The following is a 60,948-nucleotide window of genomic DNA, read 5'->3' on the forward strand; positions in this document are numbered from 1 at the left end:
AGATTTGCATTTCATTTATTAATTTTATTAATTTTAGTTAATATTTTGGACAAATTTGCTTGTTCGCAATTCGATAAAATTGAAGCAAGATATCCGATTATTAAATCAAATCTAGATGATGTATGCAGTTGGTATTTTATCTGGAAAATGCTGAGCTACTTTTTGCCTTTTTAGATATATGAATTCACTAAGCATTTATATGAAGGGAGTTATTTGAAGAAAGGCATCGATTCTGTTTGTAATTTTAGAGATTTTGGGGTTCAAAAGGTAAAATGTTATTGCCTTCCAAGAAATGTTACGTTGCATTACACATGCTTTTGTTTTGTTTATTTATTTTTGTAGATTCATGATACACGTGAAATGTGCTTTAATTTGCTAGAAACTGTAAAAGAAATGAAAGAATTTAATTCAGACATGGGCTATGCAATTTGCATTAGCCAGCATATTCTGAATACAGTTCTTGAGTTCACTGACGCTTACATTACTAAGCACATACCCGAATACGACAAAGAACGTTTGAAAACTGAAACAGAAGAAGGTTTTTTTAATATTTTGGCACTTATATTCATTTTTTATGCATATTTATATACAATTCAGCGGATATGTATATGAAACGTATGAAGAACTTGTATTGTAAAGTGGTGAGTGCGGTGAACCATAGTACTTGTGATAGATATGCACATTTGAAAGTTAACATATATCTGGCGTTGCAGCAATGCAAGCTCACATTTTGTATAGTAAGTGGGATTTATATAATTAATTTACAATTAATTGACTTTATTTACATGTTTAAGATGAAAATGGTGAGTTCCACATTTAGTTACGCGAAAGAAATATCCTTTGCCGAAATTGTCGAAGAAAACAAGCAAAAAGTTATAAACTTCGTGAAACGAAATTATTCTGCCTTTGCTTCAAATGTATATATCATTTGATGTGAATGTTTATTCTGAATGATTTTTGTTCACTGTTTTTTAAAATTATAGTTTGATCAGACAGTTGTGAAAATTTTTCATTTGCTTGCCATGAATGCTGCATTTTTGTCTCATCAAATTTCCAAATGCTGTGTCGTTCATTTACCTTTGAAAGCTCAAACTGTGACCATGTCTGCGTTTCATTATATAGACAACATTTGCAATACTATATTAGAGGTATATACAATATGCAGTATAGTGATATATTTGATTTTATAATTTGTTTTTCTACAATACATAATAAGTGATTGTAAAAGCTTTCAAGACTAAGGCTACAACTGTACAGCGTTGTTGTTGTTGTTTATATGTTTAGGCTCAAAGCACCGATGTGTTAAAAGAAGAATTCATCACAGAAGCAACACTGAAAATTGATATTTATTGGCAACATATATGTGAAGCGATTAACAGCGCTGCGGACTGTCCATTAATTAATTGGCTTGTGAGTGATTATTTTAACGTTTTAGACCTGTTTATATTATATTATATTATATTATATTATATTATTATTATATTGTAAAAAATAATAAGTAAATGTACCTTTCATTAATGTTTTTCAAGTTGCATCTATGTAAAGATTCCAATCTCTTATAAGGATAAATGGTGCCTTGCATAGGCGATCAGTGTGGAAGGGATCGAGTTCGATGAAGATTTGCTGATCATTGATCCAAGCCAGCGTCTGCCCATGCCTGGCGTTATTGAGCTGTACATTCAACCGCGGTTGATATGTGAAATTCGACGAGGCTGATTGTCGTTCGACGCTTTTTTTGCCTTTTAATTTCCAATAACCATGTACTTTATTCTTTTTCTGCTGTTTGACGTTTCATACTTTAATGCATGTTCATTTTTCTCTTTCTGCAGCGGTTCGTTTATTGAAGTTAAAAGAAGAAAAGTTTGCACTTTTGTCAATAGTAAAACTTTTAATTCAATCATCACTGGGTTATTCTGGATATCTTTTAAAAGTGCTGTTTCTAATATCAAAAAATAATACGCAACTTGAATAATAAAAATAATAAGTAATAAAAAAAACTGAAACGTATACATGTGAGTAAATATTTGACGAAAATAACAAGCCGTTAATAGTAATTCCGTTCACAATAAAGCGTTCTATTTACTACTCGTGCTAATGATATTACAGTGACCCATGCAAACAAACTGTAGACGACTATTGTAAGCTTATTTTGCTTTATATTTTTTTGCACACCAGCAATCTTAAAATACTGCAACACTTATGGTGAAATTGAAACAAAGACAATTCTCCCCTTTTCAAATTGATTAGTGCATTTAAAAAATGATTAATTTCTTTCACCATTTCGCATGGAAAAATAATTTCGTACTGGAAAATGAGTCTTCTCAAAATAATACTATAAACAGATTTTATTACAATTATTACTGTTAATACTGTTCAGAAAAGATGGATTTGATGAAATTCGTTGAAATCAAAAACTGCGATGAATAATAAATCAGACTCTACATTCAAACATATTCATAAAGTTGCCAAATTTCTGAACAGAACTTATTCTACTGCAAACATTTTCACTTGCACATCCTGCAAAGATGTATTTTCCATTAAAAAATACGCTTCAAATAGCAAAACTATGCTACTTTATCAGGTAGAGTTAATAAAAAAAATTAGTAAAAGTAGAATAGAATTCAATGAATTAAAATGCTTCAAAATACGAAACAAACAACTCAAAATAACCATATATATATATATATACATACTTTTATGTATAATAAAAAATAGTCATTGCCAATAAAGAGCAGAATAACTGCAAACTATTTTCATTGAAAACCTTCGTCACCGTATTTTCCACTTTGTTGCACATTCATTAATTCATTCTGAACCGCTGGATGAGCATCATTCGTTTCATTAGACTGACTTTTTTGAATCATTGACTTTTGTTGATTAAAAAATTCCTGACGATTTTTCATTCTTAAACTGTCATAAGTAACTTTTGGTTTACTCTCGGCTTTTTCACCGCCATTATCATTGTCTGGCTTGAATTCCTTTCCTATAATTTCCGTTTGATCGAAGATATCAGAAAAATTATTCTGCACCAAGTCGCCTTCAGCTTCATTGCGGAATCCATTACTATTCGTTGTATCATGTCTTTTGCCAACATTTCCCTATAATTGATAGGTTTGGAGATTCACGAGTTAAACTAATAAATAACAATGACTGAATATAATTTGCAGAAGTTTGGAAAATTCACATTATTTTTAAAAGTAATATAAATATTATATCAGATTATGTGAATAATCGATAACCTAAAATAAACAACAGCAGAAATACAAGCAACTTGATTTTCACTTATCTATAAATCAGAATAAACAAAGATAACTGATAACAAAATTTTAACCTGAAATATAGTTGACGGGTTTGACTTGCGTACTGCATTAGCAAGATTGCTATTTGGAATTCGCTTCAGAATTTTTTCCTTGCACTCGGAAATGTAAGAAAATTTACCAAGCAAATACGCCACACCAAAAATAGTCAAATACTGCACAGTCATACCATATATTGGATGCCCCTTTATTAATCCAGACTTTTGACAATATTTTGCAGAGAAGCATCCAACAACAGTCAATGGCAAACAACGATAAATGAAACTTTCCCGAGCACATTCACGCAAAACGTTTTGCTCTTCAAAGGTCAAATGAAACGAAACCACATTATCCATAGATTCAAACAATCCCCAAAGTTAAGCAACGTATTATTCTTTCTATAATTTGTTTCTATAAAGTAATTCATTAATTTAACGTAATACAGCCTTTTCATGCAAAGTATAATTTTTAAAACAGTGTGCAAAATTTACAGATTGAAAATATAACTCTTATAAATATAAAAAGAATATATATATATATATATATATATTCTGACAAATTCTTTGAAATTTATGCACATAAATTTCTTGTTTCAAAGTAAAACAAGTTCAACCTGAATAACAATCATCGTTTCACTGAAATTCAGCTACCAGCTGTGCATATTAACAAATAAATATATAATAAGGATTAAAACAATTACATCTACAAGTATTAAAATGTTTAAGCCAATGCGTATTTTCATAAAAAAGATACACAAACAATAATAAAATACAGTATTATTCACTTTATTGAAAAAGAAAAAAGTATAATATGACTGCAGAATAAAGTGCACATACGTATTGAAAAGATTTTATCACGAGATCAGCTCAAACTATTTTAACAGAATAGATCGCTATCTACAAAACTTCAATTTACAGTATAAGTCATATGCAAGTACAATTAAATGCAAAATGAAAATTTGATATTATAATAAACTAGATACTTTGTACAAATAAAATTTTAAAAATATTATTTATTTTTATATTCAAAAGCGCTTTTATTGTATGGACCATTTTTAACACAAATATAATAAGCCATCATGTAAAAGTGCACTGTTAAAATTATGTAACACATAGAATATATTTAAATAAAATAGAAGGCATCATAATCTAAAACGAATATTCAACAATCAAATATTTGTTGTTAAAAATTAATTAATTTAATTTTTATAAAGGAATTTTGAAACATCTTGAAATTAATGTAAAGCCATTTTTAGTCATTTATAAGTATTATTCAAACGCACACTCACCATTCACACGTGCATAAATTTGAACCCATTAACTGGTCAAACTATACAGCACCAGAAACTACTGAAATTACTAAATTCTTCACTGTTGATTGATTATTATTTTGATTTTTAGAGATTTTAGATTTCGCCATTTTAGAGTTTAAACTACTTTAAATGAGACATAATTTAAACAGTTTAGAGCATGCAATTGAAAAAAAGAAAACGTCTGTGTTGGCATATGTATGGGATTTGGGCTGAGTGACCTTATGTCAGAGAAAGACGCAAAGAAGCAAGAGAACAAGAAAGCGCATTGAAAAAATCTTTGAAAATAAAAGAAAATGGCAGTGAGGCATAAACTTATTCTACGTGTCAGTGCTGACTGCGTGACCAGCGTAACTTTCAAAAAAACCATTCTAGCACCACTCTTTCATTATTTAATTTTCTCATATGATTTATTGATTGATATTTATAAATTTACTATTATTATTGTTTTGCCTTTGTTGCTATTTTTTAGATATTTTATTTAAATTTATTTCCTTTATTAACAACTATAAGATATTTATTCATTCTTTTAAAATCAATTAAATGATGCATTATTTTATTAAACAGCAAGATTGTCTAAACATATATGAAAATTCACGTGTATTTAGAACAAGATTTGTTTAGTGAGCTAGATGGAAAAGATAAAATCTTAAAAACAGCTCCTCAGTGGTACAAGCAGCTGTTTATCATTTAAGTAGTTGTGAAGATTAAATTTGTTCTTGTATATTACATGACTGTGAAAAGATTTACTGACTTCAGTATCATGTCTGATGTCTCCATTTCTAAAGCAGTAAAAATGGCTTATCTCATGAGAGATGCAATACGTGCAGTCAACTGAACATTCCCTGGTAAGAAAGTATAGGATTTAAGCAACAGACATATACCCAGACTGCGTAGAAAAAGAGCAGTGCTAAATAGCTCATTAAGAAATTTACTTATGAGTCATATGCTACCCAGTCTTTTGCTATTCAGCTCATTATGTATACTAAAATTACATTAATTAAAAATGTAAGAAATATTAATAAATAAAAATCGTGAATTATTTAACCAATAAAAGTTGAAATATTCTCTATGAATAAGCATATGAGTTTCACTAAAGATAAGCATGATGCTGAAACAATTATTCCATACTGCATTTTTATAAAATGTAGTTATTTATTTTTGATTTATTTTCAATGATGAAATCACACAAATGTCAATGAACAGCAAAAGAAACATTCAGAAAACAGTCTTCTCATGTAAAAGCAACATGATAGTTCAATGAATATTTACTTCTCTACAATGTATTATAAGATCTTATCATTATATATCATCAAAATTTGGATGCAGATTTCCTAACACATGCAGAATTAATTCTCTTTCTTGAATAAGACGAACTTCGACTTCTCGAATCTATAAAATCAATATACTTTAAATGTACTAAACAGTGCAATATAAAGTAATTAAAAAAAGCTACATACGCATTTATAAAATAAACATAATAAAAATGAATGCTATAAAATTAGCAAAAGTAACAAAGTGCATGCAAAGAACAAAAAAGATTATTATCAGAAAATCTAAATAAATCGATTCATATTTGCAAATTGAAATAAAATCAAAATACCTGATTAAGTAATGAAATAATTAGCTGTCTTTGATTTTCTGTAAGAGCGCTATGGCAATGTAACATTGACAAAATAAAATTAGTTTTTTCTTTGTAATCTAAACAGAAATATTTGTTTAAAACGGTGATCAAGTGAAATGCAAATTTAAACACATGTAAGGTAAAAACGTATTACTACTGAAAATTCATTCACAACAGTATTTTGAAACATTATCAAACTCAGACATACCTTCCACCATGGAGTCTAAGTTAGACAGTTTGTCCATAAAAAAGTAGTAAACCAAATTACTCATAGCGTAGCTATAAATAAATACTGTAAACATATAATGTATCACAAGAGAAAAACGTTCAAAGCTGTACAAGCTATTAAGAGTTCATTTCATGAACTATACTATTCGAAAATATAGAACCGCCAAAGCTATACTGATTTCATGGAGTACTCTGATTTCAAACGCTCCCATTTTCACAACTCTGCCCCCTTTGTGTAGTTGCCTGCTCACCCATAGCTTGTATGGCGTTTGATCAGTAATTGGTAATTGAATAATGCTATTTTATTAGTTATTCAGTTTTGATCAGCAATTATACCTCAGAAGTTAATAAATAACAAACATAGCATGACCCAATCACCAACTGCTGATCAAACGCCATACAGCCTATCTGCGAACAGCAAATCAGAAAAATTCGGTCGAATTTTAGGAGGTGAAATCAGAGTAAACCTAATTCTTTTTCAACATAAAATAGTGAAAACATAGAACATTCTGCATTTTTCTACTCAAGGCAACAATCGAATACAGCAGGTTTCATTACAATAATGAAATTAAATGATACAGGAAAGCAATAATAAGGAAGAAAACACTGAATCATGTTCCATTAATGAAGAACAACTGATAAAAGCACTGCCTATAAAATAATTTTGTTAAAGATCAAATGAGCATCATCAATATAAATAGTAGGAAATGCAATTTTGCATGCTTTTCAGTGTGAATGTGCAAAGTACAGTATAATTTAATAATCAAGAAACAAATATTGAAAATATAAAAAAATGGAATTTAACTGTTATAATGAGTGGATGCATTATTATCTCATTTTATTGCATTTATCATGTTCTAACCACTTGTGCCATATATCAGGCAATACATTTTTAAACTGTAATTTGATAAATGGGGTTACAGTGAGCTCAGCATTACTGAAAAGTAGGCATTGATGATTGGCTGCTTTAATAATGCTGTTATGCAGCTTTAGTCGATGACTGAGAAGCGTAATTAGATCAGACATATCATTGGGTGATTGGTCAGATTTATTCATTTTAATCTATTTTCATAATTTCATTATTGCTGAACATATCCGTCTGAAAAGTTTATAATTTCAGCACCATGATCATTGGCTATCAGTACTGATTTTTAAAGCGAAAAGATTATAAAATTAAAGCAGTGGACATATACACAAATAGCGTAGGAAAAGAGCACTGCTAAATGGACTTTTACAGTCAAGCTCGACATATAAACTAAAACTGCATTAACTAAAAATGTTGGAAATATTAATCAATAAAACTGGAGGATTATTTAACCAATAAAAGTCAAAATATTCTCTATAAATAAACATATCAATTTTACTGAAGATAAGCATGATGCTGAAACAATTATTCTATACAGCCTTTTACAACTTGTCATAAAATGTAGTTATTCATTTTTGATTCATTTTCAATGATAAAGTTGCACAATTGTCAATGAACAGCAAAAAAAACATTCAAAAAACAGTTTTCTCATTAAAAGCAACATGGCAGTTTTATGAATCTTTACTTCTCTACATTATCAGATTTTATCATAACATATCATGAAAATTTGGATTTAAATCCATTAAAATATGAATGACCAACTGCTTTTCTAGAAAAATGTTTCTTTCAACTTCTTGCGCCTATAAAATTAATATGCATTAAATATACTAAAGAATGCAATGTAAATGAATTGAAGAAAATCTGCATATTGACTTAAATAATAAATATAATAAAAATAAAAGTTATAATAGTAGTGAAAGCAACAAAGCTCATGCAAAAATACAAAAAAGATTATTATCAGAAAATCTAAATGAATCAATTCATATTTACAAATTGAAATAAAGATATAAAATACCTGCCGAAATAATAATAAAAGGTAGTGTTTTTGCTCTCGATTAACATGATGACTACGGAGCAGTTGCAAGGCAGGATTGGTTCTTTCTTTGTAAACTAAACAGTTAATATTTAAAACCATGCTTAATTGCAATGCAAATTCAAACATTTGCCAGATAAATACTAATTACCACTGAAAATTCATTCACAACAGCATTATGAAACATTATCAAACTCAAACATACCTTCCAAAATGGAATTCAGGGAATTCAGTTTGTACAAAAAAAACTGATAAATCAAATCACTCATAGCGGAGCTATAAATTAAGAGAATAAGCTTATGGTGTATCAAAAAATCAACAGTCAAATATTCATAATCAAAAAACTAATTTAGCGTGTAACTCATTTTCAACATAAAGCAGTGAAATAATGAGGCATTCTGAGTTTTTCTAATCAACGCAACAATCAAGTATAGCATGCTTCATTACAATAATAAAATTAAATGATACAGCAAAACAATGATAAAAACAAAAACATTGATTTCCGTTCCATTCTTAAATAACAACTGATGAAACCACTGCCTATGAAAAAGTTTTGCTAAAGAACAAATGAAAATCATCAACATAAATAGTATGAAATATTACTTTTGCATGTTTTTCATTGTCAAGGTGAAAATTACAGTACATGTAAAATAATAATCAGGAAGAAGATTTTCAAAATATCACCAAACTGGAATTTAGCTGTTAAAGTGAACGAATGCTTTATTATATCATATTTTGACCGTTGTGTCATAGATCGAGCAAAGCATGTTTAAACTGCGTTTTCATAAATGGGGTTACTGTGAGCTCAGCATTACTGAAAAGTAGGCATTTATGATTGGCTGCTTTGATAATGCTGTTAGGTAGCCTTGCTCGATGATTGAGATGCGTAACTAGGTTAAACATATCATTTGCTGATCAAATAGAGTTCATTGGTCAGATATACCAGTCTGATTTTGATGTCGCATTGTTTTGTTTTCATCATTTACTTATTTCTGCTTCAATCTTTGCTAAGAACTGAAATGTTCTACTTCGTTATTCTTTTCCATTGGTATCACCAACGAAATTAAAAGGTCTCTTATAATGGTGCCATATTTAAGGTGTTCATTATTATTTTTTAAATTTACTTTAAGATTTTAAGATTTTTTATGACTTCTGTATTCAAAATTTTATTAACTGCCATTTAATTTATAGGATTTTAATTTTACATTTCATGCATTCATCAACGCGACTTTGTTTTTGCCATCATTTTGCATTTCATATAATATCATAAGTGCGCATCCTCACTCACTGAATCAGGTATTTTAATTTCAGCAGTCAATACTTTTACATGAATTATTCTATTATCATTATTATGCTGCAGTATCTTTGCTCACAATCAATCTTATCCCTGATTTACCTACAGTACATAGAGATTGATGTACTGTATTGCTGATGAGGTTTTATATTCACCAATAAAACTTTGCTATTTATTTTGATAAAGGAGAAAGGTGGTTTTGTAAAATACGACTAGTATAATTATTGGAATTTCTTTAGTGATACTGAATCATTCAGATTATATTACATTATGGCGATTGTGCGTTTTATCATCATTTGTGTCACATTTTTTTCTATTATGGAAAATGAGGTTTTTACCACAAATACCTCAGAAATTTTAAGAAATGATCCACAGATTTCTTGTGATGAAGTAATGATCCAGTGCGGCTTTGACTGCACTTTCTCTCCACAATTAACAGGTAAGCGAAACATTAATTTTATCCGCATAGGATAATTCAATAAACAGTTGGAATATTTTTATATTGATAAAGGTCATGATAATGGCACCAGAGCTGGTAATTATACTACAGCTGGTTATAATACCATATGTATCAATAATACCAGAGTTTTGAATAATACCAGAGCTGAAAATGTGTCTCAGGAACAGCATCACAGCCCTTATTTTTATTTTACAATTGAAGGACTACCTTCTGATGTGACAACCGCAGAGGTTTCCCGATTGTTATGGAATATGGCATTGGTATATATATGCAGATTATTGCTCCTTATTATTTAGTTTCGATGTAAATGCATTATTTCATTTTAGTCTCCACATTTTCATTTCCAAAACCGACAAAATGAAATTGGCCCCTATGCTGAAGCTGTTGCCGTTTATCACAATGAAACTGAAGCGCAGTGGTGCCGTTTACGTTTTAGGAATGTACTGACGTTTAACTTCAACACTACATAAATTATTAAATCTGAATGATTTGATATTATGTAAATATTTTATATAATAAATGCATCACTAACCTGCGATTATTTCGCCATTTATTATTTCATTGCTATTATATTTAATCAGAAATTTTTATAACCCTATAATTTCTTCAACAATTACCTACATTTCATAATTATGTATACTCAACGCATTAAATTAGTAGGGTGTCGATGTCAGCTCCTTGCATTGTAATGAATGAGTTAGCATTACTATTCTTATTTTTTCTGTTCGATATAAAATGTTTAGACCAGCTCAAGGAAATCTCACAAGTCACATATTATACGTTGGTAGAGCATTCCGTATAGTACTACTAGTTGTAGAGCTAGCTGCCACTGAAATTCCACAAAAGGAGGAAGTTACGTTTTCCACAGGTATGCTCACAAAACAAAAGATTACTTTGCAAAACTTTCTGCTAACATAAAGATACCCTTTGTCTAAGTGAGCAGAACTTCCAGAATAAATGAACTACAATAGAGGTACCATAAAGCCCTCATGAAATCCATTCGTTTTTTTACTGCTTCGTGTAGTGCAGACTTGTATATGCTTGCTACATAATGATCTTGTACTGGTCCTAAGACTCGTCTCATGGACATGAAGTGACAGTGGGGATGCCAAGTGATGTTAATAATGCAATTTTGTGTAATATAAGGAGCAGCAATGATAAAGCTATGAGAGGACAAGCGCTACCAATACTCGTTCACATGAGAACTAGACACTCAAACTGACTCAGTGCAGTTACTAACTCACACACAATCTCTGGTATTGTTTAGACAAGGCAAGAAGTTTTCCATAATGTTCATGCTAACTATGTGTTGTTTATGATATTCACTTCATTTTTTAAACAATAATTAAGTGAAAAATCAATACTACATCAGCAACGTAAGGAAATCGCAAAAAGAATCAACAGAGAATTTTGTTATTCTGTTCTCAACAGTGACACTTTGCAGTGGTGATGATGAGGACATGAAAAATTCAGCATTAAATAGTATATGCTCTAAACTTGCTCATCCCGCACACGATGTTTGTTTTATTTAATACATTGGCTCAATAGAACTTGCTTGCTATTCAGAGGCCATTTATTCCACAACTACTTGGCAACTCTGCATGGCACTATCGTTAATTAATGCAAATGTCTACCAAGCAGAAAAAGAGAAAATTTTCGCTTTTCAAAATTTTTTCAAAAAGGCTTTTCACTGATTTTCGCAGAAAGCTAGTCTATGCCCTATGAAATTTCCATATTTTCAAGAAATACTTTTTTATCATAAAATGAGTTGTATCGATTTGAATCGATCAGAAAAGATTCGAGAACTCTTACAACCTTATTCACACCGTTCTTTGTAGCGTACTTTTTGTGCTTTGGTAATTAAAGTGAAATCAAAAAATGGTTCTGTGATTGATTTCGCTTCAGCGTTAAATATTATCCAAAATTATCAGGTTGGAACGAAATTATCATGAAATATGACCATTTTTCTCTTCTTTAAATAACAAAATCACAAACTGGAAATTTTGCCAAATTTCTCAGAAAATCATCGACTGCGAGATAATGAAAATTTACATACCTTTAATTAGCACAACCTTCATTGCGCTTATGAATAAAGTATTTTGTAATTCGTCGCGCTTTTTGGGCAGCATGGAATTAGTTTTATTCAGATAGCACGTGGATACCAATAAAGATTGGAATAAATACCAAGCATGAGCCGATTAATTTGTGATGAATAGTGAATTTATTTAATGACGTTGAAGTTGTTATCAATGTTTACCGCCGCTACTACCCTTAAGGCTAATTATGCAGAGCGGCGCACCATCATTTTTACCTAGCGAAAGTGAATTAAAATTGTCACACATTTGGTATCAATGAAAAGCTAAATGAATAATAAAAATTATAGATAATGGGAATGGCATTCCACGAAAAATTAAAGATAAAAATGATAACAATTCTAGCTGTTAAAAATTTTGAAAAGCATTAATTGTCAAAAATCAAAAACTTTGCATTTAAAGCGTTGCAATGATGTATTATAATTCTATGTAACATAAGTTGAAATATTTTAAAAATCAGTTTTTTTTGCACATCAAAATATTTTGATTTTATTTGGTAATTTCAAATATATTATAATATTTCAAATGCTGATAGTGACAGTCATGCACTATTAACTATTATAAGTGGCAATGTAAAGCATATACATTTTAAAAAGTATTTGAAGCAAATTAAATTAAAATATTCATTAAAATATTATATTAATAATCAAAAATATTAACAAATTATTAAAAAGTATTCAAACAGGACAAAAATAGACAATGGAATTTTCTCACCATTCAACAGAAGCAGGGAGTAATGGCATGTTGGTGAAGTGCTGCACGATTATTTGTTATGTGGTCACTAAGAAAAGTTTACGCATCATACAGGTGGCGATACAATCAACTAGCAATCGCGGGAAGGAAGTTTCATTCAGCCAATTAAATTCAGATTGAAAGAGCCAATCAAAGATGCGTCTTTTCATTTGCCAATTGCTTTGGCTGATTATTTCAAATGCAGTATTAACAAAAGTCATTAATTAATTCATAAATATTATAGTTCATTTTAAAATGTCACTGCAGATTAAAAATTGAATATTCAAAATAATTTCTCATATCAAACGTAGTCATGTTGTACCTTATTATTATTGAAGTATTCTGTATTATGTTTTCTTCCTCAACATTTTTCTGTTTCCGTCATTTCGATTCACTTTGAACATTTTCCAAGTATGTCTTTGTTGCAGTGTTATAATAAAGGATGCGGACAAAAGTTCGATCCAATGAAAAATGCAGACGGTTAGTAAAAAATTTTGTTATCTGTTTATCTAAGAGTTTTGTTTAAGATGCGTGCACGTACCATCCAGGTGATCCATTGTTTCACGACGCATTTAAAAAATGGTCATGCTGCAGTCGTGGATCCACTGATTTCAGTGATTTTCTCAGTTGCTTGGTAAGTTATTTGTTCATTTTGTCTGAAATACACCTCTATTTTCGCTTTATAATTTTTACAGAAAACATGTTGCAAGTTACAAGTTGTACATAGTATTTTATAGGTGATAAAGTAGATGTAAAAATATGTAAAATTTTATCAGAATAACACTTATATAGGGTTGTACTAAAGGACCACACAATCCAGTGAAACCAGAAGAGCCACCAAAAAAACGGACAGTTTCAGATGTTGAAGTGATCATTTATTTAACTGGCCATAGATTTGCATAAGTGATATAATTCAATTAATTTCAGTTTAGTAAACCAATGGAAAATGTTGCTTGTCGACCGAAGAGAAATTCTACAGAGAGTGAATTTAAACATTTGAGTTTTAATGTTTCAAGTGAGTTGGAAAAACAGCTTGAAGAGTACACAGCATCGTTGGATTCATCTAAGGAGGAGCGGGATGTAGAAGCTATTCCGATTGGGACGACGTGCACACGACGAGGTTGTTCAGAGGTGAAAGAGAACGTTTTTTTTTCAGATCATTTTGAATATGATTTGCAAAATGATAAAAATTGCAGACATACGAAAATGCAGATAGTTTCAAAAAAGTGTGCACTTATCATCCTGGCACGCCCGTCTTCCACGAGGGTATGAAATATTGGTCTTGTTGTGAGAAGAAGACATCGAACTTTGACGACTTTTTGAATCAAGTTGGATGTGAAACTGGAAAGCACGATTTCAGTGTTCAGGTTAGCGTCATATTTTTTATTAATTCAACGGAAAATAAAAATACCACTTTTCTTTTCACAAAGATTACTTTTGATTTTCATGCTTTTCATTTTTTTGAAATAGGAAGAGCATAAACGAAGCAAATGCCGATTTGATTGGTTCCAAACGGCTGATAATGTGTATGTGAATGTGTACGCGAAGTTGATCAATCCTACGAAAACTGAAATTGCAACAAGCGATCAAACTCTGCGTGGAAAAGTTTATTATAACAACCAGGATGACATTTTCGAACTGAACATTCCTTTGTGGGCAGTAATGCTAATAAATAATTAATACTGAATATCAATATTATTCACATTGAAATGTTTTTATATTAATTTAGCCGGTGATTCCGTCGGAGAGCGTCGTGAACATATCGTCATCTAAGCTGGAGATTGTCTTGCGTAAAACGGAAAAGTTTCGTTGGAGCAATCTGCATTTTGACGAAAATAAATAAATAAATAAATAAATAATTGAAATAAAGTATTTTGAAGTGTCGAAAGTCATTAAATTATGGATAGTCGAAATGTTGTTGTTCTGATTACTTTTTCACTTGTCTATTATACTCGCCTTGAATTGTAAATTTGCTGCTAAGGTTGCTATTAGCAAAGCTAATTATGATACATTTGCTACGTGAACTTGAATTATAAAATTTTTGAACGACCTTAAATCAGAAATATCTAATTGAGAAATACAATACTATCTATCCATCACGAACGTGTGAACATTTTTGAGAAATTATAAAGAACTGTATACTTTTTATAAAATGTTTTATTGCGCATAAACGCGTGTAATTTTATGAATGCATTTATTCAAAAGATATAAATTTGTTTCATTTGTCTATTGAAAAGTGCTTGCAAACTTTCAAGCATTACTATCATGTAAATCTTCCATCTGGCCGCAATTCGTATTAAAGTAGTCAGCGACAATAATGTAAAAACAATGCTTGCGAAATAATGTACATTTGAATTTTTGTTAAAGTATTAAAAGAAATATATATTTATTTATACATCGTACGAAATAAAATTTTAATATTACTTTGCCATAGATATTATTAAAAATATTGTTGATTAACATAATTCAGGTATAAATGGAAAACTGTAATTTTTTTCTAATTCCATGTTCACTAAACTTTTATTTTGATCTTAATTTTCAAAAATTTATTAAATTAAATTTTCTCTACAAACAATTTTAACAAATTTTTACAAAGTTGGCGGAACTGATATATTTTTTGTGAAATTTCAATTGCAACAGAACTTACTTGAAAGTAATATAAACATTTGAAATAAATAATTAATTTAATTTAATTTTAAAAAGTTAAATATAAATAAATTGATGCTTTTGCATCGCCGTCGAATTAACGCATGTTGGAAAGTTAGAGTTGATCTATGATATTCATACTGTAAATAATGGAATAGTAATTTGTACTTTATTTTTATATATGGTATCTTTGGAAATGTTTGTCTCATTATAGCCGGTTACTCCGTATTGTCCAAATGAACGAACAGGCTGATGATGAGCGATTTGGCTCGAATTTTTTTCAATCATTTTTTGACCAAGCTCGGGAAAAGGTAAGAAAATTGAACGCAGTTTTCAAATGAAATGGATGCGTTAGTTTTATTGGGATCGGCGTTCTGTGTTGTTGATTTTTGTTTTTGCAAACTGTTGCGTTGGATTGGTTGCATTTGACAGTTTTCAATTGTTCAGACGATGTCGACGTTAGCACTGGTGAAGCGTGATTTGGTCGAACTTGGAGAAACGTTCCAGCAAGAGGCGTCCTCTTTGATCACAGTGACGGCGAACGTTATACGCGAGCACGCGCCGCCATTAAATGCCGAAGTGGCCAGCAATTGGATGAAAGCGGTGGTGGATTCGGTTAGCTATGTTTTGTCTGAAAAGGATACCGCAGTCGGCGAGGAAGAGTTCGAGATTCCAATCGTTGCACCGTTGGACAATGGAAAATATGTAAATTGAATCGGACAGTTGTCATTTTGGTTGTTTGTTGCCAGTTTTTGCTATTCACTTTTCCAGGACAGTGTCCGTGCGCTGCAGATGGACCCGGAAACGTTTTGCACGGATCCGGAAGGTGCGGCTGAACTGTACGAAGATTGGAAGAGCAATTTCAATTTGCGTCATTACGAAGAGGAATGCAAGGAAATTTTTCGAAATTGTCCGTCCGTGCGTCGGATGTATTTGCAATTGGTAATAAATTTGTGATAATAATTTTTCATTTTTTGCCATCGATCGTTCATTTTTCAGGTTCCAAACGAAATTGACAGTATACAGTTTTGGCAACGGTATTTTTACCGCGTCCATCAGCACCAACTGGACAAAGCGCGCAAACGGTACTTTGCCGACGAACAACTGTTCGCTGAGAAGAAGAAGACGAACGATTGGATTTCGCAAGGTTTGCTTTCATTTCTTCTTCGGCTTATTTGAATTGAAATATTTTAATAATCGGTATTTCAGAAATGCCTGGTGATCTGTCGCAGACAGGGTTGATGCAGTCAGTTGCTTTGTCAGATTTTGCCGAATATCCAACTGACGACGTTGAACACAATTCTTCCACAGCGATCATCGCTTCTTCTACAAGTGACGTTGAAAATCATCTTGTCGATGAAATGCGTTGCATGGAAACGAAATTGTCCGGACCAGTTTGCGTGGCGAAACATGAAAACAGCCAAGTAGTAGCCGACGAAGAAGAATCGAAATCTGACGGGGAAATCCATCTGGTCACTTCGTCTTGTAATTTGAAAGTACGGGAAGTTGGGGATACTGTAATTGTGAGCAAAGAGTAAATGTTGTCGAATGAGAGGAAGGAAGCAGCAGTTGTAAGTAAAATTGTCGTATGTAAAAAAAGCAAAAATTATCTTACTCACGGATGGTGGCTGTTGATGAATCATTCATTATATTTTTGTTTTCTGTGTGCGTTTGTATGTTCGTTCGGTTGTGAGTGTATGTTTCCTGCATTGCTCAGGGACTGACTTGCTGAATGTTCCGCTTTCACATTTGGTAATTCGCGATGGATTTCGTCGAATATCGAAAAGAGAACGGTTTGTTTCACAAAACTTTAGTTTTAGCTTCTCTTTTTTTACACCCAGTAGTATATGGGCGGTTTGTTTGTTTGTTTGTTCTTTTCTTTCTGTATCAAATATCATGTGAATAAAAAATGTTCTCCATTTTTCAATGTAAGCAAGTTGCTTTTTTTTTCTCACATCAAGTACCGTTGAGCGTCCAGTAGTGTCGTCCACTATTGTGTCAGGATGCAATTGTGATGTGCTTTTTATGCAAAATAAATAAACAACAGGATGTATTATGTACGTTTTTTCTTTGAAAAGTTCATTTATCATTGAATTTGAATTTGCTGCTGGTGCAAATGTCAGTGGAAAATGAAAAGCCAATAAATTATCGTCAGTGGTTTGCAAAAATGGAACAGCAACAGGTATATGGGAAATTCGCAATAAGCTCCAACAGCTGAAACAAGAAACGGGTTGGAAGAAAAAAAAATATATATATACTTTTTTCTTTCCTTTTCACAAGTTATGGTTAACTTGATGGATGGCAGGTTGATGATGCCGGTTGGAAAGAGAGAGACTGGTTGAAAATGATAAAACAAATCAACAAGCTTTGCACAAGGCAACCTGCCCGGGTCGAAAGCTTCTGCATGGGCAGATACGTTGTATGTCCCGACTGGAGTCGGAAGCGCAATTCAGCAGATGTTGATTTTCTTGCAAAAAGCAGACATTCTGAGAAAATGACGGCGCATGCAAGTCGGCCACTGTAGCAAACTCTGGACACAGTGAAAAGCTAAACCCAGATGCGTGGAGATGAGAAAGAAATAAAATTTGCATATCAATACCGATTACCGAGCAATAACACTTCGAACGTTGATTAGGGAAAAGAAGGAAGGTTCGCAGAAGAAACCTGAAATCCAAATGACAAGAAACAAATGACGACAACACCGATTCGATTACCATGCTTCGAACATGTATCTGAACACGAAGCGCCGGATTCACCGACGTAAATTCTCAACTGGGATATGTTCAGAGGTAGGTGATCGGGTTCGCAAAAATCCTGATGCAGAAAGTAGTAGGCCACACGTTCCAACATCCCTTCGGCAGTGAATTCCCACGGTACGTGAGGTTCAAACTTGAAAGAAGAAAAAAAACCCAACCAAACGTACAAATCAAAATGGAAATTTTGCACACTATTCGTGCTACCTCTGCTTGCAAAGCCTGCTTGACAGCCGCTCTCAATGCTGGCCGATCGCTGATGTCGACCGTAAAAACGTACGGCTCACCGATGTAATCTTCCATGTATGAATTTTGGCTTTTCAACTAAACATGAATAGATAATTTAGAAAAAAAACAAATTAATAACAATCTTTATCTCTTTATACAACGCTACACATGTTGGTCAGTATTACTTGTCTGAGTGTTGGCTTTTTTGCAAAAAAAGTCTCGTTCAGTCGACTTCTTGGCGCAGAAAATTTCGGATTTATAAATACCAAGCCATTTGCCACAGCTTCAAGCGGTGCCGGACCTTCGTATGGAAAACCAAGACCAAGAAAAATCTGAAAAATAACAACAGTAATAGAAAAAAGGAAAAAAAACATTTCACAAACTTTCGCTTCGCGATTGAGTAGATTAAACCGGCCACTGTCCAAAACCCCATGATTAACAACATACGAGGGTAATAAATGCTGGTCATCTGGATTAACAGTAGCGTGAATTTCGACAAGATCTTTAATGGAATCCAAAATTTTGGTGAAATCCTATACAAGAAAGCATAATAATAATAATAATAATAATAATAATACATCGCATTATTGAAAATTATGCAATTCACTTACGTTCCAATATGCATTCTTGCCATATAATAAGGTAATATTTTTCCTTTCAACTCGCGGCTTAACATCTTTCTGACGTTTGACCACAAAGCCAAGAAAAGAATTATCCGGCGAATGAGCTAGAAAATCAGCAGATGAAATAACAATCGAATGATAAAAATAAAATAAAATAAATAATATACGGTAAAAAGTGAAAAATTGACCAAGTTTCAAACTGTGTCCACCCCAAGGATTGTCTTTACCCAATTGGGCAATGTGTGCTTTGAAATATGGAGCATGATTGAATTGTGCTTGAGTTCCAAATGAATCCAATACCCGCAGTCGACATCTATACCATGATAATGACAATGGAATGAATAAATGGATAAAGACAATGATATATTATAGAAACTTTTACGTATATTTGGAATAGAAGTTCGCACTGATGCGTCTGATTTGATTTATTCCGATGATGTCAGTGAAAATCAAATCCGGCTCATCACCCGTCAATGCACCGCAAAAGCTGCTTGAAGAAGAATATTGCGACAGTGTGCTGTGAAAATTGTTAAATTTAAGCATGTTGGAAAAGTGACAATTTTTCCATACCTTTTCAAAGTGCTACTTTCTGAAGAGATCAACAAACGGTGACCAAAGAAGTGCAAAGTTGTGATCAAATCGCTCCACTGGACCAGTTCACCAAGCGGACCGCCAGTGAACGCGCTTTCACCAAATTTGAAACCGCTAGCTTTGGTCAAAAATCCCATATGGACCAAAATCTGTAAAATACGATGCTTATTATTATTATTATTATTATCGATTTGAAAAACAGGGTAAAAATAATACTGTCAGTTGTTTTTTGGGCAACAAGTGACGACGATTCCGTTTCAACCAACTGTAAGCTTCAGACCAATCTGACCAAGTCGACGTCATCCGTTCTTTCATCCATTTGTAATTTTGAGCATTGTCGTCCATTGAAGCATGCAGATGAGAAATGTTCTGTTCCAATTGGATTTTAATAATAGTAAAGGTTTAAATTTCAATTCTGCCAAAATGAACCGCATTTACCGGCAACAGCAGTGGCCGAATATCGTCGCCTGCAAGCTGTACCTGCTGACGCCATATCAACGGACATTGTCGTTCAAGTCGGCTAAGATAAGTGAAAATGCTACACCTCGTCTCGTCCACTCCCAACTGACCATAACAGGAATATTTCCGCCAATTGTTTTCCATCCACTGAAGCAAAATGAGAGAGAAAAAAAGCAATCATAATAATCTGTAATTTCGGTGATTAATAAATAAAATAACAAACCATTATTTTCTCACTGCACGACGGATACAATAATTTCCAGTCTTTATTTAAAATGGACAATTTGCCCAAATATAGTATCCAATCTGTTCAATAAACGGTAAAATGTTTCCCTTTTGTAAAAATGAACCTTCCAATTTATCAAAGTTACCTTGATCCAGTGCATTTTGCTGGCGCATGATGTTGTTCAAATCGTGATTGATCATCTCGTGCAGCACATTCACTGAACAATTTGCAGAAAAGCCGCCCAAAAGCCACGTCTCGAGTTGGTGCAACGCTGAATACAAATTTTCCAAAGCCAACGTCAACGTCGGCGGAAATGGCTTTCCCTTGGCTAACAGTGGTCTCGACTGACCCAAACCCGACGTCAATTTCCAATACAGACGCCGTTCCCCTTCGAGCCAATCGTCAACGTAACGACGACTCAGTTCGACAATCTCATTCTGCAAATAATCATATTCAACTCAATTATTATTCTATTGAACAACTTTTTGCAAACAAATAAACAAACAAAACAACAACAACCTGTAAATAATCCACCTGCATGTCGCGCTTCAAGCATTGTGGCTGATGAAATAGCACGAACCAAGTTAAAGAAGTCATCACCACCAGCGAGCATAGTTCCACACGTTTCACACGCAACAGCCAGGCAATGTACGTGCGCCACATATTTCTCTACAATTAATTATTAATTTCAATCGAATTATATAAATGAAATTAATAACACTATATATATATATATTGCATACTTTTACGTATAAATTACATTAAACTCACTGTAATTCAGTTTGAAATAACAAGCTATTATTAATTTTATTGTCTGCATGCTAAACAATAAATGAAAATCATATTGCAACAAACAAGCCGATGCTATATTTGAATAATCAAATGAAAAATCACCGCCGATAGTGAAAGTGAAATCGACGTTGCAAATGCTGCAATTGTGCAGTACAAATAATAGGTGCTTCAAATTTCTTCTCTGCTCAAACATTTCATCGTACAAAGCGTCTGAAACAAGCAAGAAAAACAAAATTTATATAATAAACTAAAAATTTTCAACACTATCAATGAGCTGCTTCTTCACTGTGGCAAGATAACATTTTCCGCAAAAATTGACCCAAATAATTTAAACCTATGCTTAATTAAAAATAACCATCAACGCAATTGCTCTCATCAATATTCAATTTGTATGATATCATAATTAATTTTCCAAGTCACGCCTTAAGTAAGCTCTGTACGATCCATTATCCCAAAATGCATCTGCGTATAGATAAATACGTGACATTTTGATACATTCATAATCTGATGAGTTTCTTGAAATAAATTAATTTGTTTTCTGTTTATTTTAAAACGCATAATGAGATAGATGAAAATGTTACAATTTCTGATGCTTAGCATTAATTTCTTTTTTAACATTCACACGAATATAAAAATAAAAAATCTTTAAACAGTTGTCGATGAAGAAAACAGCATAGTTTACAAATCAAATTATTCCATTCATCAAACAGAAAAGAAATTTACAAAACCCATTTTTAAAAGTTATAATGAAATGTCGAAAAAAAATTTTTTTTAATTTCACAAACTCATAACTTCTGTTCAAAAACTTCCACTGATAATACTGCCTGATTACTTTTATTAAAATTTTGAAAATAAATCGCTAGTGCTATTTGTCGACATAAATCAATACAAAGATAATTCGCAATTTCAACTACAATTTTGCGATGATGCCACTGCAAAGTTACACTTCATCAAATCAGGTTAAGGACTAAAGAGCAAGTTTTGCTTCAATTAACTAAAAAAAGCTGGCAATTGATTATACACAAAAGTTACAGATTATTATACATTGTTTGATATAGAAACTGCCAAATTAAATCTATTTATTACTTACATTAATATTTTATAATAAAGTAGTAACTGTCAAGGTTAAAAATATAAAACCAGCTGCACAACTAGTCATTAAATGTGTAAAAATGAATGCAGAAAATATCTCACCTAAGCAAATAAGAATTGAAATTAAATATTGAATAGTAAATAAAGATGAATGAAAATGTACATTTATAATCAACAATAAAAATGTGCAAAACATAACAATCTTAATGACAGAAATCAAAATTTTGCAAAATTTATTTAACAAAAGTAATTTACCAGGTGACAGAACCTTAATAACAATAACAAATATTACTAGATAAAATTGAATAACAAGAAAAAATACCTTACAATTGAGGTGCTTGCATTAGACCATTTCCACGGGCAAAATTACATCTGCAGTCATCTTTTATGTTTCAGCTGTTGTTCCGAATCTGCATTAGTACAAGGCTGGAGACAATCCGAATAAAGTTGTATTTGACCTAAATCTTCAATTCCGCAACATCTGCCCAAATTGACTTACAGTAACCGATTGTCTTCAAATAAAAATTTAAGCATTTATTGCTCCATTATTGTAAGAATAATGTTTTAACTATCAAAATTATATCATAAATTATTTTTATCCCAGTTCAAAACGGGGAAGAAAATATTTCATTACAAAAAATTAAGTTTAAATGTTATTGCTATACTGTATTTTGGATTTCAAATTTGTTGTTCTTACTGTAACCTCTGTTCAATGTTATTTGAATGTGAATGCGTGTGATAATATTTTTTACTATAAATAATGCATTAGTTGTGAAAAGAGAGAAAATAATGCAGCGTCTGCTGCATAAAAATATTTAACTGTCAACAGCTCGCAAAAGCAGAAAGAGACGTGGTTTTTGGTTAGCAGTATTTTCAATATTTGAAAAATTATGCACAACTGCGAAGATGTATCATTGTGGTCTGCAATTCCTTTGCATTTGGCTGCAGGATTTGAATCAGTTGGTGCTTATTCTTTGATGCAAGAGCATTTAAATCGAGGAGCTGATCCAAACCACAGGTAAAAATCATTGTTGTGATAAAGTGTTTTGGTTTCGTTGCAAAGATTAACATCGTTATGCTTTTGTTTTTGGTGTATTTTTCTTGATTTTGAATATAAATATGTGCGTGTTTGAGCAAGCAATTTTAAACGATTGAACAGTTTAGTTTAAATTGTACCACAACTTTGATAACATTCGTTGGTTGTTTTCAACGCTTGGCCTGTATTGGATTGTGAACTGTTACTGATCCAAATGTAAATTTCATAGCTCTGATTTAGAAATTCAGACGGTTTAACTCCGGTTCACATTGCCGCAGCGTGGGGCCGTTTGGACAATTTGAAGCTTTTGCTATTGAACGGTGGCGATCCGCTGATTGCAGACAACGACAGTTTCACCGCACTGGACATGGCTATAGAAGAGCAATTTTGGCCCTGTGTGAAGTTAATTGTCTGGTGGTGTGGCATTGATCGGAGTGAACTTTCATCATTGATCCATCCAAAATTGCGTGAACAGTTCCAACTCTACGGCGAGGATCAAGTTGTTTCGCATATTTTTCCAAGTTCAAGAAGCAGTCGAAAAATTGATGAACATCTGAATGAAAAGCAGGAGCAGGAGGAGGAGGAGGAGGAGGATATTGATAAGGTATTTGAAAAATTGCTCTTGTCGTCTCCAAAATCCGCCTCACCGTCAACTGGGATTAAGCGGATCACCGGCTCTTGTACAGTACGAAAATGTGAGCCGGACCCAAAAACGTTGCAAAAGTGGAATCATAGTTTGACAGAAGCGGAAAATCGTTTGCACAGTTCAGTCGATTCGAGCGTGTTGGTCAGTTGTGAACGAATGACCAATGCCGAACTGAGAAAAGCACTGACCGAAGATGGCTATTGTGTTGGTCCGGTGACGAAGCAGAATCGAAAAATTTACATTTATAAGTTGGCGAAAAATTTGAGTGAAAAGAGACTTTCATCCGGTCAAAGTAAGCTGACTAGCTGGTGAATTTTGAATATTTTTTTATCGTTGTTGTTTTTGGAAATTTTATTTTCTAGAATTTTCTGTTGAATTGGAAATGATGTTCAAGGGTCGACTGGATCGTGCAGAGGCGATGAATGATATTCAATTGTTGAAAAATTATTTTGAAAAGTTTCGAAACAGCGGTACAAGGTGGCGTGAGGGCAGTTTGAAAAATTCCTTTTGCTACTTTTTGATCGATCCTACAGTGACTGACGATTTGCCGTCAAGAGCGAACAGCATGCGAGGTGAACGATGCAATATTTATTTGCACCGGTTGATTGCTTTGTCAAAAATTTGCATCTTTTTAGAATGTGAAATTATGCAAATTTTTTGTAAATCAATATTCTACATTGGCAAGGGTAAAAAGTGTCGACCACTGCAACATTTGAAAGATGCGGCGAAACGCAAAGATGAAAAAACTGTTGTTTAGATGATTTTAAATTTTGAAATAAATAATCTTTTTTTTTGTAGACTTGTAAAAAATTGCGGAAAATACTTCAACTGTGGACAAGTGATCAGGGTGTGGTGTCGTTTCACGTGTGGAACAACATCACGCCGATAGAAGCTTACACGAGAGAAGCGGCGATGATTGACGCGATAGGTGAGAAAGAATGATGTTGTTTTTTTTGTTTTTTTGATTTCATCTAAAAACAAACTATGGCTATTATGATAGGCTTGAAAAATTTGTGCAATCGTAGACGAGGCGAATACCACGGACCGGCGTCGTTGTGGACCAGCGCCCGTCAAAGACAACTCGGAGCGTATTTGCTTGAGACGGCCGCGAAAATTTTCCTTCTCGAAGGTGAACGTTGTTTCAAACTCGCGGATGTTATGCAAAAATAATTCTCGTTGACCAATGGAAAAGTATGCACATTGTTGGTTTTGCTTTTAATCACAAATGTGAACAGCAACAACAATAGATATTATTGAAATGATAATGTTGGACGGCTAGACGGACGAACAGACGAATGAATAGGAATTGTAAATGCTTTCACACACACACACACACACAGTGAAGAGATCAGCAGCGACTGTTGGTAATTTTTAAAACATAAAATTAAATACGATGAAGATATACGTATGTATGTATGTATGCTGATAAAGTTTGCAAATTGATTTGAATAAATGTTATTTTGTTATCAATTGTGATCATCGGTTTGGGCAAATTCATACGTATGCTCTTGTGGAATAAGAGGCGTCGGTTGAGCTTGTTCATCATCTTCTTCTCGTTGTTGTTGTTGTTGTTGTTGTTGTTGTGCATTTCGTACAGTTTGTCGTTTATCTAGGAACAAAGAAAAAGATGGATTTATAATAATAATAATAATCAAGGGGGAGAAACAAAAAGCGCAGACTATGTCGTCGGTAATAACACCACAAAAAGGCCGTCATTCCCATGCCGGTGGCGAAGCTGGCCAACGTGAGAACAATGGCCGCGTAAGCGCTGAAAGCGGTGTTGTCCTCTTCTTCAGCAATGGAACTCTGCGCTGAACCGGCATCCGGACAAAGAAGAAAGCAATCTACATCGCCGAGTTCTGAAAACGAATATATCTATAGATATAGATATGAGAAAAGATTTTTTTGTGAAACCTGCTCGCTGTTTGGGTACAACGGTCAAATATGCCGACTGTGGTGGACTTGGTTCAAGCATGGACAACGTGATGGCGATTGGAGTTTCGGTACGGTCACCGGCGCACGAATAGAACGGAGGGCACTGATTTGAAAAAGTACATTACAAAAGAAAAATGCCATTCCATTGTATTTCAACCAGAAATAATAATTAAATTTGAAATGTGATTTACTTTCGGTGTGTAAAGCAGTGATTCGGTGGAGACGGCCGTGCATGGGAAATATTCGCAGTGAAGTGACAAAGTTTCGTTGACTTCAATGCCCAATTCGGACATGATGATTCGGCTTAGATCGAGGCCGATTTTTGGCGACGATGTCGGCGAATGTAACATTCGTGATAAACCACGGCCGAGCATGCTGATTGCGGGGCAACTTTACAGTATACAGTGGATGGATAAAAAATATGTTGAATTGAAAAGAGAACAAAAATAGATAAATAGATAGATGGATATATTTTACCCATGTTTCACGAAATAAATTCTCGGTACAGATTCAGACGCGTTACTGTTCACCCAACAGTTCAGCGGATAGCTGCGCAAGTCTGTGAAATTAGAGAAAAAAAAAGAGCAGGATAAGTTGTTTTTTATAAAAAAATTACAAAAGAGGAAAATTAAAATTTACTGGAACCGCGATACCAGGATGAAATCGGCTGGGCTTGGATGAACAGTGTCGAATCGACCGGCACTTCACGTTGCGATGGCCAAAGTCGAATGTCGACGTGTCCGCCGGCCATGGTCATCTGATGTTGAACGGCCTGAAAGGAAAAATAGAATCGATTATAAATAATATGCGTGCCCTGGGTGATAAAAGTGAAGCTGTTCGGCAACCAAATTCGCCTCATCCGGCGGTATTAAACATTGCAATGTCAGCGTTTGTTTCGGGAGTAGATCGGTACGGTTGGAGTGGAAATGAAAAGCTACCTGCAAATTAGTGGAATGAAAATTTTCGAAAAAGAGAATCTCATAAATACAAACTACCAACTTGGAATTGATATACGGTGACGTTGGTTTGGACAATTTGGTCGACGCAGACGTTGTCATATGAGCCGAGCAGACGTCTCAGGCCTGGTTCACGTTGGAATACCGTCTCGGGGCAGGGATCGGTGGAATTGGGCCCCGCCCCTGCGAGGGACATGGTCGCAATTGTCAGGGCCGCTTCCATTTCGACCGTCAGCAGTCCGAGACGGTTGTCGACGTGGAGCAGAAGGGAAAAGTCGGCTCGGTTGCAGCGCAGTTCGACGATGCGTTTCAAAATTTCCACCGGCGAAGCGACGTGCGACGTTTTGGGGCCGTCGAGCGGTCGGTTCGCCCGGGCTCGACTCACGTTCAACAGCTTGTGCAAAGATGGCATGCGATAGGGTGGGGTTGGTTGATTCGGTTGTATACTGTAGGAGGAAGCTGACGGCGTTGTGGTTGTTACTGTTGTTGTTGACCCTGAGAATCATTAGAAATATTCGAGAAAAAAAAGAAAAGAAAGAAAGAAAGAAAGAATTTAATTTTTCCAATTCAACCGCCCATAGATAAATGAAAACAATGGAAAAAAACCGGTTTGCTTTGCATAAAAGTTCACTTTGCACAAGGACAAATGCGAGAAAAAAAACCAATCGACAGGGCCGACCAAGCCTGATAATGGGACTATTGGGAACAATTTGTGCCTGCCATTCATTCGATGGGGCGAAAAAAAATTTAACGTCACCTCGTAAAAATAATAAAAATTGGAAAAAATATTTGCCAAATATTCAAAAAAAAATTATAATTATTGTTGTTGTTGTTGTTGTGAAAAAATTTTCCTGTTACTACGAGCGAATCATCTCTGCTAGTGTTGGTTGAAAATTCGACAAAATGGCGGGCCGGTGTGGACGAGAAAAGAAAAACAAAACCGGCGACGGCACCAGCGAGTCGAAATAGTTGAATAAAAACAATTAATTGAGCCGAAGAAAGATTGAAAAGTGGAAAAAGAAAACCAGATCACAACTTTTCAAAGACTGGATGAAGAGAAAAAGAAACTAATAAATTCAACTCAACTGTATTGTCGCAGTTATTGAAGTCGGGCAAAAAGGGAGAAAAGGCAACAAAAATTCAGTTTGGATTTTTCTTCTCTCTCTCCCCTTTGTTACTTCTCAACTGACATATATGTAAAAAAAGCAGAAGAAAACTAACTCTACAACTGAAAATCAATAAATGTAAGGAGAAAAAGAAAATTTTTTTTCTTTCTTTTTCCTTCCCCTTCAAATATCCTACTTAGAACTTCCTCCCTCGATGTTGATGGTGGTGGAATAATTGAAATTCAAAATCAACTTTAAAAATTCACAACTAAAACGCCTGCGAAATTTCAAAAATAATTTCTCGGAAATGGAAAAAAAATTTTGAAATAAAAATTTCAAACTTTCGAGAAGAGAAAGATGGGAAAGAAAAAAAGAAGAGATGCGATCAACAACCGGAAGTGAAATTTCTGCTGTTGATCGGTTTCGAAGAAAAGAAGAAAAAAAAATAACGGACTAGCCAAGTGATGTGTTCATTTGCACTTTCGAGAAGTTGATTTTCAAGTGGAAAAAGATGAGGATAAAAATATGTACACAAACAAAATTTGAATTTTTCCTCAAAGTTTCAATTTGCACAGAGATGTTTTATGCAAATTAACAAATAGTTGTTGTATTTCTGTTTGTAAATTGATATGCATAGTGAAACGTGAAACTGGTACAATTTCACAACTGGGTCAATTAATTCAATTCAAAAAAGCAAAACAAATTGCATGTGTATATTTTTGTTGTTATGGCAATTATTATTATCCATCGCTCGTCGCTTGTTAATGAGATGATTGGGAGAAAAATAAAAGCAAATGATGTGATGATTGGTATTTAAAAAAAACAAATTTTTCGTCGGGAAGATCGAATTGAACAACGGATGGATTTGTGCCCGGCCAACCAGTAAAATTTTTGTGCTAATGAAAAGAAAAGCTTGTTTTTTTATGTTCTGCGCATTTTTGATTTTCATTAATTCTAAATTATTCGATTAGTGGACAAATCAGTCAGTCGGTTGGACAAATAATCAAAAATGTGGAAAATGGCATGGGCAGGGCAAAAAAAAGAGAAAAACGAAACAAAAGGACGGAAGAAGAAGAAGAAGAAGAAGAAGCTCATTCACATCCGCATATAGGTGATGTCAAATGTTCCAAAGCTGAAGCTCATCATCAAATAATTATATATTGGATTTTCTTTGCTAACAATTATCGATTGCAAAACATCTGATGACATTCGGCTAGTGGAATTAAAACTGGCAGCTTCTGCTGATATTCTCTACACAGACAGGCTTAGAACATTCTCTCTATTTCGAGCTTTCTTCAGCAGAACAATAAATAAAATTAACATTACTATAAAAAGTAATACATATGAGATGATTGAAAATTTAAAAAAAAAAGAAGAAGAATAAATTCAGGCTTCTCAATCTTCTTCAGAAAAAAAAGCCTATTCACAAGCTTAACCAAATGTCAAATACAAAATTATAATCAGCTTGGATTTGAAATTTTCAATTTGCCAAAGATAAAATTTTTTTTCTTTAATTTAAATTTCGTTCGTAATAATGATTAGTCATAAATTTAATTAGCTGTAGAAAAACAAAAATACATTCTGTAAAAATAAAAGCAGGTGAAGAAGAAGAAAAAGAAGAAGAATTATTATTGAAGGGTTAGAAGTAAAATTAAAAATTAAAACTATGCCAAGGATATTTTTGAATAAGCAACGACAACAGCATTCGACGACAATAACAACACAATTTTTTGCCTACTTTTACCTAAATTGCGAACAAAAAAAACCATTTTCATCTTGCTGATATTATGAAAATATGCAAATTTATTTTCGTTTGAAAAGTACCATTTTCCTAGAAAATATTTCATTTCAAAGTTTCACTTTTTGAACATGCAATTTTACGAAAAAAAAGGAGAATAAATGGATTGCAACAACGAAGATCAGTTGGAAAAATTGGAAAAAAAATCTCTCTCTCTCTCTCTCTTTGTGTCCAGTTGTGGGAAAAGCCGAACGCTATTCAACAAATAGCATCAGTCAATTTTTCTTGTTTCAATTCCCAAATTCAGAAAAATTATTGAAATGAAAAAATAAATTTAAAAAATGCTTTTTTCATTCTATAAATTTCTCATCTATGCATGGTTTATGAATTTTATCAAAAAAAATCAAAGTTTCCAAACTTTAATCTGTGAAAAATGAAAAGAACAAAATGACCAAAGCTTATGATGATGATGATGATGAGGAGGAGGAGGAGGAGGAGAAAGATCAATTTGCAAAATAAGCACGTGATTTATTGCTATGGTAAAAGTGCACCTTTGCACAAAAGTGCCATTTTTACTAAAAATGAGCCTACACAAACAACGATCATTATATTACTTTTGACATTTTTGAAAAAATTTATCACTCCATCTGTCATCAGTGATGAATGTATACATATATATATATGAGAAGAAGGTTCTTTATTTGAAAATATAAAAAAATATTTCAATTATAATTAATAAATTGAAAATTATTTTTTCCAACAAAACTGATGATTTGCTTGTACAAGTTCAATCGATAAATAACAATAATCATAATGTCAATCAATCATAATTTTGTAATTTCCAAAAAAATTTATTATTAAAATTAACAACTGCCTATTTTTTTTCTTGCATAATAAATAAATTAAAAAAAATCATCTCTACTTACCAGAAATAAGCGAAGTGATGAATGGAAAGATGAATATAAAAATAGATGACAACAGCATGGCCAGTGTTCTGTGATAGTCGAAGAAAATTTCAGTTCAACTAAAAAAGACACCACATTAATTTTTGAAAATAATAAAAAAATTATGGGTGTTGTCAATCAAGCGAAATAATAAATGCCTGCGCAAAAACAAAAGCAAAGTTCTGCTTTTCAATTACGGATGTACATGTGCATATATATATATACATAATAAGTATATGTCTCTATATATATATATATACATATATATAATAAGTATAATGCATGTTTTGATGGATATTTTTTCCAGCGCAGCCAATCCCACCACGTTCAGGAAAAACAAGAACCAATAGGAGAAAAAGAACTGAAAAATTTGCTAAAAAGTAGCCGCTAACAGAACAAGCATCTGTCTCGTATGTGAAGCATCAAATCTCCTCTGATCTGATCTGTTGAAAATAGCATGAAAACAGATAAAGACAAATCCTAATCGAATAAATAAATTATACAAGTACACACACAGGTAGAGAAAAAAATAAATAAAAATTTGTAAATTCGCTTAAACTGATTGTGTTCACAAATTGCAGTTTGTGTTATGGCTGAAATTTCCACTGAGACATCATCATCATCATCATCATCATCATCATCATGTGCGGTTTGTAGGTGAAGCAAGCAGGCCGTGCTTTTGCCAGGTCTCATCAATCATCTTGTTGTTTTTGAAAAACCAAAAAAAAATAATAATGCAATGCTCTTGATGATAAATTTATAATTTCCATTTTTTCTGTTGTTGTTGGTTGTCTTGGAAAAAAGTATCCTCAAAGCTACAAAGCTGACGCTGTTGTATAAAATTGTTCAACAGAACGGTTGTCGAAGAGAAAAAAAAAACACAAACCTCACTAATTTGCCCTTTTTTCTCTTTCCCTCTAAAATTAAATTCAAAATCAATAATCAATTTCATAAAAAAATTACTTAAATAAAAAATCAAACAAGAAAGAGCTTTCAACTTTGTGAACCAAAAGAGCTAACCTTAAGCAGAAGTTGCTGTCCTTGGGAAAATTGAAAAAATAAAAACCATCAACAAACAAACAAACAAACAAACAAACAAAATCAAAAACGTTCATTTTCTCTCACTCAGTTCTCCTGCATAATACAATTTTTTTGAATAAAAAAATTATTTTAAAATTTCTCAAAGTTGACGAATTTTTTTACACAAAATTATTCTGTTCACTAAAAAGAACTTTTCACGCAACGCTGCTTTCGACAAGATACCATTTCTGGGACAACTGGACAGATCAATCAATGTGTTGTTACCCAAAAAAAAAATAAGAATAGAATAGCAGTAATTTTTTATAAAAAAGATAATTATAATCAAATCAAAAACAAAAGCATCATCAAACAAGGCATATACATACATATACAAAGTTGAATATTGCACGCGATTAGCGTGATCGATTGGGTGGATAATAAATAAAAACTGTCATCCTATTTCAAAATAGCATTAGACAAGAGGCAAAAGGGGATAGATAGTGAGGTGGAGATAAAAATTTAAAAAAAAAGATAAATAAAATACACATTTGATTAGAAGAAGATGAAATTTTTAATTTCAAACTTCACTCACCAATTGATGGCAAATTATTAATAATGAACAAATTGATAACAATACAACAAAACCTCGTTGTTTCAAGTGAAAAATTTATTTTTTACCATTTTAATTATTGATTTTTAAAATATCCTTTCTTTTATGCAACTTGTAAAAGGCCAAATATGAGAGAAATTTCAACTTGAAAACTTACAAATAATGCGATGTTAAAATTGTTACAATTATTTGATGACAACGTTGACTGCTGATGATGCGTTTGCATTGAAATTATACTCAATGATAAAAAAAATAATAGTTTTTAAGTAAATTAATAAATCACATTAATGATAAGCAATGAAGCACAAGAATTTCAAACAAAAATTATTCACCGCCGACGAAAATCATGCACACACACAAACACACACACTGGTCAAAGTGTAATAATATATGGAAAACAAAAGAAAATAAAAATATTTTTTTAAAATAAACAACTGAATAGATTTCAAAATTGTCAAAATATGCCAATGTAAAAAGAATATTTAAAAAAAATTATTTTTTTCAAAAATAATACTGCTTACCTTTTTCAAACGATAACTAGGTCAATGGAAATGGAAAAAAAACTTTTCTACAATAGTCACTTGTTGAAAAAATTTACAGTAACACTGTTGAAAAGTAATAATAATATTTTCAATTGATCGACAATAATTATCAGTTTATCATCCATTTATTTTAATTAATTAATAATTAATTAATTCGTACGTGTGTCAATTGTCAAAGTTTGTGCACCAAAAGAAAAAACTTACCCGCCAAATGTAGTATCTATTACGTATGAACAACACAACAACAACAACAACATCATCATTGTTTGAAAATTCAAATTTTTCATTGTTCTACTTTCCCAACTTCAATTATTCAGAAATATGAGATGTATTTGAAAATTAATTTCTTTTTATTATTTTTTTTTCTTATAAAGCAAAGTTGATCAATGTTAGTTAATTCATGAATTAAAGTAATTTGTATAATTTTCTTTTTTAATTAAAATAATTATCATACATAGGGCTGTCTTTTTCTTCGAACAACTAATCTGAGCTTTTATTTCATTATTATTATTAATTTTTACAATCTGTCGATCAAAGCAATTAAAATACTTCAGAATGAGTGTAATTTAATATTTCAAATAAAAATAAAAAATAATAATTATTATTCTGGAATAAATTAATTTTTCTTTTATATATATGTATACTGAAATGCGAAAAATTATATCTTTCAAAAGTTGAATTCAAATTTTCCAGACAGATCATCAATCACTGTCATTGATGATCATTATTTTCGAAAAAGGGAAAGAAAACAGAAACCAAAAACTAATGATCAGGTAGGTCAAGTTTAAATTCAAAACATAAACTTTGAAAAATGAACAACCGGCACACAAAATAAGAAGAAGTTTATTTTTTAATTTCGCATTAAATTACATTTCAATTTCATTCGATTGTAAAAGATAAAAAAAATTATAATAAATAAATTCTTTGCATCTTTTATAATTTTTCCTCTTTTCAGTTGTTTCTATTATTTTGCATGCTCATCGTCGACGCTCATTAATGCAACGGAATCAATGACAGCATTGTTAATTGGACTTTTTCGATGCACAGCGATCATTTCTTTCAATTCATTAAAATGCTGCTACAATGGCAAAAAATTGGATAATTAAAAATACAAAATTTACAAATCAAATACAGTATGCAAACGAACCGTTGCACCCTGGTGTTCCAAAACGCCCACGACAGATACCGTAGCCTGTTTCATGCATAATTTCGCGAGACGCCTACGATTCAACCCGAACACGTACGGAATGTCAGCTTTCCGACACTGAGTTATCACATTCAAAACATATTGATAAGCACCGTCTGGAAAGGTGAAATTTAAAAAAAACAAACAAACAAACGAACAGAAAATAATCCGATTCCATTTTTCAAATATAAACCAATGACAACAACAATTTGAATATTTTCATTCACCTTCGAGATCCATGGCAAAAATTACCATTTGGATTTTGTTTCGCCTAATGTGCGCTTCGACTTCACGCAATCCCAACACTACACGCCGCTTTTGCAAACCCTGAAATGCAAACAACAAATCAAATGCGCCTCCTTTTCAATCGGATACAATTTAATGTTGATAATAATTCGACTGTACCAAAGCTGGGTTGATTTGATAAACACGATCTTGCAAACGTTTCAGTTCAACAATCAACATTTCTATTGTACCAAACAACTTCTCATCCGCTTCATTGTCGATAAGTCTAAAAAATTATTAACAATTCAAACAACAACAAAAAAAACAAAACTCGGTGAGTTTACTGTAGAATTTTCGCATTCCTTTCAACTGCCGCAACATTGCCCGCTTCGTTCCCTTGCCCAATGTTGGCGTTGGTCTGCCGTTGTTCGATTATCGCCTGCGAAAAGCGGTTTCGAAAATAAACAGGAACTTGCAGCTTGTATGCAAATTTTTTTTTTCTGCTCTCCAAAAACTCAACCCAACTCCACGTTACCTTTTTCATGACCGTTCGATTGGGCTTTTTTTTCTGGTTCACTTTTCCATTCTTGTTGCCAGTTTTAATTGGCGCCGTAGAGTCCAAAAAGTTCCCACGTCTCACCACTTCTTCAGTGGACTGTTGTGCATAAAATTGTAAGTAAATAAAATTCAAACAAAAAACAAATTGTGAAAAGAAAAAAATATAAAAATTTTCATTACAGGCTTCTTCGGCAATTTACATTCTCGTCTACATTCACCTTTCACTTTCTACGAGTAGAATAAAATTTAATCAACAACAAATGTCCAGCATTTATAAATTAAATAAACAAATAAATATTACAATTTCCAAAGCGTCCCAAGATGGCAATGGTTTCAATTTGCTTTCTCGCCACTCGTTGTTCATTGAAGACAATTTCCAATTCTGCAATACCTCAAATTTCAAACATACATTTCTGCACTTCGGGATCGATCGTTTTGAATATTTAAATTTTCAACTAATATTCAAGCAGTGAACTCAACTAATATTCAGGCATTATTAGTGAATGCAATGAAAATGTAAAAATTTACAAAAAGTTCCATTCACTTATAGTGAAATAAATGAAAACCAACAGTAAACGGACGCTGTTGAAATTATTCAAATTAAAACACGATATTTCTGAAATTCAAAAAAAAAAGTATTCGATCGTGATCGTGCAACGTTCTTTCATCGTCATAATATAACAACAATGAATAAATAATACCACTTTAATATTGGAAAAAAACAATACAATAATAATAATAATAATAATAATAATCCCTGCAAAACACTATGGCTGAATATGAAGAAAAAAGTGTGCAAATTTGAATGATTCCCTTGATCAAAGCAAGAAACCGTGAAAGCAGACTGTGGCAATCTAATTGATTAAAAAAGGCACTACGGGCACTTTTCCAACAATCATATAATCGGATAGCTGGCGAATGAAGCAATGCCACAGCTGTTGTTCTTGTTGCGAGCCATAAAAATGTAACCATCGTTACCCCAAGATGTACCCCAGCTGAAATAGAAAACAAAAAAATTCATCAGAATCAAAAATCACACGCGAAATATTACAATTAACCTGTTTTTGACAATCCAATAATCCTTTCCTTTCAATGAACCGTATCCAACAACCAGAACCCCATGGTCGAGAAATTGCGAGCTGCACATAGGTTCAAAGTAAACCCCTAAATTTGTCCACATCACTTCCACAGTATTAAAAATGTCGACCATCAACAGCATACCGGATGAGTAGAACTGAAAACTTTCGTGAGAAGCGTCAATGGCCACTGACAACGGCCCGATCGTAGCAACAGCGTGCATGAGGTATGTTTCATTGCCAGGCTCAATGTCGACGAATCCCTTATCCGTTGCACCGATTGTGGAATTTTTGAAACGACATTTTTTATCCTATAACACAAAAATTCAACAAGATCACTGTTCCTCAACAAAGTAACAAGCATGCGTACAGCTGCCTCGTAAGGATAGGATTCTTCGGTGTCGATGCCGTGATTTTCTTTGACATACTCAAAAGCGTTGTCCATCAAACCACCACTACAGCCCTTATTGCCATACTTTCGACTGCAGTCGATCAAATTTTGCTCCGACAAAGACACCAATTTTCCCGTTTTTCGCTTATTCTGGCCTTCCAACGCACCCGTCTACAAGTGATTAGACAACTTGTTGAAAAGCACGCGAATGAACATGCAAAGCATTGCTGTTTACCGCACTGAAGGCCCAACACGAACCACAATGACCCTTAACGAAAAAAAATTGCACAACTTGTTTGAAATAATTCCTCAATTTAAAATAATTACCTGATCCTTCACCGGAGTAACCATACCTTCACTGCGCCAGTCAACGTTCAAAGGAAGATCACCGGTAAATAGTAAAGGTTTGAAAACCGAAGACGGCCTGTAATCACCACTTTTGCTAGCAATTTTGAAACCGTTCATTAACTGAACAAATTCTCCATGAGTCTGAAGAAAATTCAAAACATAAAGAAATTACAGTATGCTTTCAAACTGATTATACAACAAACCAAATCGGAATATTTGTTCAGCTTCATAGAATAACTTTTTGCCCCGCCATCGAACTGTTCGTTGTGGCGAATCACTTTCAAACGATTTGCGTAGAACACTTCACGACGATAATTCTCTTCTGATTCATTTGCATACGTTTTTCCTGAAAAAGCGATTCATTGCTGAATTTTCGAAACAAAAACATCAAATACTCTCCCTCATATCAAACAGTTCAGTATGTTAATCCTCTACCGCTAACATCATTGATTACAACATTAATTTTCAACACAAATTGCTCATCAAGATAAAATAATACACGTATACATATGTGCGTGCATTAATTAAATTATTTATAAAAACAGTGACATATTAACAACAACCTGCCATAACGTTCCCTAAACAACATACAGTAAGCAATAAGCATAAACATGATAAAATACAACACTTATAATAGTACGCTAACTACATTTATCAAAATAAAAATAAAAAATTAAAATTAAAAAAATACAACCGTTAAATTTATACAAAACATCAATCAAATTACGAATTTAACAAATCAACATGATCATCAAAATCTTGATACTGTAAAAAAGTGATAAAATCTTATTACAAAAATTTGTTGACGACCAATGTAACATTTAAGAAAAGTTGCAATGAAATAAAGTATTGTTTAGCTGATGGAAACGATAAGAAAACTGCATAACTCAAACAAGAAATTACAAAACATATTAATTTTAACAAAATGGTGTCAAATTAATGTATACTCTACAATTAAATATCAATTATCTCAATTTAATGCAAAAATAAAGTAAACTGAAAAATTATGCAATTATTGAAGACAAATATATTAATTGCTCACCGTATATTTCTTTGTAAATAATCCACTCTGATTCTTTGAAATACATTTCCTTTTGTTCAGTTGTTAAAGGCGGATATCCTTTTACGAACCGCAAATAGATTTTTTTCGCTTTCGCCAAAACAATAAAAGGAACTGCATCAATGTGCTGTTTCCAATTCAACTGCTCGATGTTTGGTATCATCATTCCCATATCACGGACAATCGTCACAATCGAAAGGAACAGGAACGCAATTACGGCAACAGAAAGCAGCAGTGATCGGTTCATCTAAAAAAAACGGAAAAAGTTGTAAGCCAAGCATTTAAACAAAAGTTATTGTATATTAAGTGAATAAATCAACTATGAAAATTGAGCAGTGGAACTTCACACTGAAAATCGCAGCTGAATCTGAAGCGAGAAAGCGTTTTCGAAAATGAATTGCTACAAGATTCAAGCTGCACATAAGTTGCAGTAAAGTTATAATCACGCTGTCTCATGGAATGAGTAGAAATTATTAAATTTGTGAAAATAAATATCATTTAATATCAACTGCGACATAAACCTATGAAAAGCAGATTCGAAAACGCTCAGCAGAAAAACAAGTGAATCACCGAACAAAACGGTCAACACCAACCTGCTTGTTGACAGTCACTGTAGCGGTTAGGTACAATTGAACTTGCATTTTTTGTAAAATTTACATATAAATTAAAAAATGGGAACAAAGTTATAATGAATTTATTTTTTTCATTTTTTATCGCCAATTTTAAATTAAATTGCCAGCAAACTTTGTTATTCCATCTTTATTATATTCAAATCTTACTGCGTTTGCGAAACAAGAAAATCAAAAAATGTCCAAAAAATTACAGATGTTTTTTTAATTTTGCATATTTTTAATTATAATTTTTGTGCAGTTATTTAAAAAAGTATATACAAGTCTACAATATAACCAGTTAATCATGAACTTTATGATTCAGTGCCAAGAACAATGCAAACCTAACCAATAATGCAAAACAAAGCAATAATAACAATAACAACAAGCAATAAAGCAAGCAATTTCCTTCTAGTATTTTATCAATAATTCCGGCGCGCAAACAAGGAAATTTGCGTACGCATGCAACGCCAAAAATTTGCATGCGATCCTGCGCAGACGCTATGGATAGCGACCGTGATTGTCGAGAAACGTTTTTCGATAATTGAAAGAGCACTATCTGCTGTTGCGTTCCACTTTCCAAATAAAGTCACGATGGACGATAAGCCGATGCTGTCAGAACTGTGCAACATTAAACTTGAATATCTTTCGCTTACTGTAATCTTGCAAACTCAGAAATATCACAATCGTTATTTACTGGGCAATTTGTTGTTCAAATCCATTTTAAATCGATAACAATTAAAATGCTTTTGAATAATTCTACCTTCTGCCATTGAAAGTGGAGAAAAGTGATACAATTTCCCAAGAGTGGATACGTGCGTGCCTGCACGGCAAAGCTGGTAAATTGGATTTGGTTTAATGTCAAGTGTGACTAAAAGTATTGTTTTCGTTTTCGAATCGATCACTTGTGGAAAATGGGGGGAAGCTCGAGTTGCAGCAAAGCGGCTCGAAGTCGTTGTTTTTGCCTGGTTGTCAACGACCGTCGACGTTGTTCCTGTAGCTGCTGTTCGAACTGGTGCAGGTCGAATGGCAGACCTCTGCGTTCAGCCAGATTTTGGACCATCTCCATCGGCAAGCCGTACGTATTATAAAATAGAAACATCGCCTTTGAATCAATTGGTTCCTGCATACGATCGAACCGAGCTTTTGCTTTTGTCAGAGTTGTTGAAAATCGCTTCTCCTCTTCAAGGAGAACTTGATTAATCAAGAGTCGACTGCTCTGCAACTGTGGATACGTGTCGGCGTACAAGTCGACCACGGCACTGCACAGTTTCGGAAACACACCCGGTCGTGGTTCACCGAGCAACGATACATGGTATAAGGCTCGACGTATGATTTTCCTCAACACATGACCAGCTTCCTGATGGCCCGGCTTCAAACCGTCTGCGATCGCGAATGTGCACATCCTGGCATGGTCGACGATGATTCGAAAACTGCTATCCAAGCCAGTTACATCGTCGACACCAAATCTACCTTCATACGGAGGTGAACCAGTCAGCTGTTGGCAACTATCAATCAGTGGCTGTAATGAACATAGAAAAGAAATAAGAATAAACATGTGGGAAGAAATTATTTTCGCGAACACACTTTGAACAGATCCGTGCCATATGCTGAATCTTCATTTTGTAAAACAGCACAAAGCCGTTCCAACCCCATACCAGTGTCGACGTGAGTGGCTGGGAGTTTCCGCAAGGAGCCATCTTCATGTTTGTAATATTCCATGAAGACCACATTCCACAATTCTGACAGGGTTCCGTCGGGTAGTTGTACATGTATTTCGGTACATGGTCCACAAGGACCCGTCTCACCAATGGACCAAAAATTTTCCTCTGCATTCCCTGTAAGCAAACGGCACTGTTGCACACCGACAACATCAAGCCAGATTCGTTTGCATTCTTCATCCGCATCCAATCCCAATTGTTGGTCGCCTCCGAAATAAGTGACGTGCAAGCGTTGCTCGTCAATGGAATAAATTTTGGTTAGCAACTGCCAAACGTGATTGCAGACAGCTTGTTTAGACATTGTGCCGTTGAATGACCAATTGCCGAGCATTTCGAAAAACGTATGATGAGTTCGATCTTTCCCAACTGAATTCAAATCGTTCACACGAGCACATTTTTGGAAACTGACTGCCAAACCGAGATGGTCCCTCGGTCGGAACTGGGTTTGAACAGGCCCATTTATATTAGAAATTATGGACCTGAATTGAACAACTCCGGCACTTGTGAAAAGCATACCGGACTGTTTTGGTGCAATCATGGACGATGATTCCACAACAACGTGATCCCATTTTTTGAAATAATCTACAAACGTTTGTCGCACTTTACGAGAATTCCATTCAATATTTGCATTCGTGCACAACCGGCGAACTACAACGTGCAGCGTCAAATTATACGATGCAAAATAGACCTGACGCATGGGTTTACAGATCTTAAAAATGGAAGATTTTTTTATTAGTTAATACAGTTTTTAACATAAAATTGTTTTATCAATAAACAATGGGTCATAGGTGACGTCCAGTTGGCAAAGACAATGAAATCAATTCTTGACAAAAATAACCTTTTATTTCTGATACATGGACACTAAAAATGTAGATTAATACAACAATTGCAAACACTATCGGTTGATGCAAATTATAGACTAAGCGCAGATTTTAAGACGAGAGAAACGTAAGTACAGTATAACTGCGCTTAGATTTACTTTTCAATGATTTAAAGCGCATGTGAAATTTTGAATTCATCTAAATTTATAATCAGCGCGAAAAAATTCGTCTAGAGTATGCAGATTACTAAAATTCTTCATTTATTATTATATCTCGTACTGCAAAATGCTTATTTTCTAACGAACTATGTAACACAGTTGCACAAAGTTTACAGTTAATTACGAAATGTTGAAGACATAATTATTCGATTAATTTGAACAATCGATAAAATAAAACTTTTTTCGAACATGAACTTGCAGACACTTTCATTCCAAATAATTTAATTCTAAGTTATAGCGAAAACATTCTAATCATATTTCATCAGCATAAAAATCTACTTTAAAAATACAATCAATCTCGGATTATTCATCATTCACAAAATCAGCTGGATTTTTACGCAAACGTTTTTCTTCCTGTTTCATACCATAATCACGAAGATAATACAAAGCTGGTATTGCTAAAAGTGCCCACCAATATTCAAAAGCCTTACTACCAAGGTTTCGTATTTCTTTTCCATATCCACCAAACGCTTTTTGCTCAAACGGGCTCAGAGCAAACTGATACATGCCATATATTTTGGCCATTCTTCCCCACGGACGCATTTCTGCAATTTAAGCTACAACATACACAAAATTATTACACAACACATCATAATTTCAGTCGGTTCAAATGAATAAAGAAGCAATAAGTAAAGCTCAAACGAAACTTTCTTACGTATTCAAAGAAATCGAACAATAAACAGATACAGGATAAGGCCACAAGCTAAAGTTAAAATAATAATAATTCTTATTATAATTATCGTTAATGAATGATTAAAGAAATTCAGTTACAAATTAGTAATTTCTAAAAATGCGCGAAAAGAAGCACATATTATGCATTCTACTAATGTGACGGAGAAAAAATAAATTAGATGAATAATAATGTGCGCAATAAAAATACTGGCGGAGAAAAACTTATAATACCCAAGTTCAAAATATAAAGATGCTCATTAAATTATCGAAATTATTCAAAGTGTAGTAATACAGTGTTATTTAGCAAAAGTACAGTATGATAGAAAATGAAGTGCAATATATTAAATATTTAAGATAAGAAAATTGAAATTAAATATTGGATAAGAAATAAGAAGTTGCATTTTACAAAAAAAATTAAGATAAAGTAGTTTTGACATTTGTTTTATTATTTCCTGCTGTATTTCGGAAACTATTTAAAAAAATAAAGAATGATTGGCTATGCAGTTTTTATTCCATAAAGTTGGATCAGTATGAGTGTTTTATTTTGTAAAAGGCACGACAAACACTTCGGTATATATGAAAACAATTGCAATATTGGGTATTATTTGCAAAATCTTATTTCTTTTGATAAATTAGACGGCCGTGTGACATCGATTTTGCAGTTTTTATAGTTATCGTCTAAACAGGCACCACTTGTTTTCTTAGCTTTTTGACATGTCAATGCAGCAAGTTTTGCTCTCTCAGCTAACTTTGCTTCTTTCAGTTTAGCTTCTTGTTGTTCGACGCAAAATTTAGCTACCAACCAACGGTCAAACGGATCCATTTTATCATCGTCAGGTATCTGACTATTTGAACAGCAAGTAACTGAACTTTCTGTTCTGTTTTCTACAGGCTTGTACATGCCATAATTGTCTTGCATTTGTGCGCAAGAGAAAACTTGAGGGTTGGGCATTCCCCATGCTTCTCCATTTTTTACAGCCGACTGCAAAGCAGCAGCACCATTAAGCTGCTGATAACCGTTTGCTTCTTTGAAGGGAAAATGATTACGCTGAACGTAGTAAAAATCAGTTGGCTGTGGAATATGGTTCGCTTCTAGTGGTGAAGGTAAATGTAGATATCTGGCTGGTGACAAAGAATTCAACGGTCGACATCCAGAACATTGCACAAAAGGTACAATACGGTCTGATTTCATTTGCAAATGCGGATTATTGAAATTCATGGTAGCATGTGGCCCAAATACATATGGATTTTCAGAACAAAATGGCTGATGTTGTGTTGAAAAAACTTTTGGACAGGAATTGACATATATGGAATGTGGCATATACTGCGGTGCAGTAGTTCTCGTATGCATGCAAGGAGATGAGTGAATAGAAACATGAGGAAAAAAAGAAGAAGCTGGAGGTGTAGTTGCACTGGAAGAATCTGATGGTGACAGATGTGCTCCATCTGCCAGAGTACTGGCTGAGCTGTGAGTACTAAAAGACCGGCCTCGACCCGCATCTGTTACGGCTTCACAATTGTAAGATGGTAGTGGCAAACCACTGTCATGATGCATAGAAGTGAAGTAACCCTCGTGATCACACGAATAGTTTGAATCAATCGCTGAACAGTTCGAATTCACTGACGGTGATCCAGGAACCCATTGGCTAGTATGTTCCAAACGTTGCAGGTCCATAAGATGCTGTGGCTGAATATTAGAGGAATTTGCAATAGAGGAGTTGTTATTAGAAATTTTGCATTCTTCGGGGTAGTTCAGTTTGAAACCAACTCGATAAGTAGATGCATGCTTCCTAAAAAAATTACAAATAAAAGTGCTGTGAGTGGTTTTTCCAAGTAAATAGTGATTACAGTTGTAAAATAAGAATTGAATATCAAAAAACAGCTGAATACATTTTGATCCAAAATTTATCAATGAAATTATAAAGACTGAAATATGAACAATCAATAAATTGCAATCGCATAATATAAGCCGTTATCTGATAAGAATGAACATAATTGTGTCAATAAAGTAAAGTATACTACTTACTTATCGCTCACTTCCAAGGAAGTATTAGATTCAGCAGATAAGAAGGAAACAACACGAGCCTTGCGTTCACCTCCACTCATATATGCGGAATCTTTCGAACTGCGGGAACTTGGTGCTGTTTGATTTCTTTCAGCTGATTCCTGGGGTTTCACTTTACGAGAGCTGCGTCTCAACAAAGTTGCCAAGTTCATCACCTGAGAAGTTGTAGAAATTGGTATACTGGTCTTCGGTTTGCCTAGCCATATTTGTCGACTGCTTTCTTGTGATTCTTCAATAGTTTCTAGGGAATTTTCCGTACCATTTGCTATTATCTTCGACTGACTTGCAGCTGTTGGTTTGTCCACACAAACAGCAGGCTTCGAAGGAGCACTTCGAAAGCTAAATGAACGCTTAAAAAATTTGCTGATGCTGGCAATGTCAAAATGTGCCTTTGAACGATCCGATGGTTTCGATTTATATTCATCCGTGCTACTGTTAGCGCTTTTTTCTGTTGAATGCAATGCATGGATTTTTTTCGGACGACGAAGCGACAGAAACTGCTTCATGCCTCCAAGCCGTTCAGTTCGCCTTCGATAGAATGGAGCAAAATCATATAGATATTCTTTAGCCGCTGAGCATTCAAATAAATCGACCGTCTGCTGTACTGCACCGGTATATGTGTCGTCATTGTCATTTGATTGCATATTGATGGAAAATCCATCCGCAGAACGAAGACGAAGTCTCGATAAGCCTATTGCCTGTGAAGCACGACCGAAGGTACTTTTCTCAGAAAATTCTGATACTTTATGCTGATTGGTATTCATATTATTTCCAGCTGGACAAGCTCGACCATTGGCATTGATTTCTAAAGTGATGGGCTTGCACAAAGCTACCAGTTGCTGAGCTTGCTGCTCTGGTGTAGGAAGAGGCGGATCAGCACTGAAAGATGATTTACGGCGATCACGAGGTCGGCAAAAGTCCTAAAATTTTTAAATTTAAGTGTTTAATTATTTATTTCATCGATGCATCTATTAACTGCTGCTTTACATTTGAGCGCTTAAAACAAAGAAACGTCATGAGGTTATAATTTGCATCAAAGAAAGTCAACATAACTGCCTAATTTGAGACATACGTCACTTGAAGAAAAATTACAATTCCAATTGACAGTGCTTAATGAAACTGTTTATTATATTTTGTTATTTCCCATGTCCCATGTGAAATGTGCTGTTTCACATTCAGAAATCATTATCATTAATTAGTTAAAGAAATTGGGGCTTTCATAATAGCGGAATGTGGCAAACTTTTAAATATGAAAGCATAAAAATATTTCACGTCGCTAGCATGGTCGTAAAACATTGAATGTTTGCTTAAAACAGCAAAATATTAAATTGAAATGTTTGAAAATTAGAAATTAATTATACATTAGTAGAATTGCAATCGACAGAGTAAATTGACTCTCTTGGCAATATGCAGCTTTGTAAGGGCGACCGTCGCTTGACCCGCTTGCTCTGTCATCGGTCACCGATTGACTAATACAAGCTGACTAATCCGCCAAGCTAATTGATACAAGCGGAAGCAAAAGGTCGCTGGCTTAATCAGCCTTCACAACTGCATTTGGTCATGCACAATGGACACACATTCGACCAGCGGCAGCAATATGACGGGCTTTCATCGGTCAAGCATGAACAAAGCTACTCTACCGAATTGCATGCAGTTTTGAGGTCAGTGGACATTATTACAAAAACCGATTAAAAGAGAAATTATAAATAAAAATAAAATTGGTTTTAAAACATTAAAACATGCAATAAATGAAAAAGATTCACTTACCACGGAAAAGCCGACGTCATTGCTAAATGTTTCGTTTGGATCAGTTTGTACGCAAGCAGTTTGCGTTGGCTTTTTAGTATACATGGAGCTCCAAGCAATTTCGGCCTTTTTCAGTTCTCGTTGAAATTTAATCAAATAACAAGGACGAGTAGAAGGCAAAAACAAATTTGTGTAATTCATTTTTACTATCTCCCCATCATCTTCCAGTTTCATCGACTGGTAATGATTGCGCACGCTCAAAAAGCGTCTCAAACTACCAGCACTCGCTTAAACAAAAGCAAATCTTATTAACTAATATAATAATTAAATTAGTATATTAATATTTAAAAATAAAATAAAAATCTATTATAAAACAGAAACTATCGAACAGAATATGTTTTACAATAAACGACTGCAGGATGTCTATTTTGGGGAATCAAGTACAGCAAAATATCAACAAAAAGACGAACAGTTAACTTCAATATTTCAATAATAAAAATTTCAGTGAAAAATTAAAAAAAAGAATTCATTAATCCAATAGAATTAAATTTGAATTTTAAATCCAAATTGCAAATATTTTTTGCAAAAGTAAACAATCGATTACTGTAGCAATGCATGAGATGAACATTTTTGGACATTCATTATAAAAATTTCCCCATTTGAACAATCCAGTTTATAATAATGGCAATGACCGTTTATTTTTACTTTTAATTTCATTAAAATGTTGCCAATTAGCAAATTTTTGAAAAAGAAAGATGACTGAGCTATTTTTAAACTTTTCAAAACAAGTTGCATAAAAGTTTCGATTTGAAAATTAGTTTAAAGGTAAGTAATAATCAGACAGCATTAACAATTAAGTGAAAAAAGAAGCAAAGTCGAATTTTTAATTAAATATAAGAAAGATAAATCAAAAAAGCTTTATTTAGTATTTAACATTAAAATATTTTATAAAAAAAGTGAAAATCAAACATTTCAAACATGCGCACAAACCTGCATCAGTGGGCGGCAATTGTAATGTGCGACATCGGCGATGGAGATGAGCTAGGCGACTTTTAGCTTGATCAGTACGCTGATCGAGCTGCTTCAGTTGGATGTAGAAATCATTGACAAGCTGGTCGGCATGATTCCACAAAGCGGCTAACTCTCGGATCAGGTCTGCAAGAATCAGATTTGAATTTGCCCCAACATCCTCCGGTGGAAGTGAATCTTGACATGGTGTCTGATCGTCGGTCCCAACTGCTGTGGCACAAGTGCGCCGATATGTTGAAGCCGTTTTCCGTCGATGATTGAGCAGAAAAAGAGAAACTGGCGAGTTCATGGTGTAAAGTTGGTTTTTATTGTAAAAATCCAAAACAAATCTAGCTAACTGAAGAAATTAAATGGCCAGAAGGATTGTTTGACCACCGGTCAACGGTAGAAGCGGTCAGCAGCAGTGAAGAGCGGGCGATTGGGCAGGCCGACCCAATAATGCGACAGGTGTCCGTCCAGTAGTTCAGACCAATAGAATACAATCTGGTGGAAAGCAGAGTCGGTCAGGTACGACTGAAGGCATTGTAAATCTTTTTGTTTTTGGCAGTTTGTTCTGCTTGGCTACAATCCCAAAGTTCTGGAGGCAGTACAAGGGAAAATTTGCAATTTTAACTTCATACTACCAGAAGAAGAAGAAAGATTGAGTTAGTTGATAAGTTGACCGACCAGCTGTCAAGTCGAGCAGATGTGCAGGGTGAAAAGTGAAAATCGAAGGAAAAGCAACAGGATGCCTTTTTTCAAGGTCTCCTAGCGCATCTTGGTGTTGCTAGTGTGCAAAGAAGGACTAACATTACTGCTTGCTGTTGGCCGATTTTATGCAGCCGATGACGATCCGGTTTGAAATTAGAATTCACATCCTGATTATACAACATCATCATCTCAGCAAACTATAATTCATTCTTCTCTTCTTTATTCCTCCCCCTCCCCCTTTTATCTATCTCTTTCTCTTTCCATTGATCAGAAAGCGCAGCTTTTTATTTTAATAACTGCTACATTTCTTTAGCTAGGCCAAATAGCTATTGTTACAAGTATAATATCTGTTATGAACAGGTGTCGACCTGAAACAGCCATCCTGTGAAAAGAATGGAATGTTTTACTGTAGTTTATTTCTAAGAAACGTTTTGCCACAACATCAAATGATAAACAGTTTTAACAGTTGAAGTAAAACAAAATACAAAATAATAATTAATTTTACGATACAATTTAACTGTTTGATGTAATATTAGAAAGCATTCCATTTCTGTATATAATTATCGTTTATAAATGGGACGATAGCATTTGTTCAATTGAAATGTTTCACAATAAATATTTAACTAAACTGATAGGCGAAAAGTGTTTTTTTACCCATAAATTGAAATATTCATGCAATCTTACAATGCAATTTAAAGTTTTTGTTGCAAATTATTTACACGATATCTGGTATGTTATAACATCAATGAATGCATCGAAAAAGGAAAACAATACAATTGCAACAATTCGATATATGAATAAACATCTGCATTATTTCAACATAATAAACTTTTATACATTAATGCTGTTGATAATGACAAATGAAAGTTTGAAATGACAAGTATCCAATACTGATCAATAACTGGATAAATTTATTTCAAAAATAGGACATGTTCATTCCAATAGCTAGATTTTTGTCACATTTATATTTATGAATGAACTTATTAATCTTGTTAAATAATGTCATATTTAAAAATTTCATCACTTTGTTAATCAAGTAAGACGGTTTTTATTATTGATCGACTTCATATGAATAAAATAAGGAAAATAAAATGCCCTGTCAGTATGTTTAGCGAAATGAATCACTGCTTATAAAAAGAGTAGATCAAGAATTGCGCGTATCATTCAATTTCAGCGTAAATCCTTTAAATTAAGCTTATTATTAAAAACAACTACAAAGATTTGCGCAACATTTTGCACTACTAAAAGCAATATCAGCGAACAATTCAAAATTTTATTTTTATATTTATTCATTTGACATTGAATGTTCAAAATATGAAATACGGTGAAATAATATTCAAACCAATTTATTAGTTTTCTTTGTTAAGTCAATAATTAATTGCACTTCATTTTGACTTATGCAAATTTTTACAGTAGGAAAATTATTTTGTAGACATTTTTTAATACCAAAGCTTGTTATGGTTAGCATTCGTGATCAGATGTTAAGTTGTGTAACACGTGAAAGTGAGTAATTCAACTTGTTGTTAATTTAAACTGAACAAGTTTCGTGACAGATGAACAGATGAAGTAGATCCATGTGTATACTATACATACATATATTTTTACGTATAGGAAGCATTGACAAAATGGTGTTTTTTAATATATATATATATATATATCAGTTACTTGAGAGCATTTATTTTCTGTTTTGTTATTTGTATAAATTTAAATATAAATGTAAACAGTCGTTGTTATTAATTGTATTCGATTTAGCTGCTTTGATGTTGATGCTTGTGTGGGTTTCCATGTGTGCAGTAAGATAATGGAACGGAAATTCTACGAAACGCTTTGGGCGGGGTTGTTGATTTAGACAAAAAGTGAAAGCTCGCTTTGTGAACATAGCTTTTGTTGACGACGATGCATCAGCAGATGGATGGAAAAAATGATTTGTCCAACTCGCCGTTGTGTTCAGGTAATGATTTTAAATTTTCAACAATGCACATAAATGTCAATTAGAGATTAACGCTTTGAACTGTCGCTTCCTTGTTTGCATAGTCACTTTTCATCAGCATCTATGTGGTGCAGTTCAAGGTTGATTCATTTTTATAATCATTTTCAATTTATTTACAGAAAAATGACATCATTTGATTTGATGTTATATATATACATATATGTATGTGTGGGGTTGTGGGTGTATATTAATATTTCTTTGTATGATTAAACCGGCTGTTGTGTCGTGGTATTGATTGTGAATAATTTATGAAAAGAGTTGTCAAAATGGGTTTTCTCAATGTTTCGCGTTCTTTTTTGCATGTAGGCTGAAACGTGATTATTTGTGCCGTTTGATTTATGGCCGGGTTGCATTTCAATGCAGTGCTCGCTTTACTGAATTGTTGTTGCCAGCTTGACGAATTGTGCGTGCCATTTGCAAAAGTTTATTTATAATTTCCTGTTTGCATTATTGTTCAACATATGCGCATACATTGATGATCCATTTGCCCGTCCGTCGTTGCACACACATACACACAGTTTACGGTGTTCCTCTTGTATGCAGTTTTAGTGGTTGTTGTTCGTTGAAAAATTTGCATGTTATTTTCAAGCAGTTTAGAGGTGTAGTAGGTACGGGTAGAGGATAGCAGTAGAGAGAGAGAGACAGGCAGCGAACGAGGGAATTAATGCTCTCTGCTTCTAAATTTACACAAAGGACGACAACATTTCAAGTGCTCTTCTGCTGTTGTTAGCTTTTCGTTCAAGTTTCCAAATGATATTTCTAGAAAGCAGTTATTCTGTAATACTACTGCTAGTGCTGCTGCTACTACTACTACTGATAACAATAATAATTTTTACCATTTGAATAAATGAAAAAATGTTCGAATTTAATGATGAAAAATTTTCACTGCAGAGGACAGTTGGGCGATGGCAACGGACGATTGGTCATCGGATATATTCGTAGTGCCGTCGGATGTGGTTGCGGGCGGTGGCAACGAGACCAGCACGGCGTCGAAAGAGATGCGCGAAAAGTTGAAATCATTCTACAAAAAGATGCGCTACAGTAAGCGAGCGATTGGAACTGCTCGACGAGGAAATTGTGATCATCGACTGTGTTGAAGGCTTTTTCCTGAAACAATCAACATCGTTCGATTCGCATTCACCAATTTGGTTGCTTGGCAAACAGTATGCGAAGAACGGTACGACTGCAGGGGATGATTTTTGCCATGCCGTTTTCTGGACCGTTTGCTTGCAGAACCAAGACCGAACCTTCGACGGGGATTCGATGAAAACAGCGCCGTGGGAAAGTTGAGCGATTTTTTGGAAGATTTCAGAACTCGTATTTGGTTCACTTACAGGTGAATTTTCATTTTTGCATTTTTTTGCAGCGGTTTTGTTTATTGCTTATCTGCAGGCACGGATTTCCATGCATTCCTGGTACGAAGTTCGACAACGATTGTGGTTGGGGTTGTACAATTCGCAGTGGGCAAATGCTGTTAGCCGAAACGATGCTTCGGCATTATCTTGGACGAGGTCGGTGATATGAACTTCAAATTACTGATTGATATTGCAATTATTTGATTTTCATTTGTTGATATTATTAACTGTTTGATAATGTCGATAAGATTCAGATTGGCTTCTTGGTCAGAGTGGTCTGCCTGAAGATGAAGCGTTAATGCATCGTAAAGTGATTGGCTTGTTTTGTGACAATTTGACCAGTCCGTTTTCTTTGCACAACTTGGTCCAGGTTGGTCAACAACTGTTCGGTAAACAAGCTGGAAGCTGGTACGGACCGGTCAGTGTGCTGCAGATACTGCAAGTGGCGATGAACAATGCTATTGAACGGGGTCTGGTCGAAGGACTGGCCGTGCACGTCATTGGTGACGGGGAGCTGATCATCGACGACGTTGAACGTCTTGGATGTGGGCTGACCTTGGCCCCGGTTCCAAGGCGTGGTCCGGAGAATGATTTGGCCGATCGACAGCCGAAATCTTCTTCGTATTTAGATTTGAGACGTCTGACATCGGTCAGCAACGGGGATCTGCTTCCAAGTCATGATGGAGAGTCGATCGGCTCGACCGAATTTGTGGACGAGACCCGCAGCTGGAGCCGAGGGGTGTTGGTGTTGTTGCCGTTGAGACTTGGCGTGGAAAAATTTAATCAGCTCTACAGTGACCATTTGAAAAGAGTTCTGTCGACGAAATTTTGCGTCGGCGTGATTGGTGGTCGGCACCACAAATGTTATTATTTCTGCGGTTGGCATACCGACTATTTGATACGTCTAGATCCCCATTATAGTCAACCTGCTGTCGACGCTACACAGCCTGGCGTATCTCTTCACGTAACGAACATTTGCATTTTTTTTCATTTTGTCTTTTCTTTTTATTATTGGTTATATAGAGTTTTCATTGTAAATATCCAAAGAAAACATTAATTGCTGATATTGATCCGTGGTGTTCGATTGGATTTTACATCCGCAACAGGCTTGAATTGCAATCATTTTTGGCAGATATATCTGAAGTTGGTTTTGAATGATTTGCCTGTTTTATTGATACAGCTGTAAATGGATCATTATGTGAAATTTCATGGACGAATAATTTAGGCTGCTGCGTATGGATGTTCGTCACCCAAGCATCCGTTGTTTACTATATTGTCGTCTAGAAATGAAAAGCACCGAACACCGATTCGAATGTCAACGAGCTATTTGGCATCGAATTCAACGAAAAGCACCGCATTGCAGCATTTGGCAGGCAGTCGAGAGTATATTTTCGTGTAGGAAGAAGTAATTTTGGGGAAAAATGAAGAAGAAAACAATAGAATAATTATTGCTGGGTTCGAAGGTATTCATTAAAAAGCAGCCGTTCAATTCTTAAAAGCAGAAGAAATTTATTTTCAGCGCAACTAGTGTAAGATGTTTCTTATTCTGTGAATTATTTTTATCATTGAATGAACTGGGGGCAATTTTCTGAAGTAGAACCACAGTGAACCAATATGCCAAGATAGTAGTATATCTTCCGAGTATTTCAAAGCGATAAGCTTCTTTTTAGCTGTTATTCCTATGTTAATCATCATCATACCAACTATCATTAGATGATGAACATTATTATTATTATTTGTACACTCGATCGAACTTTGTTTTTTAATTTATAATATTTTCAGATGCATGCATATTTGTTGAAAATCGACATTGTTTATCTTATTGTTGCTGTTCATTTTCGAGAGCGATGACAAAGTCGAATTTTATGCTTATTTTTCATTCATACATCTTTTCTTCTTGATGCAGAATTAATAAAAATTTGAATAAATTACATTTCGTGCTCGTTATCTTTGCAATTTCACCATTATTATTTACTTACCTTGATTGGGATGAGATGCAATTAGGTAAACAAAAGGATATTACATTTATTGAAAAGGAGCATTTATTAATTAACAGTCAATCACTAACGCGTGTAATGACGTATTGTATCAAATATACAACTTGTGCATCGACAATAAAAATCATCGTACTATGTAAATGTGGGATGAAAACAAATACTATTTTATTTCTTTTCTTCGAAATACAAATATCATAATATTTATTAATGTTATTATCATCATTATTATTATTAAGAAACAGATTTGCGAAACTTATTCAGTTCAACACGATAAGAATAAAGTATTTGATGAAATATTAGGAAATCAACAAACGACGATGTTTACATAATTTAATAAGCCTTAATATAGCACATCAAAAAGGAGAAGTGGAGAATGTGAGAAACAAGAGGCAGAATTGCATCACCCGCTGGGCTTATATCAATATAAAAATGTTCATATAACAGCACCCATACATACGTATATATTCCTGCATGCAAGCATACACAGACGTGCGCATACACACACAACACACACACACACACACACGCATACATACATACACATACTGCATACATACATACATATATATATATATATATATATATTCTTTTTCATCTGTTGAAAAATATTATCAAAACATGGACAATGAATGATTTCCAAAAATTCTGCCATACAACAACTCCAAATCTGCCTTATTAATAAAATAAAGTCTGCAATATTTTCTCGGCTAACTAAAGAAACATATAAATGAAACGAGAAGAATCGCAAGCTGTTTCTTAACATTCGAAACATGATATAATAATAATAATAATGACAGTATTAATAGTAATAATAAACAATAATAATAATTAAGATAATTAAAAAGAACTATTTTTCAGAATCATCTTCAGACAACAGTTCCGGACGCAAGGCGCCAAGACACTGGGCCAAAGCACGGTTGCATTCCGTGCGACTGAAAGCCATGTGGACCAGTCGATTTTCAAAAAATAAAATTTTCCTGCGCGCATTTTCTGAATTCATCGCCAAATTGCGCAATACCAACGCGCTCGTAAAGCGAATACTTTTGGTCACTGGACCTTCATTTTCTTCCTGAGAAATTCAAAAGAATAAACAAACAAACAAACAAGCAAGTAAACAAACACAACAAAGCATTTTTTACGGGCAGATCTTTGGGCATGTTGACTAGTGTGTGACGTCGAATAGCCGACATTGCCGCGTCTGGTGCGTAACCGGGATGCGGAGGTGCACGCGGTTCGGGAATTTTACTTCGACCAGTCAGCAGCAATTCGGCTCGGCGCATAGCCGCCGCTCGAAGTACCTGCTCATTACAGTGAACTTCCTACAACACCCAGAACAACAAATAATTCACATTATTGTCGGTTATTACAAATCAATAAGTAAATAAGATATATATATATATATATATATATATATACAAACCTGAACATGGGCAACTAATGACCACTTCTTACGAACGGTGTCGTCACAATTGGCCCACATGCACTTTTGGCTGCCACCCGAGATGTGTGATTTATACACATGAATGTTAACACCTTGAGCACTTTGAAAGAGTCTAAAAATGAGCGAACAAATTTGCTTAGCACCAATTTGCAAATGGAGTGAATTATTCGATTGGAAATTACTGTTTGCACTGGTTCCACTCGCAAACGTAACGCAAAGCCGCGTTTGCAGCCATCAGTGGGGGCGGAGTTTGCCTCTGGGACAGACGAACGCTGGGCGACGTGGCCGCCAACGGTCGCTGTGCTTGCACAACCGACGGCGAGGAAGTGGCCTGACGGGCAGCCGGATTCGAGGTACAAATTATCTGTCGTTTGCGAGTGTCCACCACTTGCAACGACGAACAATGATGATCCGCATCGTCGCTGTTGGTCCTTTTGCGAGACACGCCGCCACCGTTCACTGGAACCCAGACCGCGCCGACAGTGTCCGGCTTGTTCAGCAACACATGCAAATTCTTCTGACCCAACTTGACCGTATCCGTGTCGGGCGTGGCGGCGCGTCGATTTCCATCGGCGTCGGTACCGTTCAACATGTGCCGATCTTCGTCGAACCGCCGCCGCTGCTGCTGCTGCTGCTGCTCGGGGGGCGGTGGATCGTCGGTGCCATGCCAAGGCAGCTGTGCTTCGGCTGGGTCGGCGGCGGCGGCAGCTAACGACGACACAGTGCTATTTTCGCCTTCGCTCAAATCGCCATTCGCGTTTACCGCCTTCGAATACACGGCGCCGGTGCTGCGCGCCGCGGCGGCTTTGTTCTCCACACGCACGATTCGAGCTTCGTGCGCATCGTTAGCTTCGATCAGTGACGTCGCCTCCAACGCCGGATGGCACACCTCCAGCTGACATTGGCCACTTGCGGCCGGCTGTGAGGACGACACCGTGGAACCATTCAACGATACCGCACCACCACCACCACCACCGCTGGACGACAACCTGCTGCCACTACTACTGCTGCCCGTACGACAACACGGCTGCTGCTTTTTCTTCACATTCACCGCAGGCACTGCTGCTGTTGCTGCAATGTTCACATCCTGTGAACACCCTGACGACGACGCAAACGATTCCGGCGTATTCGGCAAACTGTAACTATCAGTTGTACCGACACTGTCCGGTCGTTTCGGTTCAACACTGCTCGGCTTGTTGTTCCGGCACAACATCTGCTGCATAATCGGATGCTGCGCGGCTACGGGCGTGGGGCTGGTAACGTGATTACGTTGGGATCCGACGAAACGTATACCTTCAATTTGCAACAAACCGCTCTTGCTATTCGGACCTTCCAGTTGGCGTTGTACGCACAACGGAAATAACTGTCTGAAAATGAATGATGAAATCAAATTTTCCCACTTCCGACAACCAACTTGCATTGGATGATATACGTCACAATTTGCTGAACACGTTTCACAAGGGAAAATAAAAACAAAAGAAAAAGCAATTACCGAATCAAATTGGAGAATGTGCTAGCTGATACAACAAGCGTCTGACGACCATGCACTGCACGAGCATAAGCGGCGTACAGTTCACCACGCGAAACTATGCTATTCGAATCGGCAACACAATTTTCTTTAATCCTGAAAACACCATATCCTCAATATACAAACCTCTGTAAAAACATTCGCAAATTAAACAATAGACATATACAACGCTTGGCTTTTTTCCTTTATTTCTTAATTATACCAATCAATTTTTTGTATTCATAAAATTATAGCAAAATTAATTTCTTATTAGAAATTAGAATAAGCTTACCATTTCAACGCAACTGCTTCGACTTGCTGATCTTGATACACACTGACCGCAGGTCCTTTAAATATTTCAGGTCGTGGCATAGATCGATGCTGCAACATGGGTGATGCAGTCAACTGTCGGATATTTGTCTGAACAACAACAGGCTGAGATTGTTGCTGCTGTATTTGCTGCTGCTGCTGCTGTTGTTGTTGTTGCTGTTGCTGTTGCTGAGAAAAAATCACCGTTGTTGAAGTTGACGGTACGGATTGATAACGTGAATTTGGCAGCCTAACAGTGGTGCAGTTTATAACAGAGGTACGGATAGACCCCGAGGACGATCCGGCAGACTGAGTGGCCAACGGCGACGGTGTGATAGGCCTGGACCATCGTGCGTTTTGCACTTGACCAAATCTTGGCGCCATATCACTACGATACGGCTGACCAGGCGGCGGCGCTGCATTCACATGCTGGTGCCTTTTGGCCATCTCAACAATTTGCAAACCTACCAGACCAGCTGGAGCATATGTAGATGCTTCAACCGTAACCAAATCAACTAATGTTGCTAGTATGGAAAAAAATACAAAATGAGCACACGATGATACATTTTTTTGCAAATTTTTGTCACTGAGCTTACCAATTGCGGAGGGCTGTTGAACAATCAAATCGCACACTGCCTCGCCCATTTGGGACAATGATAACATGCACTCCAATGTATTCAAGCAGATCAGTACGTCTTTGACAAGTAAACCGTTCACTATGCACCTGATCACATCACTGTCCACAAATTCCAGCATCACCTGCTTATTTTCAGCGCAACTGCACAAATGACCAACCACTTCGATTTCTAAACACAATTAATAACAAATTCAAAAAATAAGTGGGAAATAAAAGCAAAAACAACAACACAATTCACTCACGTCGAGATAACCGCATGCGATCCTTGGACTGCAAGCCTGAGTAGATGCAAGAAAACAGCAGCTGCGTGGTCGGCGTTTCGATAGAATCTAATCGCCACGTCGTTGCCATGAAAGCCATCAAATCGGACGCGTAGCTTACTAACTGACACAAATCACTGTGAATGCCGACCAAAATGAGTCTGCATAATGTTAAAATGTATTATTTAAATATATTTCAAAAAATAACAACAAACAACTCACGTGACCAAGGCTTTGCACGATGCCAACACTTGAACACAGTTTCTTTGCATGGAAAAATTACGTAAAATGCAAAATACCTCAAATAATTATAACATTAAATTGAAACGATTACACATATCACTTGGCATTTAAATATATCTACCTGCTGAATGCGTTTCATTATTTCGCGCTTTATCTGATCTTGGTCTGAATAAGAAATTTCACATTCGCCTACAACTGCCGCCTCGTCCGGGCCCAACAGTTGGCGTACTTTGTCATCCAAAACGTGCTCGTTCCAAAATTCGACAAAACGCCGATTGGTATATTTCAGCCACTGGCCAAAATACACCGCACGATAAGAGCCAGGACCTGAAAATATTTTCACATTTACAACAATGTTTCCTAAAAATGAAATTTCACTAAAATTTCAACCACCTTCTTCGAAAATGCCCACATGCGCAAGCAACAAACTAGCCAACTGACGAAGATTAATGTCCTCAGCTGTAACACCACCTCCAAAAGAGATCAGCATCAACGTGTTAACAGCAAAATCCACTTCATTCGGCAAACCGGACTCCAAGCTTCGAACAAAATTGACCGCTGTCGGAAGACAGTTAGCTTGATATTTCGCACCAAAATTAGCAACTAAAATTTGTATAAAGTTTCAATAATAAAAGAAAAAAAAAACACATAAATAAGTATATTCAACTCACTTGAATTATCATAATAACGACTATTAAAGCCATAACTAGATGATACTTTGCTACGAGAACGGCTATAACTACTATCATCTTCGTCGTCTGTATCAGTACCAAATGTAAACTTCTGCTCAAAACGGGCCAAATATCTAATATGCATAAAAATAAACGTCCATCAATTTTCAAATCATTTTCCCACTTACCGCATATATATCATTCGAAGAGCATAATCAGCCCCAACGCAATCATCACCCAACTGTACTGATGACAATACTTCGTGCCATTTGTTATGCGTTGAGACCTGCAATGAGTATATATATATACAGTAGAAATGAAAATATCGCAGATTTTATATTTAATAACCAAAGAGTTCTAAGTTATATGCAAAGTAAACATCATTTACCATCTGTCATTCGAAGAAAAACAAAATATATACACACAAACGTACATATATATAAATACTCAGTATTCCACAAATAATATCGCCATTTCTCCATGAACGTTCGTTCGCTCATAACATTTAGATTAATTGAATCTTTAAATATATATATAAAGACTTAAATGCCTTAGTATATGTTTTAAAATGACGCATTTTACTTGAAAATATGCTTAGTAACATCCATAAAATATCCTATTCTACAAAAATAAACAAAAGAGAACTACAAAATCATATTTTAAAAACAATATTGAATCCAGTCAATGTCCAGCTGTAAATCATAAATTAAATTGCAACTAAGAAAGCAAATTTTGAAAGCAATATATTAAATAATAAAACATAATAAACATAGTGCAACGAAACAACTTGTAAAAATCCGACTTAAGACAAATCTCCACGGCAAGGAGGAGATTGTAAAGCTATTTTTCAAACTTGAAAAAGTTCTTTTGTTATAGATTATTTTTAACCCAATTTGTTTAATATTTCTCATTTAGTATTATTTATTTTCTATTTACCTAAATAATAAAATATCATTGAATAATCTGTCTCACCGGAAACAAATTAGAGACAACATCCTGTCAACGTATTAAGCTTGGTTGTTTTTGTATAATTAAAATTCAACACGATTAACTTACGAAAACTCAAAAATTGCTTCAGTGCAAACAGCTTTATCTACCTCTTAGTAAATTCATATCTAGATCTTTCCTATTGCTACCTCTATTGCATGGAAACGTTTTCACTGAAAATTACTTTTCACCTTTTGTTACTTTCAATTTCCATTACTAAAATGCCACCCAATTGTTTAAACTGTTCAAACTTCTCACATAATAATTACTTTGACTATAAACATGATGAATTATTTAACCCTTATTATCACTTTTTCAATTAGCGGAACTCCATTCTTATTTTATCAATTACATTTCTTGCTGATTACATTTTACCTCTTCTTACACAGGATAATAAAATATGCTCAACAATATCTACCATAATTACAAACCTGATAATGTGCACGCAAAACCTGATAATAATGATAAATGACTATAATATAAAATATTTTGAAAATGCAATCATTATATTTATAGTTTTTCAGTCAAGAAATCGTTCAGGAATTAATGACAAGCAAGCATATCTCAAACAACGGCATACTGTAATAAAAATTGGTCAACAAAAACTGACCACTGTTTCAACGTGAAAATAAATTAACGAACAAAAACTAAAAACTAAAACATAATAGTAGCAATAGCAACAAGTTAGTGCCACCCACGCGCTTGCTCGATTGCACAAGCGATGTGTCACCAAGGAACAGACGGTGGTCAAGGAAAACGAGAAAATGAAAATTTGAACCATAACCATGTCAAGTGTCTATATCCAAGGACGACCCAATCGCGAAATGTGATTTCAAACGCGCGCTTTACTGTAGTTTGCACGATGAAATGGAATAAGGCATGCCAGTGATAACAACATGAATAAATCATTTCACCTTAGACCAGCCACCAAGTTGAGTCACTTGACGATATAATGCAAACAGGTCGATTGGACGTCCATTGATCATCGGTACCGTGTGAGGTCCACCTCTAAAATTAAAAATTTATTCAAATAAAAATAAACGCAAACGGAAATTCAAAATATGAAATAAAGTGATTAAAGTATAAAACAGTTACGCTTTCCGACAGAGGAACGACTGCAACTGAGCGTTGAAAGCTTTCCGCTGCTTGTACAGATGCTCGTCGTCATCGTAGAAAAGTTCGTTATAATTAATTATGTCGCTCATGGATAGAATATGTCAATGGTCAGCGGCGAATAAAAAATCGCCGCTATTCTCTGCACAGCCAAATAATGCACTTCTTCTTGATTGGCATAACAGCTGATTATGTGAAATTAAAAAGAACCGAGCCGGCGTCGAACTCTTAAGTAAAATTACATAACATTTTCAGACATAAATAAATAAATAAATAAACATATGTATACATATATGCATAAATTTATACATGCATAACATACATCATAGATTATACATACATATCTATCTATCTATGGATATATAACTATATATATACATACATATATATCTATGTATATGTATATATGTATGTATGTATGCATGCATATAAACAACAGCAACAATATGGATGCATATGAAAAGAGAAAAAAAGAACAAAATTACAATATTATTGCAATTCACAGAAAAATATGAAGATCAGAAATTATAAATAAAGAAAAAAATACAAAAAGTCAAGAAAACCAGCGCCAAACGCACGACCTGATTGGCCAACGCGACAAATGAGAAAAAGAAGCGGTGCGTCGCTTCAGAGCCGGTCGCGTGCGTCAGTTAAGCCGGCTGACGGCTAGTTAGCCAGCGCGACGTCGCTCCAACGGAACGGCCAGAGCAGCTAGCTTTGGAAAAAGTCTTTTAAGCAGAGAAAAGTGACGCACATGGGTAGGCCAGAGGAAGACGCGTTCAATAGCAGACAGAAGTCGGCTTCGATCGCACGCACGCGCTAGGTTCATTGCTTCACAAAGTCAACAGGCGAAAGCATCAGAGAAGCGGGCGCCTGTGGGCAAGCGCACTGGACAACCTAGCACCCACACAGCCAGACACTAGCGAGCAGAAACGCCAAATCAAACCAAAACCAAACCACTGCACGTCCGTCAACAGCCAAAACCACAGGCCAGTACGACTTACGTCTAGCCAACCTGCGCATCATATTATTGTAGCAATAGCGGTTGACAACACTTTCTTGTTGATTTTTTCTCCTTTTATACTTATTTATTTTTTTATCAAATACTAGAATATTTATAAAAATATTAATAAGCGCATAATGTGTT

The 60,948-nt window shown here is 34.5% G+C and overlaps 16 protein-coding genes across 16 annotated transcripts in view; 6 read left to right on the plus strand and 10 right to left on the minus strand.

The window, feature by feature from the left end:
- Tsp_11586 (hypothetical protein) overlaps positions 1 to 1,716 on the plus strand; it is a 2,387-nt gene extending 671 nt beyond the window's left edge. Inside the window, exons 2-7 of the mRNA XM_003371451.1 lie at positions 413 to 538; positions 598 to 737; positions 795 to 917; positions 984 to 1,148; positions 1,285 to 1,410; positions 1,585 to 1,716. Of these exons, the coding sequence (XP_003371499.1) occupies positions 413 to 538; positions 598 to 737; positions 795 to 917; positions 984 to 1,148; positions 1,285 to 1,410; positions 1,585 to 1,716 (812 nt within the window). The remainder of the gene's footprint in view (positions 1 to 412; positions 539 to 597; positions 738 to 794; positions 918 to 983; positions 1,149 to 1,284; positions 1,411 to 1,584) is intronic.
- Positions 1,717 to 2,431: 715 nt separating this feature from the next.
- Positions 2,432 to 3,652, minus strand: Tsp_11587 (ovarian carcinoma immunoreactive antigen (OCIA) superfamily). The gene is made up of 3 exons (XM_003371452.1): positions 3,332 to 3,652; positions 2,765 to 3,098; positions 2,432 to 2,517 (listed from the first exon to the last, which is right to left on the minus strand). Exons 1-3 carry the CDS (start codon positions 3,650 to 3,652, stop codon positions 2,432 to 2,434), a joined length of 741 nt encoding a protein of 246 aa, XP_003371500.1.
- A 2,255-nt stretch (positions 3,653 to 5,907) lies between these two features.
- Tsp_11588 (conserved hypothetical protein) lies at positions 5,908 to 7,513 on the minus strand. Its single transcript, XM_003371453.1, has 5 exons — positions 7,323 to 7,513; positions 6,662 to 6,754; positions 6,438 to 6,508; positions 6,209 to 6,306; positions 5,908 to 5,997 (listed from the first exon to the last, which is right to left on the minus strand). The coding sequence occupies exons 1-5, from the start codon at positions 7,511 to 7,513 to the stop codon at positions 5,908 to 5,910; spliced, it is 543 nt and encodes a 180-aa protein (XP_003371501.1).
- Positions 7,514 to 8,029: 516 nt separating this feature from the next.
- Tsp_11589 (conserved hypothetical protein) lies at positions 8,030 to 8,624 on the minus strand. The gene is made up of 3 exons (XM_003371454.1): positions 8,561 to 8,624; positions 8,338 to 8,432; positions 8,030 to 8,122 (listed from the first exon to the last, which is right to left on the minus strand). Exons 1-3 carry the CDS (start codon positions 8,622 to 8,624, stop codon positions 8,030 to 8,032), a joined length of 252 nt encoding a protein of 83 aa, XP_003371502.1.
- Positions 8,625 to 9,967: 1,343 nt separating this feature from the next.
- Tsp_11590 (conserved hypothetical protein) lies at positions 9,968 to 10,579 on the plus strand. Its single transcript, XM_003371455.1, has 3 exons — positions 9,968 to 10,088; positions 10,161 to 10,369; positions 10,436 to 10,579. The coding sequence occupies exons 1-3, from the start codon at positions 9,968 to 9,970 to the stop codon at positions 10,577 to 10,579; spliced, it is 474 nt and encodes a 157-aa protein (XP_003371503.1).
- Positions 10,580 to 13,347: 2,768 nt separating this feature from the next.
- Tsp_11591 (chord superfamily) lies at positions 13,348 to 14,777 on the plus strand. Its single transcript, XM_003371456.1, has 7 exons — positions 13,348 to 13,414; positions 13,462 to 13,568; positions 13,727 to 13,801; positions 13,862 to 14,077; positions 14,131 to 14,301; positions 14,405 to 14,539; positions 14,664 to 14,777. The coding sequence occupies exons 1-7, from the start codon at positions 13,348 to 13,350 to the stop codon at positions 14,775 to 14,777; spliced, it is 885 nt and encodes a 294-aa protein (XP_003371504.1).
- A 984-nt stretch (positions 14,778 to 15,761) lies between these two features.
- On the plus strand, positions 15,762 to 17,118 carry Tsp_11592 (putative BSD domain protein). Its single transcript, XM_003371457.1, is given in 6 exon segments — positions 15,762 to 15,778; positions 15,795 to 15,891; positions 16,028 to 16,285; positions 16,352 to 16,522; positions 16,580 to 16,727; positions 16,790 to 17,118. 6 exon segments carry the CDS (start codon positions 15,762 to 15,764, stop codon positions 17,116 to 17,118), a joined length of 1,020 nt encoding a protein of 339 aa, XP_003371505.1.
- A 108-nt stretch (positions 17,119 to 17,226) lies between these two features.
- Tsp_11593 (alpha-1,6-mannosylglyco protein 6-beta-N-acetylglucosaminyltransferaseA) lies at positions 17,227 to 21,653 on the minus strand. The gene is made up of 18 exons (XM_003371458.1): positions 21,608 to 21,653; positions 21,355 to 21,462; positions 20,966 to 21,129; positions 20,606 to 20,897; positions 20,458 to 20,498; positions 20,214 to 20,381; positions 19,992 to 20,144; positions 19,755 to 19,924; positions 19,567 to 19,701; positions 19,385 to 19,497; positions 19,173 to 19,288; positions 18,945 to 19,094; positions 18,747 to 18,893; positions 18,490 to 18,657; positions 18,295 to 18,469; positions 18,187 to 18,244; positions 17,943 to 18,110; positions 17,227 to 17,794 (listed from the first exon to the last, which is right to left on the minus strand). The coding sequence occupies exons 1-18, from the start codon at positions 21,651 to 21,653 to the stop codon at positions 17,227 to 17,229; spliced, it is 2,940 nt and encodes a 979-aa protein (XP_003371506.1).
- Positions 21,654 to 23,234: 1,581 nt separating this feature from the next.
- On the plus strand, positions 23,235 to 26,053 carry Tsp_11594 (putative ankyrin repeat domain-containing protein 41). The gene is made up of 6 exons (XM_003371459.1): positions 23,235 to 23,362; positions 23,621 to 23,901; positions 24,067 to 24,318; positions 24,389 to 24,774; positions 24,825 to 24,954; positions 25,908 to 26,053. The coding sequence occupies exons 1-6, from the start codon at positions 23,235 to 23,237 to the stop codon at positions 26,051 to 26,053; spliced, it is 1,323 nt and encodes a 440-aa protein (XP_003371507.1).
- Positions 26,054 to 33,841: 7,788 nt separating this feature from the next.
- Tsp_11595 (SECIS-binding protein 2) lies at positions 33,842 to 35,210 on the minus strand. The gene is made up of 7 exons (XM_003371460.1): positions 35,148 to 35,210; positions 35,027 to 35,074; positions 34,633 to 34,943; positions 34,469 to 34,574; positions 34,291 to 34,390; positions 34,025 to 34,179; positions 33,842 to 33,955 (listed from the first exon to the last, which is right to left on the minus strand). The coding sequence occupies exons 1-7, from the start codon at positions 35,208 to 35,210 to the stop codon at positions 33,842 to 33,844; spliced, it is 897 nt and encodes a 298-aa protein (XP_003371508.1).
- A 531-nt stretch (positions 35,211 to 35,741) lies between these two features.
- Positions 35,742 to 38,362, minus strand: Tsp_11596 (cathepsin L1). Its single transcript, XM_003371461.1, is given in 10 exon segments — positions 35,742 to 35,841; positions 35,905 to 36,233; positions 36,281 to 36,484; positions 36,504 to 36,581; positions 36,641 to 36,802; positions 36,865 to 37,007; positions 37,225 to 37,306; positions 37,406 to 37,426; positions 37,789 to 37,968; positions 38,315 to 38,362. 10 exon segments carry the CDS (start codon positions 38,360 to 38,362, stop codon positions 35,742 to 35,744), a joined length of 1,347 nt encoding a protein of 448 aa, XP_003371509.1.
- An 868-nt stretch (positions 38,363 to 39,230) lies between these two features.
- On the minus strand, positions 39,231 to 41,632 carry Tsp_11597 (alanine--tRNA ligase). Its single transcript, XM_003371462.1, has 3 exons — positions 41,408 to 41,632; positions 39,917 to 40,759; positions 39,231 to 39,851 (listed from the first exon to the last, which is right to left on the minus strand). Exons 1-3 carry the CDS (start codon positions 41,630 to 41,632, stop codon positions 39,231 to 39,233), a joined length of 1,689 nt encoding a protein of 562 aa, XP_003371510.1.
- Positions 41,633 to 41,740: 108 nt separating this feature from the next.
- Tsp_11598 (hypothetical protein) lies at positions 41,741 to 46,890 on the minus strand. The gene is made up of 5 exons (XM_003371463.1): positions 46,563 to 46,890; positions 45,594 to 45,859; positions 43,788 to 44,746; positions 42,400 to 43,551; positions 41,741 to 41,792 (listed from the first exon to the last, which is right to left on the minus strand). Exons 1-5 carry the CDS (start codon positions 46,888 to 46,890, stop codon positions 41,741 to 41,743), a joined length of 2,757 nt encoding a protein of 918 aa, XP_003371511.1.
- Positions 46,891 to 49,404: 2,514 nt separating this feature from the next.
- Tsp_11599 (cysteine protease ATG4B) lies at positions 49,405 to 51,794 on the plus strand. The gene is made up of 6 exons (XM_003371464.1): positions 49,405 to 49,447; positions 50,324 to 50,458; positions 50,515 to 50,617; positions 50,674 to 50,792; positions 50,891 to 51,600; positions 51,660 to 51,794. The coding sequence occupies exons 1-6, from the start codon at positions 49,405 to 49,407 to the stop codon at positions 51,792 to 51,794; spliced, it is 1,245 nt and encodes a 414-aa protein (XP_003371512.1).
- Positions 51,795 to 53,480: 1,686 nt separating this feature from the next.
- Positions 53,481 to 55,742, minus strand: Tsp_11600 (zinc finger protein). Its single transcript, XM_003371465.1, has 6 exons — positions 55,729 to 55,742; positions 55,567 to 55,698; positions 54,257 to 55,441; positions 54,054 to 54,186; positions 53,773 to 53,952; positions 53,481 to 53,702 (listed from the first exon to the last, which is right to left on the minus strand). The coding sequence occupies exons 1-6, from the start codon at positions 55,740 to 55,742 to the stop codon at positions 53,481 to 53,483; spliced, it is 1,866 nt and encodes a 621-aa protein (XP_003371513.1).
- Positions 55,743 to 55,869: 127 nt separating this feature from the next.
- Tsp_11601 (hypothetical protein) lies at positions 55,870 to 59,109 on the minus strand. Its single transcript, XM_003371466.1, has 10 exons — positions 59,064 to 59,109; positions 58,799 to 58,861; positions 58,127 to 58,221; positions 57,890 to 57,987; positions 57,702 to 57,835; positions 57,424 to 57,633; positions 57,152 to 57,357; positions 57,010 to 57,086; positions 56,770 to 56,948; positions 55,870 to 56,696 (listed from the first exon to the last, which is right to left on the minus strand). Exons 1-10 carry the CDS (start codon positions 59,107 to 59,109, stop codon positions 55,870 to 55,872), a joined length of 1,935 nt encoding a protein of 644 aa, XP_003371514.1.
- Between the last annotated feature and the right edge of the window lie 1,839 nt (positions 59,110 to 60,948).

This window comes from Trichinella spiralis (genome assembly GCF_000181795.1).
Source record: "Trichinella spiralis strain ISS 195 chromosome Unknown Scfld9, whole genome shotgun sequence".
Classification (NCBI taxonomy): Eukaryota; Metazoa; Nematoda; class Enoplea; order Trichinellida; family Trichinellidae; genus Trichinella; species Trichinella spiralis.

Coding starts and splice junctions, on each gene's coding strand:
- Tsp_11587 (XM_003371452.1), bottom strand. CDS start 3,652: ATGGATAATGTGGTTTCGTTTCATTTGACCTTTGAAGAGCAAAACGTT. Junction 3,099..3,331: donor ACCCGTCAACTATATTTCAG/GTTAAAATTTTG, acceptor TATCAATTATAG/GGAAATGTTGGCAAAAGACA. Junction 2,518..2,764: donor TGGAAAATACGGTGACGAAG/GTTTTCAATGAA, acceptor ACATCTTTGCAG/GATGTGCAAGTGAAAATGTT.
- Tsp_11588 (XM_003371453.1), bottom strand. CDS start 7,513: ATGAATAAATCTGACCAATCACCCAATGATATGTCTGATCTAATTACG. Junction 6,755..7,322: donor TTGCCTGATATATGGCACAA/GTGGTTAGAACA, acceptor CTAATAAAATAG/CATTATTCAATTACCAATTA. Junction 5,998..6,208: donor TTATTTCATTACTTAATCAG/GTATTTTGATTT, acceptor TTGATTTTATAG/ATTCGAGAAGTCGAAGTTCG.
- Tsp_11589 (XM_003371454.1), bottom strand. CDS start 8,624: ATGAGTGATTTGATTTATCAGTTTTTTTTGTACAAACTGAATTCCCTG. Junction 8,433..8,560: donor CCTGAATTCCATTTTGGAAG/GTATGTTTGAGT, acceptor TTAACTGTTTAG/TTTACAAAGAAAGAACCAAT. Junction 8,123..8,337: donor TTTTATTATTATTTCGGCAG/GTATTTTATATC, acceptor TTAATTTTATAG/GCGCAAGAAGTTGAAAGAAA.
- Tsp_11590 (XM_003371455.1), top strand. CDS start 9,968: ATGGAAAATGAGGTTTTTACCACAAATACCTCAGAAATTTTAAGAAAT. Junction 10,089..10,160: donor TTTCTCTCCACAATTAACAG/GTAAGCGAAACA, acceptor ATATTGATAAAG/GTCATGATAATGGCACCAGA. Junction 10,370..10,435: donor TGTTATGGAATATGGCATTG/GTATATATATGC, acceptor ATTTCATTTTAG/TCTCCACATTTTCATTTCCA.
- Tsp_11591 (XM_003371456.1), top strand. CDS start 13,348: ATGTCTTTGTTGCAGTGTTATAATAAAGGATGCGGACAAAAGTTCGAT. Junction 13,415..13,461: donor TCCAATGAAAAATGCAGACG/GTTAGTAAAAAA, acceptor GTTTTGTTTAAG/ATGCGTGCACGTACCATCCA. Junction 14,078..14,130: donor GTTCAGAGGTGAAAGAGAAC/GTTTTTTTTTCA, acceptor TAAAAATTGCAG/ACATACGAAAATGCAGATAG.
- Tsp_11592 (XM_003371457.1), top strand. Junction 16,523..16,579: donor GTCGGATGTATTTGCAATTG/GTAATAAATTTG, acceptor TTCATTTTTCAG/GTTCCAAACGAAATTGACAG. Junction 16,728..16,789: donor GAACGATTGGATTTCGCAAG/GTTTGCTTTCAT, acceptor TCGGTATTTCAG/AAATGCCTGGTGATCTGTCG.
- Tsp_11593 (XM_003371458.1), bottom strand. CDS start 21,653: ATGATATCATACAAATTGAATATTGATGAGAGCAATTGCGTTGATG. Junction 19,925..19,991: donor TGCCCAAAAAACAACTGACA/GTATTATTTTTA, acceptor CGTATTTTACAG/ATTTTGGTCCATATGGGATT. Junction 17,795..17,942: donor GGTTGCCTTGTGCAAAGCTT/GTTGATTTGTTT, acceptor TTCTTGTTTCAG/CTGTTGGAGCTTATTGCGAA.
- Tsp_11594 (XM_003371459.1), top strand. CDS start 23,235: ATGCACAACTGCGAAGATGTATCATTGTGGTCTGCAATTCCTTTGCAT. Junction 24,775..24,824: donor AACGCAAAGATGAAAAAACT/GTTGTTTAGATG, acceptor TTTTTTTTGTAG/ACTTGTAAAAAATTGCGGAA. Junction 24,955..25,907: donor GGCGATGATTGACGCGATAG/GTGAGAAAGAAT, acceptor ATATATCTATAG/ATATAGATATGAGAAAAGAT.
- Tsp_11595 (XM_003371460.1), bottom strand. CDS start 35,210: ATGAACAACGAGTGGCGAGAAAGCAAATTGAAACCATTGCCATCTTGG. Junction 35,075..35,147: donor CTTGGGACGCTTTGGAAATT/GTAATATTTATT, acceptor TTCTACTCGTAG/AAAGTGAAAGGTGAATGTAG. Junction 34,944..35,026: donor GTAAATTGCCGAAGAAGCCT/GTAATGAAAATT, acceptor TATGCACAACAG/TCCACTGAAGAAGTGGTGAG.
- Tsp_11596 (XM_003371461.1), bottom strand. CDS start 38,362: ATGCAAGTTCAATTGTACCTAACCGCTACAGTGACTGTCAACAAGCAG. Junction 37,008..37,224: donor TTTAGGGAACGTTATGGCAG/GTTGTTGTTAAT, acceptor TCGCTTTTTCAG/GAAAAACGTATGCAAATGAA. Junction 35,842..35,904: donor TATTGGATTGTCAAAAACAG/GTTAATTGTAAT, acceptor TTTCTATTTCAG/CTGGGGTACATCTTGGGGTA.
- Tsp_11597 (XM_003371462.1), bottom strand. CDS start 41,632: ATGCGTCCGTGGGGAAGAATGGCCAAAATATATGGCATGTATCAGTTT. Junction 40,760..41,407: donor GTAAAAATCCAGCTGATTTT/GTGAATGATGAA, acceptor TCCATTTTTAAG/ATCTGTAAACCCATGCGTCA. Junction 39,852..39,916: donor ATGGCACGGATCTGTTCAAA/GTGTGTTCGCGA, acceptor TGTTCATTACAG/CCACTGATTGATAGTTGCCA.
- Tsp_11598 (XM_003371463.1), bottom strand. CDS start 46,890: ATGAACTCGCCAGTTTCTCTTTTTCTGCTCAATCATCGACGGAAAACG. Junction 45,860..46,562: donor ATTGCCGCCCACTGATGCAG/GTTTGTGCGCAT, acceptor CTTTTGTTTAAG/CGAGTGCTGGTAGTTTGAGA. Junction 41,793..42,399: donor AAAATCGATGTCACACGGCC/GTCTAATTTATC, acceptor TTTTAACTTTAG/CTTGTGGCCTTATCCTGTAT.
- Tsp_11599 (XM_003371464.1), top strand. CDS start 49,405: ATGACATCATTTGATTTGATGTTATATATATACATATATGTAT. Junction 49,448..50,323: donor ATATATATACATATATGTAT/GTGTGGGGTTGT, acceptor GATGCGCTACAG/TAAGCGAGCGATTGGAACTG. Junction 50,459..50,514: donor CAAACAGTATGCGAAGAACG/GTACGACTGCAG, acceptor GTTTGCTTGCAG/AACCAAGACCGAACCTTCGA.
- Tsp_11600 (XM_003371465.1), bottom strand. Junction 55,442..55,566: donor ACATTCTCCAATTTGATTCG/GTAATTGCTTTT, acceptor ATTCATTTTCAG/ACAGTTATTTCCGTTGTGCG. Junction 54,187..54,256: donor GAGTGGAACCAGTGCAAACA/GTAATTTCCAAT, acceptor GCTCATTTTTAG/ACTCTTTCAAAGTGCTCAAG.
- Tsp_11601 (XM_003371466.1), bottom strand. CDS start 59,109: ATGGTAGATATTGTTGAGCATATTTTATTATCCTGTGTAAGAAGAG. Junction 57,988..58,126: donor ATTTATATATATGTACGTTT/GTGTGTATATAT, acceptor TACTCATTGCAG/GTCTCAACGCATAACAAATG. Junction 57,634..57,701: donor TCGTTATTATGATAATTCAA/GTGAGTTGAATA, acceptor TACAAATTTTAG/TTGCTAATTTTGGTGCGAAA.